At 35.8% G+C, this 61,203-nt stretch overlaps 4 protein-coding genes across 6 annotated transcripts in view; all 4 read left to right on the top strand.

Moving 5' to 3' along the window:
• Nucleotides 1–6,358: 6,358 nt before the first annotated feature.
• Nucleotides 6,359–13,030, top strand: LOC120342468 (radial spoke head protein 3 homolog). The gene is made up of 8 exons (XM_039411335.2): nucleotides 6,359–6,494; nucleotides 7,056–7,143; nucleotides 7,804–7,973; nucleotides 8,522–8,639; nucleotides 9,539–9,742; nucleotides 10,156–10,318; nucleotides 10,863–10,949; nucleotides 12,013–13,030. The coding sequence occupies exons 1-8, from the start codon at nucleotides 6,388–6,390 to the stop codon at nucleotides 12,126–12,128; spliced, it is 1,053 nt and encodes a 350-aa protein (XP_039267269.2). The 5' UTR covers nucleotides 6,359–6,387; the 3' UTR covers nucleotides 12,129–13,030.
• Nucleotides 13,031–15,426: 2,396 nt separating this feature from the next.
• On the top strand, nucleotides 15,427–26,550 carry LOC120337076 (uncharacterized). Of its 3 annotated transcripts, none has more exons than XM_039404793.2 (11): nucleotides 15,427–15,562; nucleotides 17,627–17,852; nucleotides 18,649–18,804; nucleotides 19,546–19,820; nucleotides 20,501–20,675; nucleotides 21,520–21,666; nucleotides 21,813–21,908; nucleotides 22,627–22,818; nucleotides 23,625–23,699; nucleotides 24,403–24,614; nucleotides 24,900–26,550. In XM_039404793.2, exons 1-11 carry the CDS (start codon nucleotides 15,449–15,451, stop codon nucleotides 25,290–25,292), a joined length of 2,061 nt encoding a protein of 686 aa, XP_039260727.2. In that variant the 5' UTR covers nucleotides 15,427–15,448; the 3' UTR covers nucleotides 25,293–26,550. The 3 variants fall into 3 exon arrangements, with proteins under 3 accessions (XP_039260727.2, XP_077973164.1, XP_039260728.2); XM_078117038.1 differs by having other exon boundaries at nucleotides 24,905–25,136; XM_039404794.2 differs by lacking the exon at nucleotides 21,813–21,908.
• A 17,546-nt stretch (nucleotides 26,551–44,096) lies between these two features.
• Nucleotides 44,097–56,769, top strand: LOC120345014 (uncharacterized). The gene is made up of 4 exons (XM_039414418.2): nucleotides 44,097–44,619; nucleotides 52,492–52,685; nucleotides 53,789–53,896; nucleotides 54,352–56,769. The coding sequence occupies exons 1-4, from the start codon at nucleotides 44,441–44,443 to the stop codon at nucleotides 55,140–55,142; spliced, it is 1,272 nt and encodes a 423-aa protein (XP_039270352.2). The 5' UTR covers nucleotides 44,097–44,440; the 3' UTR covers nucleotides 55,143–56,769.
• A 4,141-nt stretch (nucleotides 56,770–60,910) lies between these two features.
• The window catches only part of LOC120341548 (arfaptin-2-like), a 5,780-nt gene continuing 5,487 nt past the window's right edge, over nucleotides 60,911–61,203 (top strand). Inside the window, exon 1 of the mRNA XM_039410118.2 lies at nucleotides 60,911–61,203. This exon is cut by the window's right edge and continues 5,487 nt beyond it. Coding sequence (XP_039266052.2) covers nucleotides 60,981–61,203 — 223 coding nt within the window. The 5' untranslated portion in view covers nucleotides 60,911–60,980.

The raw sequence follows: 61,203 nt of genomic DNA, 5'->3' as shown, positions 1-61,203 counted from the left end.
GGCTGGATTTACCAATAGGCTAGGCAGGCTGAAACCTAGAGCCTCGAAATTCGGTTTCGAAGTTTGTAATTCTTTTGAAAACTTGACAAGTTTGAACCCTACGAAAAGTATATATATATATCAAACTTTTCAGAGTAGAAAATTCTGTACACAACTGGTTTCAACCACATTGTAAACAGCCATTATTGCGTCGTTTGCATCATAATAAGGAAAATTATGGAAGTTTCTATGTTAAAGTATGGCTGTAGCGGTTGTTTGATCAAAGAAATTGAAAGAAAAACTGCCTCAAGTAAATTTTTATTCTTTCAATTAAAAATTCACACTCATGAATGGGGAGAATGAAAAGTTTAATGCACTCGTATTTTTAAATTTTAAGCAATGACATGTGGTGTTGTTTAGAGAGGAATTCTGAGCTCAAAAATATGAAGGGGCCTCTCATGGTCTAAATTCAGCCCTGAACATCACCAATTTTGGGATAGGTACATGGTGTCAACATATGAACTGAGTTAGGCCATTGGATTTTGAAAGGTGTACCAGAAATGTACATAGTTACATGGAATTCATGAAATATATAACATGCAATAAAAACCAAAATAGGTCTTTCGTTGAACGCCAGTTGTGGTCCCGGTACCCGTATTCCTGTATTCTGTTATCACAAGCAGTTGGAGCGCATATTCCACAGAGCACAGCGCGTTGGCAGAATCTCATGGTCTAGTGAGAATGACGTCATCGGAAACACCGCGCTCAATAAAATTTCACTGAACGATTATCAAAAATCTTGACCATGTTTATCATGATAAAAATATTAAAAAAGATGTAAAAAACATTCTATTCTCAAAACTGCTTACGTATACAATGGAAGATATTTAAAAAATTACAAAAAATGCTAATAACTGCTCTGGTGATCACATTCCCCATACGAGCTAATGTTAAATTTTTTTTTTTTTACATCACTTTTCTTTTTGCGCGTAGGATGGGTTTTTAATGAATAAGGTCTATTCGCTGTTGGGACACTGTGGCGTCATAGGCAAAGATAACAAATTGAAGTTACAGGGTTCCCGTTTTGCGGCCACCATTCAAAATTAGCACTTCTCGGCGGGTTGACTAAATTTTTCTAGTGGGGCGCATTTAACCCGCAGGTTGCTCACCCCATGATATAAATCATTCCATATCTTCAAACAGCTGCATTTAATCATGGTTTTCCCGTCGCTATGGTGAAGTCCAATATGAACTGTTTTCTCATGATTTTCTAATGAAAAATGATTTTAACAAATTAATTAATTACTGTTTTTTGTTTTTTTCAACTATTATAGTTTTCTATAATCATTTCAATAAATTTTAAAAAAGTGATATTGCGAATTTTCGGGAATTACTCTGTGTTTCATTCGCGGATGAATATTCCATTTGGTCACGACTCACTAGTTTTGTAACCATTAGTTTCGGGATTCCGAGAAGTCTAGGGAGGGTCGCGTTTATTAGGGTTTGTTGCTAATTGAGGTGTAATTATAGGTTTATTTTGACTCCATAATCAGCAAAATTATTGAAGAAAACAAACTAAATGAAACTGATTACAGAATCAGATAAGCCAGAGTAATGCTACAGGGAATTTTCTATTTGTTTGTATTGTCAGATCTGCAGATTGTGGAGTTTTCGAAATAAAACTATCTTACTTTACGTTTACTATTAAGTGCGCGGGCCACTTAACATGGTAGTTATGTTTTAGTTTTGCTACCCTGACTACAGGTTAATGAAAAAACAAACAATACCCTCACGCCAAAAATTCACAATTATTAGAACAATAAAACTGTTGTTTCCCAACGCCTGATGGGCCGCCATCAGTGGTTATTCCCGAAAGTTTTGCCAAAGACGAGCCAAGACGCTTGATCATTTTCATCACAGCCCCCAACAAATCAATGCCTGGAGTCGTGCCCTTAATTGGGACAATGGCTGAGAGCTTCTCGGTGATTTTAAAATCATCATTAACTCCCCGCATGATTAGCAGTAGACTTGATGTCAGTGCTTTCGTCAAGAGCCAAGGAATACAATGAAAACTTTCCCGCTTTTGCTCTTCAACACGTCGAGAATCGTCTGTCTTGACATGCCTATTTTTGCAAACGCCTCTTTTATTTCCGTGATTTTTATGTATGTATGCCTAGGTACGTACCGGTAGCGACTATGGCATCTTTATGTATCGATATCTCTTCCCAGTTGGTTTCGATTCAAAATGGCACTCATGGCTCGTTTGAAAGGGCTGGCAAAGCGCATTTCAGGAAAATAAACAAATCGTTTGTATCCTTGCATACTACATCACTCGAATAATAGTTATACTCAATTTTTCTGAAAAATAATACAGCAATACAATACAATTTTTCCGAAAAATGCAGCGCGGGCCACTTGAAATGTTTTCGCGGGCCACGGGTTGGACGACCCTGATCTAAGGTTAGATAAGAGATTACAGTACCGGTGCCATACACACGGACACAGGGTCCTACAGTCTGACAGTCCTAATATGAATGAAGTTATCAAAACGTCGACTGACGGAAATTGATGAATTCAGGATTTGAGTACCGGTATGGTAGGGTGGTGGGGTCTCGTGTAGTTTCGTACCGGTACCTAACGTACTTCTAGTGGGCGAAGCATAACAATTTTTGATATGGTAATCTTTACCCCCATCTGACTACGCCATCTAATAATTACATCACAATCACGTCATAGAGCTTGCCAAATATACGTATGATCGCCCGAAATGTGACGATAAAGAACTGACTGACGGTATCGATCTCTCTCCTATTGGAATCTTTGCGACGAGAAAATGAGAGAAATAACTGTTCGATTTCGGGTGCTCGTTTGCGCGTCTTGGATGGCAGTTCGTACAGTTTGAAGGGCTCTATTACGTCACTGGCCAGACTGGATTCCATGACAGATTCACGTCGCTCACGTCTGAGGGCGCTAGCGCTCGGCAAAAATGCACGCGAGCGAATTCAATTTTGCACGCCGAAAATTTGCAATTGCTCACCAATGTAAATCGGTTTAAATGGTCTTTAAATCAATAATCCAGTAATATAAAGATGCCAAAAAATTATAACTCCACAATTGTCGAATAATACTAGCTTGCAAGATTTGGCCTGATCGAAAAAAGCGAAGCAAAAAAGACCATATCGTGTTCATGTTGCATGATAGGAATCTCGTGAGAAGAATTATGGGCGAAAAGAACGCCTCCTCACCGACGCTGGCCAGTTACGGCTCTGATTCAGTGTATTTTTTATACAATAATTTGACACGGATGTACTGAACAGTACCGGTATCTAAAGTCGCACAAACACTCTCAAAGTTGGTGACGAAGTATAGAAATAACGTTTAGGGTCAAAGGTCAAACGTCTATTTTTGCTCTGATTTGACATATTTTTTATCCATTAATTCTACGTAAAAACACTCTTGAAATTAATGACAAAGTATGTCCATTTTGCTCTTATTCAACGTATTTTTTATCCAATAATTTTACGTGGATGTGATTTCATTCAAACCACTATAAAACAAAAAACAATATTTCTAACCCGTTAATTTTTTTATCGTGGATGCATTGGCATTCTACATGCTGAACCTCGAATTAACTTTTTACGAACAGGGGTTAAAGCTATACAAACCACCAAAGTACGACACTCGAGAGACGTATTTGCGACCGAACGACAAGTGTGCGACCACAGATTTCAAGCCTTGAACATCGTTCCTGCTGCGTTGAGAGTCTTGAGACTATAGCATACGCAGCCATGCGTGAAAACATTGGGCTTCTAATTGCATTTCTGACCGTCATATATTTTAAGAACACGGTTATTTCGAACAAAACTCGTCAAATCATAAACAAAGCCCCGCATCACAGCAATCAAACAGACAAAAACACGGTGGCCGCAAATTGGTCGACAAAGATAATATCGACGTAGTGGAAATGCGCATCCCCCTATTCCCCCTCCTCTAAATGTAGAAACGCAAAACTTTGAAGATGGGTAAAAGAAACACAACTCTACCCACCTGCCAAGTTTCATCTCTTTATCTCTTATATTTGTATGAGTTTTCAAATTTTATTTAAGGGACAATGGGTAGTTGGCGACATGAAAAAATGGTCCGTTTTTTTTCTTCGGTCTGGTATTCGGTCGTAACTTTTTTGCTTGTGGCCTCATTTTAGTGTAATTTCGCAGAGCTACGGAGGATTAGTGGACAATAACGCGTGGGAAATATCGTCGCGGTTCGTTAAATTTTTCTGCATCAATTTAATTGATGAAGTTGATGGCCGCGAATAGGTCGTGGCCGCAAAGTGGCCAAGCCACCCTACCGTACCTCGAACCGCTATCTGTAGTCTAATACAATGTCTGAAAGTGCATCGCCTTTCAAATATATTTCGATTTAGCTTTACTTTCTTTAGGTAAAATTCTGTTCAAATAAACACGTTTCTATTTTTTTTTATCTGTGGACTGGGGTCTGGTATAGTTTAGTATCACATGCACTTCTAGTTGGCCATGCTCAATAATTTTTGCATATGTCATTTCTAACCCCCACCTGACAACATCACCAAAAAAGTATGTCATTACGATCTCCAAAGGGTAAGGATGGTCGTCCAAAATGCGCAGACGATCATTAGAAATCGGGCAAGCTATTTCTCTCGTTTTCTAGCCCCACAATCGCGATATGAGAGAGACCGCTGGCGTTAGTGAGTTCATTATCATTGGCGCATATTTCCTTTCGGGCGATCGAAGCTATACTTTAGCAAGCTCTATGACGTGAATGTGACGTCGTAGTGACATAATTTTTGAATGACATAGTCAGGTAGGGGATAGGAATAACACATGCAAATTTCTTTATGCTACACCCACTGAAAGTACTTGTGGTACTAGACTATACTAGACCCGTGGACTGGTTGCAGAGTCTAAATGAAACTGATTCCAGGCTCCCTGGTTTTTTCGGTATTACTGTAAAAGTATAATAGTATTTTAGAATATATTTCAGCATTGAACAGTTCCATACCAGTACAGCAGTAGGATATGATTTACATATTTATCTCAGGGGAGAGGAAATCGGATAACAGGGCTTAACCATATGGCGATCCACATGCTCTCGTCTGGTTACCAGTCCATGTCAGGTATAGAATTAGTTAGGCAGTTATTTGTTTTCAGATGCATGGACTTGACATCACTATCTGACTATGTTCAATCTCAATGGGCAGCGCGATGAACTAAAAGTTTTGAAAGCCTGAAAAAGTGTACTGATAATGCAAAGGGTTTCGAAAGAATCCCCTGCAACTGTGCTAAGCATAGAGATGTATATAGCTGTATCATCCTAAAAAGCAGTTATCAGTTGATATGTAACTGTGGTAAAAAAAATACTTACGTCAATATACTATTACACCTTATCATGATAGGATATTCATATTTTCCTGGATGGACTGGAAAGGGATATCCCACAAAACCTCTCATGTTATATTCGTCTGAATAGTGATACCGGTTCATTTCGGGTATGGAAATAATCGTTTGTTTCAGGGGCATGGAATGTGATGGGTTCATCAGTTTTCTTGCACATACAGACATATTCATAATACTTATATCCTGTTGTAAAACTACTTTGCATGAGGTCCAGCCAACTTTTCAAGCACACACCCGATATAACATAGACTACCAAACTAACTACCGTAGCATAATACTTATTCTTGTTATTGCACTGTTGATTACCCTGCCTGGGGTTGCTACTCTACCTCCACCATACAAGTTCATCTATCCAATTACATAATATTTTCATACTCAAAACTTATTGATAATCTTCAATCCTCATATTTTGCTTGCCCAGAATAATGACACTCTTATTCCTGTATCCTACATTTAAAAGAATTTGTGGGTCTAGGATAGTTTAGTACCAAAAGTACTTCCAGTGGGCGTAGCATAACGAACTTTGCATATGGTATTCCTAACCCCCACCTGACTATGCCATCCAACAATTACATCACTGCGACGTCACCATCGCGTCATAGAGCTTGCAAAGTATATTACGATTGCCCAAAATGCCATCTGCGCCGCCGATAACGAACTCGCTAACGCCGACGATGTCTCGTGATCGATGCGACGAGAAAACAAGAGAAATAGCTTGCTCGGTTTCGGATGATAGTCTATGTGTTTCGGATGACTATCCGCATATTTTGGTGGGCCTTATTACGCCACTGTGAAGTCGCAATGACATAATTTTTTGGTGACGTAGTCTAGTGGGGGTTAGGAATGACATATGCAAAAAATTGTTGAGCCAGGCCAACTAGAGGTTTAGTTGTTTTTCATCTACTTGTCGCAAAACATTAACTATTGGTATTTCAATATTTTCTTAGTTTTTAGTTTTGTTACAATTTTCATAAAAATGACTGCAGTAATACCTCAGCAGCCCGACCAAGGAACTTATACGTTTCAAAGCAAACCACATGCTGTTCAGGGAAGAAGGAAATACAGGCAGTTTGTCAATGAACAGTAAGTTATCTTTTGGCTCACTTTTTTATGAATATGTCACTTATTATATTTCTATCTTATCAGTTTGGCACCTCCGTAACCCCACAAAATTCCAAACTTATATTGCGCAAAAATTTAAAAAAAGCTTTCAATTTGAAAGCGTCATCATTGGATTCCTGATTTCCGATAGAAAAATAATTTTACTGTAGCATTCAAGAGCTTTTAGCGAATGACAGTCAGCAACGAAGATGCGCCTTGCCAGGCACCTTTGTTTCAAAAACTAATAGTGCTTGTTTCATTGATCTTAATACCGAACATCTGGGAATCATAGAATTGTGCCCTACTGTTAGTCTTTGCTAGAATGCATAACAATATTCCATGAAAGGCCCATGAAAGGTATTGATATCTTCATACCATTGAGCTTGCCGTACTACCCGTTTTTCTTTACCTTAGCAGTATTAAATTTCTATTATCTTCTTTTAAATGAAGTCCGTCACGACAAAATCATGACATATTATTCTAATCCAATCATGAGCTAAGTTCACTTATTTTGTCCTTAACCTAGTGGTTTCAATTTTTTAGAAATGAAGGCTCTGCTCCATATGGGAACATTATGTATGATAGAAGAATTGTGAGAGGGAACACTTATGCACAACACACATTGCCTGCCGTAAGTTCCAAATTTTGATTTGTTTTGTATGCACATTGCTAATTTCATTGATATACATGCAGGCATTTACAATTTGTTGAGCAAAGGTTACCAAATCTTGGAATTGTCACTTAAATTTATATAACACCTGTCAGACCAGGGGAGGGAAAGTTTTTTGGACCTTGGGCCAATAATTTTGCCAGCCTAGACTGGCGGGCCTTGTAAGTGTGAATTAAGTAGTTTCATTTTATGAACAATACAGTTACAAAAGAAAAAGTGGATAACAATAAGCCTCGTGCCAAAACTAAATTTAATTGCAATCTCAACAAATTCGTCCCGCAGGTTGTAGTTTGCCCATGTCAGTATTAGACCAAGCAAATATCTCCGTCATGTTTTATTCTCTTATTAAAGTTATAATTAACATTATAATAAAATGATATTATTCATGTACTTATATGGCTTAATTTGATAATTCAGGTTTGGTTGGGGCTGGGGCAGCATCAGGCGGGCCAGATTGAATCAATTAATATCAGGCTGTAGTTTGCCCATGTCAGCATTAGACCAAGCAAATATCTCTCCCATCTTATTATAATTATAATTTACAATATAAGAAGTGATAATATTCATATTTATATGGCTAAATTGGATACTATACACATAAATGCCAAATTCTACTTGCAGTCAGCGCAACCTGACCCGATAGAAATTCAACGGCAGCAAGAGATTCGTCGTCGAGCAATTGCAAAGAAGAGAGCAAAGGATCAACTTCGTCCTCGATCACCAGAACCTGTCGATGGTCGAAAACATATCGAAGTGCAAACTGAATTGTATCTGGAAGAACTTAGCGACAGGTATTTTTTCGTTATGCACTGTTACCAATGGTGGGATTTAGTGACTTTGTGTAAGTTGGTTTTTATAATGTCTGAATATAAAAGGTTAAACCCCTACCATCAAATATATTTTTGAAAAACATTCCCCCAGCGACAATTAAATTTTACGAAAAAGTACTTCCCAGTCCAAAAAATCATAGCTTTTTTAGTGTTTGGCATCATTTATGTCATAAAAAGGCATCTAAAACTTTGTGCACTAATTAACACCAAATTTTACAATAGATTATCAATGTTTATTGTAGACCAGGTGATCCCGTAAACAGCACCTTAGACCGATGGACACAGTTCTCAGGCCAAATAAATTTAGTAGCGGAACTTGGCCCAGTTACAGCAGCGCCATAGTCAATTGTCCCGTCACTGCTATCATTTTCCGGTTCTTATAAGATCTGAAAATTAAAGATTTAATGAGCTTTTATTTTTATGAAATTACCTATGAATATTTTTCCATAAATAACCTTCAGCTTTATTAATGAAAAGGCTTTCTCAGAATTTATCTTTTGTTGCTACAGGATAGAAGAGGCTGATATTGACACACAGACAGATGCGTTCTTAGATCGGCCCCCTTCTCCACTATTTGTTCCTGCTAAAACTGGGAAAGATGTGGCGACACAGATCCTCGAAGGAGATGTAAGTATCACTATAGCGAGCATATTTTAGTGTCCTGGGTTATGAAATATTCTGAAAGCAACGTCATAACGTTCATGAGAAGCCCCAGGGATCCGTTAAAGAAACCTAGGAGCTCTGTGAGCTATTCGTTTACTTATTAAAGTACTGACTTGGCTAATTTTGTAACTGTCCAAAGAAGCAATACAGCATTAATAAAATTTGACAAAGTTTGACGGCCACATAATTATGGTGGTACACCGATTATGAAGTAAATGAGACTCATCTCTGAACAAACTTATTAACGGCAACTTAAATTTCAAGATAGACTAAGACTATAAAGAATTGTGGTGGTGGATTACATGCACTTATTCAGAAGTAAAGGAGTTATTAATATGAGTAAAGATATGGGTGACCACCCAAAAGCCAAGTGCTACTGAAACTATACATAATAAGATGGGGTAGGATTTACATATTTATCTCAGGGGAGAGGAAAGGCGATAAGATGGCTAAACCATATGGCGATCCACGGCATCTCGTCTGGTCAACAGTCCGTGTCTGGTATGGGATTAGTTGGCCAGTTATTTGTTTTCAGAAGCCGTTACCGACAACCGGTTACGCAAACCACCCTATGGCGGCCAGGAGTCCAGCAATCCTCTCACACATAACTGTCCCCGCATTTATTCGAACCTGCAAACTCACGCAGGGTAATCAGGGGTGCTGTGGCGAGCATATTCCCAACGTTTAGCACGAAGCCACACCGCCGAGGTGGCTTAATAATATACACCAGTAAATACAACGGCATATTAATAAAACTGTATGTGCTGTCTTTAATGACTAAAATCATGGAAACTAAATGTAAAATTGTCAATACTTTTGTTACATGTGACTTGCTTTACTGAAATATTTTTTACTTTTTCCAGCTGTTTGACTTTGACATTGAAGTTAAGCCAATACTTGAAGTTCTCGTTGGCAAAACCATGGAACAAGCTCTGCTCGAAGTCATGGAGGAAGAAGAACTCGCCAACTTACGTCAGCAACAGAGAGAATTTGAAGAATTAAGAAATGCTGAATTGGTGGAGATGCAAAGACTGGAAGAACAAGAGAGAAGGCACAGCGAAGAAAAGGTTTGTGGCGGTTTTGCTTTTTTTCAAATATATCAAATTTAATTTTGTGGCTGCAGTGGCTAGTGTTCAGAGCAGAGGCAACACACAGGCCATGGAATTAGCGGTGGAACTTATTCACTTGCCCATCACAGACTTTGTATTCCATTTTTTTCTAATGCTTTTTCTCATTTATAACGGCGCTTTCAACATTGTGCTATATCACACTGGGATGAAATTTTGCTTGACGAGCATTCAGTAGTGCGATTTTGCTTTATTGGTGTAGTGTGAGTACTAAAAATTTGTACCCAATTGGTCCTTTAGTTGAAAGAAAAATTCCCTTTTTACAACAATAACAATACAACAGAACCAAAATGATTCTCAATCCATAGTTCTGCTTGCGTCTCATAATGAATTTCATATCTTTGATTTCCTAGGAAAGACGAATGAAACAACAACGTGAAGTTTTGAAAAAAGAAAGAGAAACCGCAGAAAAGATTGCGGCTCGTGCATTTGCCCAGAGCTACCTTGCAGATCTCGTACCATCCGTGTTCAGCACATTGAGAGATAACGGCTATTTCTACGACCCTGTAGAGAGAGGTAACTTTTTTATAAAAGCTCATTTTTTGTAGCTCATTATAGTGACTGCTTATACAGGACCTTGTCAAAATTAAATTAATAGATTGGTACATTGAAATTGCTGTTTATCCATATGCAATTTGTTAAATTGCCATGGTCTTTGTTTGATTCAAAAATATTTGTCTAAATGAGAAGGCATTGCCATTTGGGAATGTTCTGGTGCTCCCAATAACATGGTAACTCTCTAGATATCAATCGTTGTTCAAACCTTTTTTAAGAGCATAAAAGTATGTGTATCAATATGGAGGTAACTAATTTCGTTTGCCTATTTCATATCAAGTTGTGTAAAGGGAATGAAACCTATGGGCAGGGGTCACTTGGATAACACTGACAGTCCCTGAACTCGTAATTGAACTAAAATAAGAAAAATCGGAATAAGTACACATACTACGGGAGTACCGAAAAAAATATTTTTTGTCATTCACATATACCAGGTCACAAATTGTTGTTTTCTTTGCCCAAAATTTTTTTTTTTTTTTTATAAATGTTTTACTTTATTTTTCAGACGTTGAGCAAGGATTCATGCCTTGGATTATGGATGAAGTTGTGAAGAGAGTCGATGAGACTGTCGTTGGAAGAACCATGCTTGACAGTAAGTGTTTTTTAGGGAGACGTTAACAAGTGTTTTACTGGGTAGTGGGATTAATTTTTGGACTTTGTGCAGTGGTTCTAAAACTTTCACAACCTGTGGGCCCCTTCGGAGAACTCTCATCGTAGCTCTTTTATAAAAATTTCACAAATTAATTTATCAAAATATTACTATAAATACCACAAGAATAATAAACAGTGGGCTATAAGTGCTGAAAGGCCGTGGAAAGTGGCCACAAGCCATGGAAGGGAACTACTGTGATAGATAATGCCAAATCAGAAGTCTTAACCCTTTTTTTCCGCTGTATACAATCGACTTTATGTACCATTTTATAATATGCAATGACCAGTTAACCAAACGTACAAGGAACACCCCCAATATCTCTTTAAAAAGCTTATTTTCGCGTCTTCCTACTAAAACGCGCCCAAATGACGTAGGCGAAACTGTTCGACCCTACGCGTGTAAGAAGAGAGAAATTTCAAAAAATTTTGAGAGAACCTTTCACACTCTTATCGCTTCGATGAACACGTGTTACAAAGAAACGAAATTCCAAGCGCTCTTCTGAAAGAGGGTTACGTCACCTTTGCAGAAAAACCAGACTCAGCTTCGCAAGCGAAGCGAAACGCGAAATAATCAATGATATGTGAGAGCATGTCCACGATAGTTGTCTGGAATCTTTGTTTGTTTATTATGTGCGCGAAATTGTTTCCCGCTCGTTCAAATGACTTATTTTTGAAGTAATGACAAATACTTTCGTGTATCTCTAAGCTTTGAAATGCCTACACAAATAAAATTCACTTAGTAGTAAAATAAAAAATTTACAAAAAAACAAAATGTTGACAGATCAAGCACGGATCATAGTTGGATGCTCAAAATGATTTAGTTAGTGCGGAATACTTCACAAAACATGAACATAAACGTAAAATAGTCCGAAAATAACTATTATGACCAAGGATGGTAATACGAATATATAAGTTATACGGAACAAAAGAGTTAAAGCCAGCCTTGTTCACAGTGAATAAGCATTGTATATTTAAAAAATTAACCTTCGTCTTTTTTTTTTCAGTGATCATCCGAGAAGTCGTCAAACAACGAGCTGAATTATTTGATAAAGCTCCCCCTCTGTCTGGAGGATCAGATGCATCGAAACCGGCCTCACAACAGACTGATAAAACAAACTGAATAGTTTTATAATTACTTTCAGATCTTCCTTTATTTGAGTTGGAAATTTATTGTCATATATTTATTTAAGTTGAAATGATTAATTTTTCCTTGGTAGATATTCAGATAATTTAAAAAAATGACTTTTGTTAGAATTGCTAATAATAATATTGTAATATTTTCCGTTTTATTAAATAGTAGCACCTTGCATGTTGTCAGATATCTGTACAGGACTGAAAGCGTGAATAAGCATTGTCCAAAAAAAAATTTATAGCCTAATGCAACTCGCATAATTTCAAGAGTAAAGGAATATCAGCTGGTTTTGTATGCCCTAATATAACATTCTTCATATTCTAAGTATCTGACAATAAATTTCTGACTATATTGGTTATATATATATTGTTTCGACTGTTTTATATTTTACACTGTTGCAACGAATCTTCAATCTGTAAAAATATTAATCTAGCACGTTTTCATAGTAATAAGGCAACATTGTCACAAATAACGAAGGATTGGACTAGACCAGTGGTTCTCAAACTTAATGATAATTTGTCGCTTCCTTTCAGATACTCTAAACACATGTGCCCACCAAGTCTTGCATTTAACATGTTATATCTTCTATTCAAAAACACATTGAAAATAAGTGGATGGAAAGTAAATATCCAAAATAAGGCGGACAAGATCAAATCTACCGAATAGTTTTACTTTTTATGAGCTTCACGCCCCCTCAAAAAATTTGTCCATGCCCTTTTGTGGGGCACGCCCCACCGTTTGAGAACCACTGGCTTAGATTGTTTCTTCACCCTTAATTGCATATCAATTTTTGTAATTTTTTCACTGTAGGTTTGTATTAGTTTCATGGCAACTTTTGTGAAAAATATGGAGATTTTACTGTATTAGCAATAAATGGTACTATTTTGGAATAGTTATTGTTTTATAATTGAGCATGTTTTGTGCTTTATTTTGTAGATAGTAAGTTTGTTTTAAAATCCTGTAATATATTTTTTTTTTGTGCATCTGTATGGAAAGGAAAGCTGATAGTACGGATTGTTCGTTTCCCAGTTTAGTTAAGTGCAACCCAAAACATTCGCGATCCATAGACACCACGAATTTCGTGGGTATCTAGTAGAGAGCCATCTCTTTGTATAATCAAGTAAGTTTTATCGCTGCAATAATTGAGCAACGGAGTGTTACGATTTGACCAATTAGCTAACAAATCCGAGAATGGGTAAAATGTTTGCTATTCTCACGAGTGGGGGGGGGGATGTAATAAATTGAATAGGCAATGCCGAATTAGAATTAATCCAGTCCTCTCAACATTAGTAACTTCCTACAGATCGAGGCTGCCTGCAAGGGCGGCCTGGACCTTTTCCAGTCCCCTCCCCCCCCCCTTGATGCTTGATAAAGTTGGAAATATTTATCCAAATAATGATGAATGCATTGATGTAGATGAAAGGGCCCTATAAACCGGAGCGTGAGGCGTGCAAAAGCATGGCATAAAAATATTACCAATTCGTTAACAAATGCCAGAATTATTACTTTTGTCACAAAACCACGTGGCATTTGAACAGCGATAAATCTTAGTACAGGAGTATAAAACTACGCCAGTTTTGAGCACGTTAAATAGAAAAAAGAATTCATAACTACAATGAATGCATTTTAAAAGCAAATTATTCGTCATATTTGCAATTGATGAATAAGCAGGATTCGTCGAACGTAATTTTATGATGACTAATAGATAAAGAATTGTTGCATCATAAATACGAATGTGTGATGGAACAAGGATGCATTATGACCTAACTGTTACCACCCGCCCATGCGTGATAATTTAAACAGAATGTTAACCTACCCATTGGCTCTGTATGGCCTATCTCACAAATTTCAGTTATCGTGGACAAAATTTGCCATGTCGCGAGAGTGACGGATATTCAGTCACAGGATTTCATAATTTGTGCGGTTGTTGTAGTATTAGCAAGCCTGACAACTATTAGCAAGAGATTCGTAGTACAGCATAGGATAGAATTTATATATTCGTTCTGTATACAGAAAGTAAAGTGAGCTCAAACGTTTGGAAAAGTACTGCTCAGAAAAAGTCAGAAAAGCCCCCTTTAGATCGTCTCGCCAACTTTTCTCCACTACGTGGTAGTTATGATAAAACCCGAGTGGTATATTATTAGTGACACCCTAATTAATGAAATTCCAATACAGTTTTGTACTAGAATGCTTCAATTTCAGCTTTGACGGATAGCAAAAACGAATCCTTATGAAGTCCGCATAAAAGATATCGGTATTCTTCTATTTGAAACGAGCTGTATTGGAATTTGTTGTTGCTACGCAGTCGATATCGGTGTAGGCTAGACATAAATCTTCTTAGCTCAACACTGTGCGTAAATTATCGCACTTGAATTTAATTTTACCTACACTAGGCCGACGAGGAAACCTAATAATATGACGGACGACATCCGATAACTGCACCCCACCCCCCCCCCCCCCCCCCACAAAAAACACCATGAAATGAAATAAAAGAACTAGTATCGATGTTGAAATAAGGATTGGGAATGCAGATTGTGCTGGAAATTCAAATTTTCAAATCATTTTAACCCCTGGATGATCACTGATTTGTTATTTTAAAACGTGGCGTGGGTGTTTTTTTCAAGTCTCTTAGAGTATTTTCAACTTTGCCTCGAACAAAGCTTTGGATAAGCCGCCACTGCGATGATTTAAATTTGTAGTTTTTGGTTAAAACAAAATTAAACAAATACACCTATTTGAAATAATTTATTATTAATATCTAGCACCCACTTTGGGACAATTAATATGTCGTTTTTTGGAATAACCCTAATTCCAATTTTGATTACCAAGCTTTTTCAACCGTTCCCCTATCAATATGTATACGAGCATCGAGTCTGACATTCAAACAGGTTAATGTCTTAATGGTCGTGTATTTATCGGGCTGGAATTTCGGGTTCGCTATGAGATGAATCTAGAATACCGGAGTGCCCCATGTTTGCCGCTTTATTTTTGTAATTGATTTGGTAATTCAGAAGCTCTAATTTAGTCATTAATTTGAAATTAACTCCCACTGTCGTTGTTTGATTGTCGTAAAGGTCAACAATAGGATTTTCATGAACGTTGTAGATCTGTTCACACGGAGTACTTTCGACCTTCGCTTGAAACAAGACTTTTTTTATACAAAAATAAACATAAAAGATAGTCAAAAAGCAGGTCCGTAGTTAAATAAATACTAATAGTTTAATTTACTTTTTTAGGCCAATCTGTACTTTCCTATCAGCCCATCTATATATGTCTAAGCATCGAATTACTGGTTGTAGTGAAATCCTATGACCAATATGAATCATCATTGGATTATAATACTTCTTATCACCTGCTTCGCATCCTGTGAAAACTCGAATTGCCCTGTGACGTCACTTCCTCCTGATTGGACTATGATAAGTGTAAGTAAATGTATGAGAGAGATTTGAATATCCAAATTAATGTAAGGATTGCGACAGAATTCGAAATTCATTCTCGGCACTATTTTGGTATTCGAACATCTTTGCCCTCAGCGTATTCAACGTTGTTATTCACTTTATAAGAGAAATGCCCATGTGTGAAATATATTTCGCCAAGACATGTATGTGCGACAAATTATAATTTTTAAATTCATGCTTGAATTGCGAGGTCAGAGGTCAACTCTTCTTTGACTTTTTTGCCTGTACCTGGCATTTTTTGTTATTTGAGGTTTTTTTTTTTTTTTGTCTTTCGCTCCAAACAAGGCTCTGCGGAAGCAGCTACTGGTTGGTAAGGATACTCCGGGGAAGTGGTGAACATTGTATTTGACCCGGGATTATAACCTGCGATGCAATCATGGTTAAGTCTAAAGCTTTTGCCACTAGGTCGCGCTCACTGTAGCAATAAATACTCGTGTAATCTATTGCCGAACAACGGAAAATTCCAGTACACTGGTACATGCTGGAACAATGGAGGGCAAATGCAAATGAAAGGATCATAAGACTAGAAATCTGACCAATCTTTAATTTAAGAATACAAGGTCACTCATTCCGAATTAAAAGTGATTCATTCTGGGCGAAATTATGGGGGCCAAAGAGCTACCATAATGGTCGCGCTTTACGTGTCAGTATAAGCCGATTAACGCTAGTAGAATATCTAAAAGGCCGTGAATACTGCATAACCGAAGTTTTTGGAAAAATAACTTATTGGCTCGTGTATTCCGTGCACAAACGAAACCTGTTCTGTCGTCGGGCCCAATTCTTATCAAATGTAAAAACAGAAGGATAGCAGGCCTGACTAACAGTGAATTGCGAGTATGATTCGCAAATGCAAACCAAAACAAATTCATCGCCAATAAATGAGTCAATGAAGACACGTGTTCAAACTGAGTCTGGATGACACCGACGAATTCATTTCCTGTGTCGTTATTAAGACGTCACGCCACCACCTGATAACATGTGTCACAGACGTTGAGTCAGACTTATCCATTATGTAAAATTCTGGCGCTCCAGAAGTATGTGTACCAATATGGTGGTAACTAATTTTGTTCGTCTACTTTACATCAAGTTGTGTAAAAAAAAATGAAACCTATAGGCCGAGGTACATTTATTTGGCTAACACGGACAGCCCCCGCACTCGTAATAGAACTAAAATGGGGAAAATCGGAAAAAAATTATGGCCTAACCCTAACCTGGTACACACACTACGGGGGTACCAAAGTTATTTTTTCGGACACAAAATGGACCTATGATTCGGTTCGCAAAAGTGTTGCTATTTTTCTTGTTGTTGTTGTAAAAAAGCGTTTTAAATCCACAACCAATATGCTAATCTATTTCAAATTTTTGCCCGTCAAAGATGGAGACGTCCATAAAGGCACTTTTTTTATTCAATTTTATTTTTGAATGAACGCCCCGAATCTAATGCACTTTTTTATAACGTCGTAGTCAACAATTATATATACACCTTATATTTAAATCCAATATCGTCCTCAGGTTTAAATCCCCTATCGTCCACATATAGTGCAAATCAGGTTTCTCAAACCGGGATCTTGCATCAGGAGCCACGTAGGAATCCGCTACGCAGGGCTTCGATCAAACCTTTACCTTGTCTCGGGGTGTCATTCGCGATGATTACCATAAGTTAAAATCTTCTGTTTTATTATTCGACTGTAATGCATCTCTTCTCTTATATTCGCTTGTTGGATTTTCTATTTTACAAGTGGTTAATTAAAATAACTGACTCGAACACATTGAAAGCAGAACCAAATATTTTGCATAGAAGAGCAGGAGGCTCACAAGTTGAGAGAATTGAGGAAGGGAGGCGATGATTATGGGAGTTTAAGAACAACTGTTGTAGACATTTTGAACTGGGAGCCGCTGTGTATTAGTACTAATAGTGTCGTTCCAGATGAATTAACGATTAATTCCGATTAAACGACCGTTTCCAATCAACTAGCATTAACAGTAACACTTGACGTTATTTTTAAATTCTTCTTTTATAATTTCTAGGTCCCCGATAGCGAATACTGCTTCGTCATTGTGAATTCAAAGACAAACCCCCTTACGGCTCGTCAAGAGTGCAGGAAAAGTTTCAAAGGATACCTGGCTAGATTTCACGACGTCGCATCTCTTTGTTCATTAGCGAGGAAAATCAAAATCAATACAAAACGAATCTGGATCGATATGGTTTCAAAACCAAATGGAAATTGGATTTGGTCAGACGGATCGACTGTTAGTGAGTGTCAAAATCATTTACATTTCTTCCTCCTGTACAAGTTGCCACTGATATAAGCTATTATTTTCGAAAGAACTGGATTGTCAGTGCTTAACCATAACGCTTTGGGTGAGATGATAGGCTAGGGCAGGGCTACACAACTGGCGGACCGCGGGTCCGAATCCGGACCTTTCGGGTATTCGATTCGGACCGCGCCTAATTTTTTATTTTGGATCATTAGCCCCACTTTCGGAGTTTTCTTTTATAAAATCTTTTTTATAGATTAAAATATATATGAAACGAACTATAACGCCATAATAGACGATCTTGATTAGCTAATAATCTTTAGTCGGTCGAGGAAGTGCGTGTTTGAGGATTCGAAATATAATTTCTGGAAAAACCGGACCCAAATATTTTTGAAGTTTTGTATGCGAATCTTCAGTAAATATTGTTGAGTAGCCCTAGCCCAGGGTTACATGTGTAACCTGCAGTGCCAATACAGTTTAGGCCAGTGCTCTAACTATAATGAGCGTTTGTATTGTACCCACTTAGCCTTACAATGCCAAATGGTTATACTCATATATAATATAGGACCCAGGTGAATTTTGAAAACAATAAAAGTCATAGTCCCCTCGACACTTTTTCTAGCTTAAAGTGATGCAAACTTTGAATCGATTGATTCATCAGCAGCTGCAGAAAAAAAGATTTTCCAAACCCCAACAATAATGTGTGTAGCACCAACAATTTAGCAAATGATCAAAATTCTATGCTCCTTGTCAAAAAGTTGTCTTATCTCATACTTACATTTGCTTTTCAGGTCCTTCCGTTCTAGGCGAAATCTATTCTGACGATCCGGGGTCGTCTGGTTCAGGGTATTGTGGAGCATTGACTGACCAGTCTACACCGGAGTATTCAAAGTGGAAAGGAGAGTTGTGCACAGCTAATCATGAATATATCTGCCAAGCCCCAAAACGTGAGTTAACTTGCAACTACGGCCGAAAGCCTATACCGTGTTTCCCCGACAATAAGACCTAGCCTGAATCTTAAAAATGATTTTAATATAAGCCCTTCCCTCAGAATAAGACCTAGTCAGTAGCGCGAAATTTGTATCAAATTTATATATTTGAAAATCTCGTAATTCTCTACTTTGTCATTTTGTTTTTAATAAATGCAAATTAAATATATCCCCCAAGTTAAGCCCTAGTGTTATTTTTCAAAAAAAAAATTAAAATAAGGCTCAGTCCTATTTTCGGGGAAACACGGTATATCCACATAGGTCATAGGCTATATGTTCTTTATTCTGAATTTGGAAAAAATCTTCAACAAGAGATACAAATGTATTTGTATTCAACATGCTAATCACTGTGGTAAAAGCAGGCCTCTTCAAAGCGCTCGCTTAAACATTCGGTTCCAAATATTCAGATATCTCTTTGATTTCTTTTCGCCCTTGAACAAAGGTGTATGGATCGTTCTGCGAAATTGCCGTTTTTGTTGTTGATGAAAAGAGCATTTCCTCGCTACTTATGGACCAATCAATGTAAAACTCTCAGTAAATGTTTTAAGGGGGGTATTACTTTCATTTTTTGAAATCACTTTTTTAAATTTTCCCGACTCATAGGATACCCGATTTTTCACCTATTTTGACGAGTTTTCTCATATTGCGCCACCACTCTTGCCATTCCGTCAAACTGACCAGTCCTCCATCTTTATTCAGTTGATGTTGATTTGGGTGACTGCGTCAACAGCACGTTCCGACAAAACAACAAGTGTTATGCAGTTTCTGATGACGTCATGACGTTTACATCTGCCACAAACTTTTGCGAGATGAAACACCATGGACACTTGGCGTCGCTAGAGAGCTTAGAATTAGCCGTATCGACAGGAAATTACTTTGACATGAAACGGTCCGAGTTAGACAACGTTCGTGTCTGGTTGGACATTAAATGGAGTGAAGAAAATAAAATGTGGCAACACTCAGACGGAGAGCAGGTTTGTTGTAAATTGTTCGATGCGTGTGGTTCTTAAACTTGCATGATCCGTAAGGCCCTACTCGATATTTCATACCACCAGCGATTGCCAAAGTATTTTGTTGGTATTGCAAAGGAAAACAAGAGAACTATGCTCGAATATATGAACACGCCACAAGGTGTCGCTATTTTTTTATTCTGACACATGAAAAACGAATCTCTTGAAGTCCACAGAAATTTTTGAAAGAAGTAAAAGTAAAACCCTCCTGGCAAAAAATCAACCTTTAACTACTGAAAATTCCAAAGCAATTGGTCCAGTAATCAAAGAGAAAAGGGACTTTTTAAAAACGTGTTAAAGAACAGGAACAACAAGAAAATATTTCTAAAACGATCGTTATGTCCACTGCGTGTACAATAAGGCAAGTGTAGGGTAGAAGAGTTGACATTTCCCGCTATTCCCTAAGCCCCACATGTTTGCAAACTATTACAAGCATGAAGTGCACGTAAACGACAACAAAATTGAGTTTTATAAGAAATTTTTCCGTGTAAGTGCGCCTGAGATATTTTCTTAGGAATTTGGCGCCGCGCGAACCAAAACTTAGGGAACCGCTGCGCCATCGGTTATAGAATACTATGTGTTATGGCCCCACCACTTGTGCACGCTTCACTATGCCCAGAGAGTAATCTTATTTATATTTCTAGGTGACGGCGTATGAAGAGAACTGGTATTCAACACAGAAAGTATTCGCAAACGGAAGAACCCACGTTGTGCTTGACCAAAGCGTAGATTGGAAATGGAGATCGAGGCTACCAACTTGGAAAGCTTATGTTGTGTGTGAAGTTGGAAAAAAAACAACCGAACATATTGAAATAGACGGTATATTAAAGAAGGCGATATATTGAATATCGATAGTTAGCAACACGTTTTCTCAAGTACTGAAATTAGCGTCAACGAGTGCTTTCAACTCTTATTTTCCGTATATTTCTCACGAAGAATGAGAATCTTAATTTAAAAAATCTTTTACGAGGGCTAAAGCTTTTTATTGTTATATTGACCTTCATGCCTTTGTTACGCGACAACCTCCTGCGCTTCCGTTCATTGACAAGATATAACTGAATGGTCTACGACCTACGTAATAGTGCGGCGACCACAACCTGGCCCGCCATGCAAGTTTATCTATAAAGATTGGGTACTCCCGTAGTATGTGAACCAAGATGGCGGACACCTGAACGTAGTATGAGTATCAGGATAGGGTTAGGCAACAATTTCAGGAAAAAATACTACAAGAGTCATTTGGCTAGTCCCCGAACTTGTAATATAACTGAAATAAGGAAAATTGGAATAAAATTATGGCCTACCTCTAACTTGGTACACATACTAGGTTCCGGTGTCCGCTCTCTTGGTTCAGATACTACGGGAGAACCAAAGATTGATTATACCGATCTTGTATGGCAGGAGTATATTTACCATGCTTAAACAGGGGTTAAATAGCACTTAACATCTAAAATCTAAATCGTTTCAAATCTTAATAAAATCGGATAAACCTAAGTGATTTAGAGTTTAGACAAGCCTTGGCCATAATAGCTAATGATACTCAAAGTGCAACAAATTTGACAATTCGGCCAAATTTTGTCTGAAATTGTGCGGTCTGTATTATTGATTCCTCCTCCGTTTTCATATACATATGAGCATTGCTATCTTATGTTATATTATTGTCCAGGAAGAGCAATACTGCCGAAAGGAGTCACGCGATCGTTGACAAATGTCAATCATACTACAGCAAGTGGTGATTGGAGTCTGGAACCAACAACCATTGAAACAAAACCGGAAAGTTCACCTGTCAATATTAATATGCTTGTGGCAATCGGTACGTATTGCGAAGATCCAAAATCACGTTTGCTTTTCAAATCTCGCCACAAAAAGTTCGAGCTATTCTGCTCGATAGTATTCATAGCATAAAGTTAATCGTGAGTCGTTTACGACACTGAGTTTGAAAATTCTTTTATTTCACAGTTGGGACGGCTTGTGTGATTTTATTGCTTGCGTTAGTCGTTGTCATTGTGTTATGCTGCAAAAAGAAAAAGAAAAAAGTTCTTCCACAAAGCGATGGTAAGTGTATATGTGTTTTATATCAGAAAATCAAATATTCGTTACTTCGTTTGAGAAAATTACCCTTATACTAAACAGCAACATTCAAATTATTTTTAAAGTGTTTCTTTTGCATATTCATATCTATACATATAAATATATATATCAGTTAAATTTGTTCCCACTTGTTAACGCATTTCTATGTCGAAATCTCGGTTTGCGAATCTCTCTTTTATTGATCTGTTTCCCAGACAATACTGACTGGAAATATAAATTCCTAGTTCATATAGCACTTCCGCCTCGTTGCTTCTAGATCTCTTAGAGTTTTATTAGTCATTTTTTTGTCAATAATATGTTTGTTATTTGGTTGTGAAAGTGCAACTTTGTCTTGAGAAACTTTACATAAAGATTATCGTTGCTACTTTAGTATGCGGAGTGCGTACTCAGCGGTTTTGTGATATCAGCGATTTTAGTGAGGGATATGAACTGAATTCTATGACAATGTCCTCAATATAATGAACACACAGCAGAAAGGTACCACAATTAGCTCTACTTTGGTATGCGATGGAGATCCCTTTGGGGATCATTATGGATCCATTCCAACTCTTTACAGGGGGTCTGCCGATTTAGGCTATCAGTATAGGTATTGCCAGTCTTCATATATCCGTATATCGGGAATGTATGACAAAATCGGAATTTGCCAAATTTAACATTTTCCGATTTCTATTCTTCTCACCAGGCTTTGGAACGCAAGTTAGTTTTGATTTCATGAATCCAGAGTACGGTCACATCTCAGATACCTTCAGGCCAACCCCCGCCACACCCCTCCAAGAGACAATTAACTCGCACATTATACCACAAGAACTAGATGAGGAAGAAACGTATGCTATTATAAGTGATTATCCAATGTCGCCTCCGATTTCAACAATCGGTAAGTACACGAATCAAGATAAATTGCTCAAAGCTCATCGAGTGACAGATGTTTGTGAAATTTGATCTTTGTTTGGTATCAACCTCAAAAATGATTTTTGAACACGTCAGAGTACATAACGATCGTTTCATTATGTTGTTCATGTTAGTAGTATTCTTCACTTTCGTCATGATGAAATCGCTTTTCTCTTCGAATACTGGACCAATTGCTTTGAAATTTTCAGTGGTTAAAGATTGATTTTTTTTGCCAAAAGGCTATTACTTTTACTTATTTCAAAATTTCTGTGGACTTCAAGAGATTCGTTTTTAATGTGTCAGAATAAATAATAACGACACCTTGTGACGTGTCCATATATTTGAGGTCAGCTCTCTTGTATATCCTATGAAGACCTAATCGGTTTAGAGGCCGTGATGGCGGAAAAACATTTGAATACTAACACTTGAAAATTTCAAAAATTGTATACGCTTACTATGCAAGATAAATACAGGATGTTCATAAAGTTCCTTTACAATTCCAATTTTGTTATGTGGTCAGTTCTCAATATATCTTAACCAGGTTTGTTGTTTTTAATCAGTAATTGTTTACGTAAATTCACTTCATTTAATACATCTGTGAGGACTAAAAAATATATGGTGTCGATGAATTCCCTTTGCATTTTTAAAAATCGTAAGACTTGGGCAACCTATTCCAGCATTCTAATTGAAATGACGATTTTGATTGAACATTAGGGCAAAGGCATCCATCATTTTTGGCTGTTTCAATCCGCCATATATTGTGAAAAACACATTTTTTTTTTGAAATCACAGACCTTCTACAAGCTCCACATAGTTCAATGCATAGCAGTTTAAATTTATCCAGGACAACGCAATCGAGAAACAAAGGTAAGTCAACCTTCGTTTTGTTGAATCTTTTCTTCCTTTTCCTGCTGCCCTGAGAAAGTTTCTGATAATGCCCGTCCCTTATACCTAACTTCAAAAATAATCCGGTGGCTTAACAAATTATAGATGTGTTGTATTCGGGAACAAATAAACCTAAAAGTCAAGTAAGAGTCATTTGTATCAATAATTGAATCATCCCACAGCTTGAAACTGCTGCTTCTGCAACAACTTGCCCGAGGCAACTGCCTCTATCATTCCCCCACTTTTTGGGAGTAATCTTTTTCCCTATTGTTGATACATTGCGCAGTGTTCGGCTCCGAGTCAAGTCCCTGAGTATCCATATTTCGAGCGGGGTACAAAGTTGCGTTAGTCAGTGATTTTAGGTTCACTGGCAGTTAAATGAGTACAATTCCATTTTATTTAGATGACACGAGTCTTGAATAATTGGTGACTGAATTCGAGTCAATGACATAGGCTTCACCAGCCTTGTTATGTGACTTTGCTTATGTGTCCAACGTATGGTGAGCGGTAGACATGTCCTGATTTCAGCAATTACATATCTCAGGTTATATGTAGTTGATATTAACCCCACCAGACCATTGGCATTACTAAATTCTTAACTTATATTGGCAAGTCTGGTACTGATTTTAGCCATTGAGACTCTTCTTGTCCAATTTGTCGATTTTACTTTAATTTCTGTATTCAGTACAAGAGAATGCTTCAACTCTATCTCTACAGCGGACTCACTATTCATCTCGAGTTTCAACTGAAGACAGAATCTCCCAGGAATCATTCAGGTCACGTGATCCGACGTCCTCGCCAGCGCAAGGAAGACATATGACGTCATTTACATCATCTCCGAACACTGCCGGTAATCGAAGTTCGCCATACTATCCACAAATGTCAACAAAACCAGAAGTAAGTATCAATATGACGTACTTACACAAACCTACATATACTGGTAATTGCGATTTGGCAATTTCTTCCGTAAAACTTGAGTTTTGTTGAAATTGCTTTTCCATAACATTGCTATTTAGCAACACTACAATACCCAATATGAAATGGAATTAAATAGATAATGTTTTTGTCGCAAAACGGGCGGCCCAAGCAGACCAGTTTCAGGTAGCGACCCATAGGTTGGGAGACACTGGTACAAGAAACCGTCATATTGTTCTCAAGGATATACTTTATTTTATTGAACAGCAGAGGAATATCGAACAGTCAGCACTGCAGTATGCCGAACTTTCATTCAAAAACCGAGACGAAGACGACAGATTTCAAGCAGATGAGAGCTGTTACGTAATAAATCCCGAGACTGCGAATCAACAATACGATGACACTGATAATATGAATCAGCAAAATAACGTGAATGAAACGTTGACTCAACGAAATGGTGATATTGAAGAATCCCTGCAAGTTCAGAACAGCTGTACAAGTCAGATGCAGGAAAAGGAGCAAACAGTTCTGGATAGACCCATCCAGGGACATATTGGTGTCAATAGAGTCGAAAACCTTCCGGCTGGAAGCGTATATGAAAATGAAATACCTTCTCCGTCTGTCAGTCCATATTCACCTCAATTCCCTTTGCAAATCTAGCTTTTGGCTTTATCTGCATTCAACTCTGAGGAACTTATTCATTTTGCTGACTGTAAGATGAAAATTGCGATGAAGAAAAGGACGTGTACTTTTTCCTATTTCCCAGACAATTCAGCATCTATTTGTTTTTGTAACGATTTTTATAGTTCGTATGGGCTCAAATGTTGTCGATTTTCGAGGTCGACCAGGACATTAGCATCCACCGATAATTTTGGCAAGACTAACAACTTCGAGTCTGCGCAAACAGCCACTAATAGTTAGGATGTATACCACAGTTGGGAAGGACAGGTATCTTTCCAGTTTGGCATTGACAACTCAATTTACCGTACTCTGGCTGAGATGGGGGCTTGGGATTTGAACCCAAGATTTCCGGCTGTGATACCAATATAGTTAAGTCTACCATTTTCCTTTTAACCACAAGGCAATCACACCCACTCCACAGCTCGGTACAGTGACAACACTGCAGAGTAGCTATCTCAATATTCGATTATTGTTTATTTTTAAAAGAAGAGTTGTGCTGTCGCAATCTAACCTTTTTAGATTTTTGCATTTAGGTCTGGCTATTAGATGGGAAACAAAGATGGTGAATGGATTTTTATATTACCAAGCCACGTTATTTTTTCTGTTTTTTTTTCCAAGTATCTGTTAGGACTCGTGTTATAATTAGTTAGATATATGATTTTCTTCTACATATTTTCATTTCAATTTAAGTTATATTCATTTAAAATAAACAACTAAATAATGACTCTGAACAAAATAAATCGAGTCGAGTAATATTCAACTACTATATGTCAAATAAATATATCGAATGTCATATGCAAGTGTTACCGTGACATATTTAAACCCGCAAAATGTAGGGTGAAATATTGGGAAACCGCGGAGCGATAGCCTTCTAGCGGCTACTTTAAATTCTGAATAGTAATAATTCTAAAATTGATTGAACAATAGACGGGAAAAAAGCGATTCGCAACAATTAGCAATACAATTCTATGGTAATTTATGACGTCACAGGTGTATACAGATACATTCTAATGATGGGAATGTTCTTTCAGTGAATAGCAGCAATCCGTGGGAATAAAGTATGAAATTCGACAATTCCTCAACAAAATTTTCCAATTTTATCCCAGTCTGCTCTGACTTCCGGGATGTGACTCATTGGCAATTGTTATGTATTGTAACGTCACAAAGTTCACACCATTGTCAATCTAATGTGAAATCAAACTTGTCATTTTTACTCGTGGTTTTTATCGTAATTATAGTGATTTCTTCTTTTTACAAAAATAAAGTAATTTTTGAGAATAATTGCCACTTGTACTTTATCCAAGAATTTTTCCTCTGCTAACTTAGTGATTAACAAACTTATATTTAACGCAATAGCAATCATTTACAAACGCTCGATTTGTACCTTTGTGAGCGCTGACATGAGAAACGTGCTGACTTCAGAGTATATTTTTGTTTGTCTTTGATCAAATAATTGGTTTGTAAAATGCCGATTGCTTGTTGTCAACCAGAAATAAATTTAATGAATTGAGCTAGATACGGGGTCAAGCACATTCGTGTTTGTGTATGTTTGTATTCAGACGTGCTGTGACGATGACATGGTGTAATTAAACATCATGTAAATATTTTTACAAACCATTCATACAAAGAAACGTCGAGAAATTGGGTACATATACTACAGAAGAGGAATAATTGAAAGTCGATTGAATTGAAAAAACACGAACAACAACATGATAATTAATAACAAAACGAGATACTCCCGAAGTATGCGTACCAGGTTAGGGTTAGGCCCTAATTTTATTTCGATTTTCCTTATTTTAGTTCTATTACGAGTTCGGGGACTGTCTGTGTTAGCCAAGTGAATAGACCCCATGTCCATAGGTTTCAGTCCCTTTACACAACTTGATGTAAGATAGGCGAACAAAATTAATTAATTATTATTGGTACACATACTTCTGGAGCGATCAAAACGATTCATATGTACACTCCGTGTTCAAAAACGAAGATTGCTGTGCGAAAAAAAGTGTACTAAGGTCAAACTTCAATATGAACTTCATGATACATCTCCTTCCAAATTATATTTTAAGGATAGCCAATTATTGAGTCACAATCAATCCCCGACTGTGGTGACCAATAATAGCATAGTGCTTTGTTCTTTAACAATTGTTTGTGAGTCAATCTTATGTTATAGAGACGATTCCATGTTTTGTGGTTTTTGATGATAGGTTTGCCTGATAGCGAAGATGTCATGCTTAAATATTGTTTTTATGCTATTCTCAACAAAACAAGAAAGTATAAAAGACTTAAAAAGGGATAAAAGTCATAATTAACTTGAAATTTTTTGTTCGTATTCTGATAACTTTGACGTAAGACTGACAGTCGCTCGAAACAGGCGTGATTTAAGGGTTCCACCTCTACCTACCCAACCCACAACAATGAGTAAAGTGGGATTTTCTAAGACAATGTGAATTTTCACTTTGAAGCGAATTTTCTTTAATGTTTAACAGCGTATGTATGATTACATATCACGGAAAAAACGTCTTCAGCTTCGTGATAAGCTCTGACATATTATACGCTCAATTTAAGAAATAACAATTTTCACTTGAATATATTGAACACATTATTTTTAATTCATCTAGAAGTCTTTGTACTGCCACGAGCGCGCCTTTTATTTTCTCTTGAGCAAAAGATATCACCCGCCGAAAACATTTTCCTGAAAATTCTCATGAGTGATTATCATCGCGAAGCGTCTTTTATTGTAAGGCACTTCAAGTACTCCTCTTATGCTAAACTATAAATGTTGAACGTGTGCCAGAAGCATTCAAAGACCTTTATAAAAGCTATAAATTAAAGCAATTAACGTGGCGACACGCGAATAATTTAAGCCACCACTTAACCTCTATAACAATGATAAGCTGCCGCAAAGGTTACATGTTTTCCGCGATTCTTGAGAATTCCAACGACAATTTTATTTTTAGTCAATTTTATTGTGTTGTTTTCCAATTTGTTAAAATGTAATATTATTGAGATATTTTGATGGCAGAATAATGAACCCGTAAAATAAAAAAATTTTGAGCCTGTTTACCAAAACCGTCAAATAACCATAACACTTGTTTGATTTTATACATCATAACTGCTTCGCGACCGGTCTTGTTCCGAGTGTGATCCGAATTTGTATTTATTATCTTACGCGTTTGAATGTTTATAGATTTAAGTAAAATATCGTGGGCTGGTATTTCACTGGTCATATTTCAACGTTTAACTTGAAAAATTTTGATGAGCCGGGTTTGATTATAATTTATATTAGTTAGTTTAATATTGATATCACTGGAAACTTACATCTCCTAAATTTAAAGCCAACAATTTCTAACTTATACTTCATTGCGTGCGAGACTAGTTTAATACCGATATACTAACTCGATTAAGTAACGACATATCTCTCGTTTTTCAAAAATTTGAAAAGTACAGCGTATTATTTGATTACATGAGAAATTTATATGTACATCGGAAACCTATAAATCATTATTTTTAAATTTCTCTTAAATGCCACTCGCGACTTGTGAGTTAAACACAGTAATTTCCGGCCACTTGTTTGTGATCGCTCATTTTGTTGTATTTGTTTTGAAGGCATTGCGTGACAATAGTATCTTCATCATGTACACATACAGCTGGAATTTTAAATGACTGTCACATCTGTTGGAAATTTGTGTCACGAAATTCTGTAAGAGTAATGTAATAGTTGACGCATTGACCTGTTCGCCAAGTGGTTACAAATTCACGGCTTTAAATTGCACCACCTCACCCTGCAGGGTGTGATAAAATCGGTACGAAATACCGAATCGGGAAGACACCAGTCCGTGTAGTACTATAGTTATACCTATATGTCTGGGCATTTTCAAATATCTGATTATTTCAGATTCAAATCAAATATTTTTTTGAAATTAAATTTCGATTACTTGGAAGTTATGTAGTTGTATTGACTGTTTTATTGTAAAGGCTCCTTCAGACACATAAATAGGAATTGCATTTTAAAAATTTGATATGAATGAAAAATTACAGACAAAAAAACAAGTTTGCGGCGATTCGAAATTCCTGTCTGAACCGACTAAAAATGCCTAGCTCTGGTTATACCCAAGGAACGTTCTATTATCTAACTGAAAGTTAATCAAGAAATCGGGTATTTTAATTTCGTCATACCGTTATTATTAGTCAGCTAAAGGTATAAAAAAAAACTCGAAATAAGCTTAGCATGCTGAAAGTGCACGAAACTGAAATGACCTCTCAGTCAAAATGATCAGACATCCAATTCATAAATATTCAATGAAATACCCGTTGAAAATTGCTACTGTCACTGATTTACAGATAACTCACAATATACGTCAATAAAATTTTTGTGGCTTGACGTATGCACAATAAACTTTCAAATTTGTATAAATAGACAAATATGTGCACTGGGTGCAGGTCATCACCGTTTCATTCACTCATTTGCATATAAAGAATTTTATATTAAGCGTAATGAATGTTAATTTGCTCTAAGCCTAGTTTTCTGTATTTCTGAATGCGCTTAGCCTTGCCTCGATTAAATCTTCATAATTAAGAAGCCAAGCGTAATTGTGAGGAATTTTAACCGTCGACGCCTATTTGCAAGATTATCCAGGTCCATTGAGTATTTCGCCACGAAAAAAATATTGCGGGGTATAAGAACAAAAGTTAATAATAATTATTTTGTCTACAAGTGAGTCAATATATGACGCAGGTACCACAGCTTGATCAAATTAAAGATATTTTTAGAATTTTTTAGCGCTTATTCCTGATTGAATGATAAAACGTAAAACGCTAGTTTTCAGAAAAACAATGGCCAGTACTTTCATTTTTCTGTTTCGTTGGTACTTTTTGTATGTTAATTGGTGCCCAAATTATTTTTGTTTTGCGTACCCCTGAGGTTCATTTCCATTCCGCGTTTGGGAATTAATAGAACGAAAGTTTATGCGGATTCGCAGTAAGATTTTTACGCAATTGAAGTGATTACTCTCGCTTTGTTCGGCTTCTTTCAATTTACCTTGTTTATGCAAAATGAGAGTCTATCTCTCGTGAAGCGTAATTGTGAGGAATTTTAACCGTCGACGCCTCTTTGCAAGATTATCCCGTTTATTTGATTATTTTACTTCAAAAATTGTGGGGTATAATAACAAAAGTAAATAATAATTATTTTGTCTACAATTCTGTCAAAACATGACGTATGTTCTGATATACTAATATCAGCGGTTCGATCTGATAAAAGATATTTTTAGAATTCGCTTATTACAAATTGCGTAATAAAACGTAAAACGCAAGCTTTCGTGAAGTTTTTAAAATTTATTATAATTTCGGTAAATCTAGCCCGTAACTTCAATCTGAGATGGGCCTTCCATTCTTCTGCGTGAAATGTTGCTTCAAGAAAGTATTTTTTACAAAATATTCAGAAAGAATTCTAAACACGAAGGCATAAAAATTCTAAAATTACTCCTCGGCTGACATTACAAACTGGCGATTATTTCAAAACAGAGTAATAAAACGTAACTTTTCGCTTTATTGAATCTTTCAAGTTTCAATGACGCTTTATTTGTCGTCCGTTGATACATGGCCAGCTAACCTAATAGTATATATTTCTGCGGCGTGACAGTATGCAATTCGTTTTATTGCCGCTGCGGCAGAATTGCCGATATTTATTATTTCTGATGACGTACAGCAGCATTATCATTTTTCAGTCAATTTAAATTCCGATGAAATTTTGAAAGCAAAATTCAATACTTTGCTGCCGGTCACTTCGCTTTGATCTTAGATTACTTGTCGTTTGTCATTTGAACGAAATAACACCAACGGTAAACTTCAATTGACGTCATACTTCAACTACCTGATATCTAAATCGAAATAGACGCATTCAGCTAGGTTCGATTTTGAGGGCGTTTGTAACTGGCAGCATTGAGTCACATTTTAAACGACAATAAAGAAGCTTTGAAAACCGATCTCGATATTTTGGTTCTCATTAAAAAATTACATATTCCGTGATATTTATGTTATTTGTTTTTCAGTAAATTAAAGCCAAAACTGTTTGCTTTTTACGATACAAACAAATAATTTGAACAATTTCTATAAAAGCAGCCACTGAGGAGATGCTTTATTTGAGAAGACGAAAATCTTTCTGTTTCAACATTGCCTGTCCAATTGAAAACACCTAACTAGCGCCACCGACATGGCTTCGACACTTTATGAATCGGACCATCGGTATTTTAACAAAAAGACGGCATCTTATTTTCTTGTAAATTTATTTTCTTTAGATTGCAGCATCTTTGCAATAGCATTGCCGATTGAAATCAAAGTGTCAAATATCTTTATCACTATACCCATCGGCATCTAATAACATAACGAGACATTTTCATGAGCTAACGCGATGAATTGTGGTAACTTAGAAACAAGTTATCGCCATAATATAGAGCAAATCATGTCGAATTTCTTTGCATAAGGCGCGAGCACCTCTGAGCTGAATTTTATCGAGTACTCGCAAAGAAAAGGCATAATTAGGAAATGTTTTATCAAGTGGTTGGTAACAAGCTTATTCATAAAAAAATGAACATGACCGCTAAAAAGAAAGCGGTTTTGTTAAGCCGATTTTATACTTTAGCCACTAATCTATATCGTTGGCTTATCACCAGCTATAGTGCATTGTATATTTACTCAGACAGATGTTATATAAAATGAACCTCTAGAAGAAGTACACACAATATGAGGAGATCATGACATGACTAAATCGGAGTTTGTGGGAGTATTTTCAGAAAACAGTCTTCAGTCTTGACCAGTTTGCGTGTGGAGGTATATACCGTAGTATTGGTTTTGAAGAAATAGTGTTAAGGTTCATGTTCTTCATGTAAAAATTAAATTAATGAAAAAGTTAGAATAGAATTCACCAGCATGGACGGCACTTTAAACAGAAAATACAAAGTCTTGAATTTATGAATATCCTAAAAAATTGAATGGGCAGTGAAAAAACCGAAATACTGAACCAAAAACGTTTCTGTCTTGGCCTGTATTATTAAAAATAAGTAAGTTTTTAGTTATTTGTTATGCTTATCCCGATCCAATATATATTTGGCATTTCTGATTTTTTTTTATGAAGCTTTAGTCGAAGCAAGACCATGCACAGTTAAGGTAAAGAAAATTCGGTCCCGTAATGTGTGTACCAGGTTAGGGTTGGGCCACAATTTTATTCCAATTTTCCTTATTTTGGTTGTATTACGAGTTCGGGGACTGTCTGTGTTAGTCAAGTGAATATACCTCCTTCTCATAGGTTCCAGTCTCTTCACATAACTTGATGTAAAGCAGGCGAACAAAATTAGTTTCCTCCATATTGGTACACACACTTCTGGAACGCCAAAATTCACCTCAGAGCGAATTACATCGTACAATGAACACCGGGCTTGAATCCGTTCATGTCAATATCATAATCGACTTATCGTATTTTTGTATTATTAGCATTGACACATTTTAACCATTTAATCTGTCAGGCAAAATAAATTTGGCTTGTGCCAAGAAAAATACACCATATGGTAAAAAAGTCAATTTTAATCACAATCGTATTTGAATATTTTTCGTAAGTTGATGTAAGCTTATTTATACAGAATATCGAACTGAGTGTGTATAATGTTGACATCAAACTAATTTGTATAAATACTAAATAAATAAAAAATAGGCGTGAAATTTTTTACAAGTTGTACCTGGAACTTGATCTCCTATTTAAATAACTTGAAATGTTTTCAAATCTTTCTCCTAAGATTGTTCTATTTAGTTAAATACTTCATTTGTTTCCGTTAAAATACTTCAACTTGACTATTCTCTCCCTTGTAATTGGAGTTAATAATGACCATATCCAGGTTATTAACACCGATTAGGTCTGATAATTATAATTTATATGGAACAAAAACTGACACATACGGTCAGTTAAACACTCTTGCGACCACAGATGATAATATCTAAAGGCGTGTAACATGCATGTCTGAAAGGGAATAATAGCAGTTTAATTTGTATAGAAACAAGAGAGCAATGCTTGAATATAAGGACACCAAACACGAATATAAAATACATCTGTTGATTAGTCGCCGAAAACGACTATTTTTTCCAACGACAGTAAGAATAAACACTACAAGAATTTAGACCTAGCCTACTTTGTGACGAATTACGAAAAAATATAGTGTGTAATGCCACTATATTAAGTGAATGTTTTTTTTCCGCTGCATATTTCTGTGCTGCGACATTGTAGATTCTGTTGTTAAGATTTCGGCTAAAGGCTTGCTACATTCAAGCTATTTGAAAATTACTGTGACGTGATTCTGCTAGTGAATCTTGGGATACTTTTGTGACCTTTCAAGACTAACAAATAGTAGTGAGAATTTCGTCAAACAATGAAATGTTCGGCATTGGGGTTAATGATGTTTCGAATAAACTTTATATCTTCGCTCGCTATTTTTATTTGATGATTAGTAAATTATCGAACGTTTATGTAAATCAAATTTGGCAATAACAGTTTAGAATTGCCATACCTCTCTCTATGCGGTTTTATCCCAACTTATTACCAAGTTTATTGACTTTAATTGCGGCAAACTATCGTCGATTATGCAAATTATTTCAAACGTAACATTGGCAAAACGTGAACTTTTAAATTTATTTTCATATTGATAATTTCACAGTCGAACCGTTTTTAGGCCCTATGCCTACTGGGCTTTAAAATTTTTCGACCACTGAATAAACATTACCTTTTTGAATATTAAGGTAAAGATCGGCAACTTGTTGGAACAAAATAATTTCGTACTTACGGATCAAAATATTACCGCCGAAATAATTGAAATGAGATTTACATACTTGACCAGAAAAAAAAACTATGGCAAATATCTATACATATTTATTATCGCCTGACATTATTACTATCCATCCACATTGAGTTGATGGAAATATAGTGTTTCCACGTATCAGATATGGCACCGATTCAAATGTCATGTATTCTGAGAAAAGAACGTCAAACAATGTGCGATAGTAGCAACATGCCACGCCCTGACCTTTCATGAAGTTTAATATGAAACCATAAAGTTTATGTTTTATATGTTGGTGCTGTTTGTTGAAGTATCTGCCTACAACATGTAAAAGGTGTGGCGTAATGTTACTTAAAAACATTCGTGATATTTCGCAACAGCTCAAACTGGTTATGATCATTGATATGAAATGAGTGCACAATGTTAGATCAGTTTCGCCCGACAACAAAAATTACAAAAAACTGGCGAAAATTTATTACAGGGTTTTCAAGTTGGGAGATTGGTTAAAAAATTAGCAGTGAGGCGTTAATTTAAAATTAGTGATGACTATTAGAAAAATTATTATTCACTTATACTTTAAAGTAGAGGTTGGTTGTATGTTTTTTGTGCTGGATGTTGCATGTTTTTTGTGTTCGTGTAGTTCAGGGTTTTCTAACTCAGGGGCCGGCAAACTTTGGCCTGTGGGCCAAATGCGGCCCGCGAGCTAATTTGTTGCAGCCATCGAACGACCCGACATTTAACAATACATGAAACAAAAATTGATCCCAAATGAAATGAGCACGTTCGGAAGCACATATTGCTGTGAGCGGCTTTATCTAAAATACGTCGCACTTAGAATACACTTCGTACTCACTCGTCAGATCGTCATTTGGATGACGTACCGCAGGCAAAAAACATCATTTCTCACATTAACAAGAGAGGAAATGCTCAAATATATACATACGTTGTTAACCAGAGCAAAGCAGTCCTTACCTTTGACGCTACCGGTACCCTCAAAAAAGTTTCGCGTAGCAAGAATTTACAGAGGCAAACCGCACAGCCAGTGTTCCCATGGATAATATTTTACAGCGAAACTTTGGACGAAATATCAGAATTCATAGGGAATTCAGAAATAATAAAAGTAATAGCCTCCTGGCGAAAAATATAATCTTCACTCACTGACTTTACTCAATTTCAAAGCAAATGGTCCAGTAATCAATGCAAAAAGCAATTTTTTCATAACGATACCAATAAAAATACAAGTAAGAACAAGAACAGCAATAATGCAAAACAATCGTTATGTCCACTAACGTGTCCAATAATGAGTAAATAAAACAATGTTTTCTTGAATGATATTATAAAATAATACACATCTCATTGTGGCTCAGGCTTTTAATGCAACAATAGAAGGTGCAAATGCGCCATAATTTGAAGATTAATGTAGCGATTGTTCGAAGGCGAATATTGCGGCCCGCGCACTACCGGAAATGTATATACTTGGCCCGCAAGTACATAAAGTTTGCCGACCAAGTTTGCTCTAACTGATCCCTCGGACCCCCCGGGGGCATGAAGCGGGTTTTTGGGAACCACCAGCAAGAGCTTTCACTAGGTACCATACACGATGGCTAGATCAACTAACTGCGATTTGCCTCTTCCCAATGTATTCGTTCTTGTTCGTTGGTTTGCTGTTTTTTTTTTTCTATATTAAACGTGGTGAATGAAATAACTCACGGAAACAGGTTAAAACTAGTTTTGGTTTCATGGAGTGTTGTGGTACTTCCGAAATATGTGAACCAAAATGCCGGACACCGGAACGTAGTATGTGTACCAGGTTAGGGTTAGGCCATAATTTCATGTACAAATACAACGGGAGTCATTGGCTAGTCCCCGAACTTGTTATATAACTAAAATAAAGAAAATTGGAATAAAACTATGGCCTAACCCTAAGCTGGTACACATACTCCGGGAGTACCGAAAGTCTTTGGAAGCGGAGCCGCAGACCATCGAAGTTTGAGAACCACCGGCCCGCCCGTTTGGTGTTTTCCTATAAAGTTTAATTGAAAGACTTCTAAGCCGATATTTGCTAATCCGCGGATCTTTACTATACAGCTTCTAGAAAATAAGTGCCCGCTTGCAATTATTTATTCTTACTGCTTTGTGTAAATAAACAGCAAAATACGCGCGCTTGATATTTGACGTATGAAGCCAAAAATGCCTATACCTAAACAATCAATCGATTCTATTTTCAAATTTCCAGAAATAGGTAATTAAAAGGAATGCTTTATGACACCTAATCCTTTTTTAAAACTTTTGCAGAAACTAAAACATGTAAGTCAAGATTATTTGCTTAAACTTTGATTAAGCCGAATAATACAGATTACATGAACTTACATTTCTTCAATGCCGACAATAGCACGGTGATCACGCGGAGTTAATAAAGAAAGGCGGATTAGCCAGATTGGCCTCCTAAAGCACAATGCGACCGTTAGTTTTAAGTTTATTTTCTATAGAAGTTATTAGAGAGAGAATTTGAGAGAAAGGAAATTTCTTCGCAGAACTAGAGAATTATAAACTTTTTATGTTATTAAAGATAGCAAAATATAATTCTAATTTTAAAAAGATTGAACTTTAATAGCAAATCTTTAAGTGAAATATTAGAAAAGATTAGGTGAGATTATGCGATGTAAAAAGTTCGAATTATAAACTGATATAATTTGCATACAATGATGTTGAGATTGCATACATCATTGGGAATGAGAAAATCCTACTATAGTTATGTTATATTGGCGATTAGATTGATCGCAAAATTTGGAAACAAGACATCATTCATTTATGTTTTTTTCATGGGGAGCTAATATTTAGACTTTCTCGTTTTAAAGTTCTGATCAAAATCGTTTGATCGTTTGTTGCTAACCCTGGTACAGGGTTTTCTAACCAGGGGTGCAGAACTCTCAGAGGGAGGCCTTGAAAATACAAGACCATTAACGACAGCGAAAAAGTCACTGAGGCTTCTGTTTTTCCCAAGACACCGTAAATACTTGTGTAATTATTATCAGTTGATGCATAGATTTTTTTTTTTGAAGAGACGAGTCACCTGTTGAAGGGTCCATCTAGGCACTGTCAGATAAACATTTGCTTTTCGTATTTCAAAATCTCTTTCGAATACGAACGCATTGATATTTCCGCAAATACGACTAATTCGATTTTTAATATTGAATTATTTTAATGTCAGATATGCAAAAAAAAATTAAAATAACGAAATAGCTTTACTACTAAAATACGAGAACAATATTACTCTTGAGCAATTCTAGAATGGGAGTGCGAGAATTGGCTCATGATTTTCAAAAAAGGAAGGTTAAAAACATGCCATGGACCAGTAATTTCCGTACTCCCGTAGTGTGTGTACCAGGTTAGGGTTATGCCATAATTTTATTCTGATTTTCCTCATTTTAGTTCTATTACGAGTTTGTTTCAGTATCTTTACACAACTTCATTAAAAATAGGCAAACAAAATTAGTTACCTCCATATTGGTACACACACCTCTGGAGTGCCGTAATTTCTAATAAACTTTTTCATCCACTGAGGAAGGACGACCTTAATAACTGTTATTTCATTTTATAGGCTAGTACTTAAAAATCTTTGTAGGATATTACTTTTATCGCCATTCTACAAAGTTAACTGTAAACTATATTACGGCTGCATCAGAAACATTATAAGTTTGTAACTTGAGATTAAATTCATGGTTTTTGTTTCACACTATATTATTCTCCGAGTCATTCTGGCAGCGGTTTTACAAATTCGTTAAATATCAGATATCAATATATCGTGCAGTGAGATTCGCCTCGAAACGAGGAAAATACTTTGATTGCAGCCAGGATATTGTAATGTGAGATTTCGTATCGATTTACAGTTATGAGTTTGTGACAATATTGGAATGGTGGCCAAGCTGCGCGTTAGGTAAAACGAAGAACTGCACTTTTTGAGTAATAAAAATATGGAAACATATAAAAGAGGATATTTGGAGAAATTTTCTGTATTTTAGAATTCTAATTATCGAGCACGCGACTGCTAGTTATGTTTGAGAATAATAAAGCATTTAGATATAAAGTGATCGCTATCATTTGCCAATTTTCTTAGATTGCATTTGTTCTCATCTCACGTAATTACTTATAAACATTCCTTATCTAAAATTTATTTATACAGTTTTGATTAAATTTAAATTTTGTAAATTGATCACTAAAAATGTTTCGAAATTTTGAGCTTTCATTTGATAAAAATGAAACCTTGTTAGTCAATATTGTCAGCGAAACGGGATATTTTTCTTTCAAAAATAAAAGTTCTTATTTTTAATAATGCTGTGGAAATATATAAAATGGGATGCTTGGTGACATCTTTTGTAGTTCAGAATTCTGCTTATGGAGCACGCGACTGCTAGTGATGTTTGGAAATAAAACATTTAGCAAGTGGTTATGTTAAGTCGTAGATTGTTGGCTACTTGTTTTCATCTCACTCAATTACATATACACATATTTCTTATTGGAATTCATTTATTTGGGTATTTCAGATTAATATTTGAATCTCAAACATTTAACATCGAAAAATCTAAATTTAGGGCAATCACTGGAATATTAAATTAAACAAAACAAAAAAACGAAACTTTGTCACAGAAAGAAGTAATTAATGATATTAGAAAACAGTGTATATCAATACGTTCAATAAAACGATCTATTTTTACTTGCAGAAATGAAATGCTTATTATCTTCGGTCAAAAATTTGAATATTTATGCAAATGTATATGTTCGTAAGAATAAGTCCTAACCGAAAGTGCAAAAGCTCATTTCTCGATTTATATATAAAGAGTTGTGACTTCTTAAGTTTCTAAATTTATGGTTAAGACAGTATACGTATTGATAAGGATTGTGCGATTAATTACTTTGGTAATATATTGAAAATATAATTTTTGAAATGGAATTTTTTGACGGTTTGTGTAATTAACGGACCTTGTACAGTTAGTTCATCAATGCCGTTTGCTTATGTTAGACTACTAAGCTTTTTATTCTGCGCTTTTCGACGTGAATAAATAGTCAGTCAGCTAGAAGTAGGGTAAATTGGTGGTCGGAGAAGTAACTCAGTTTCTTCAAAAGTGAAGCAATGAGTATGCGTGTATGGGGACTAAATTGCAAGTAGTTCGATACCAAAGAGTAGTATCAAATATTTGAACAATGAAGGCTTTTATCGACATAATTTGTAGCTTACTACACTAAAAATTTGATACGATATAAAAATATGATGAAGAAAAGGTGAGAAAATGTCCGAATCCAATTTGCTTGAGGTACTTGGAAAGTTCAACAAAAGAGACTCTTTATTTAATCATGGTCATTTTTCAACCAGTGGCCAATGAAGTGAAGATTTGACGTTTTGATAATTTGAGGAATGTAATTACCAGATATATCTTGAGTATCCAGGTATTATTTATGTGCCCACATATTTAAGATTGAAAGATAAATTATTCGACACGATTTTGCCAAATTAACAGTCTATGTATAATCCAAACAAAGTCTGGCAGGCTAACACAAGCTTATCGCGCATATCACAGAGTTCGAAAGTTCAGAATAAACTTTCAAAATAAGATTTGTAATAGGGAGACCCGTAATTGAATTAAAAACTTCGTGACCCCAATTTATCGAAAGAGTAGACCTTGAAATATTTTTTAATAGCGTCTTCTGCAGAGAGGAAATTGATGACTTATTTATATGATTCGACGTTTTATTTGCTGATTACTAGCTTACGAGGACTCAGTCCATAAAGCCAAATCGCCCATCAATTCGGTTGAACAAAGCGAAGCAACAGCTTTCTTATCATCACTAGCAGTTTTACGGTAATTATGTTGAGATTTACCAATATATTCATTTGTTAATTCACGGATAGCGTTTTATTGGCATAGGTTCTGATCAATTATTATAACGTATTGCGGAACGAACGTTGTGCGCTGGAATTGACGCACAATAGGTGATACGTACAATCTATAAGGCGTACTTGAAATTTTATTTTTAAACCACATTCAGGCTATGAATTTGAATGAGTCGGTTATATCCAAATTATTTTTAAATACTATTAATATCTTCTCACGCAAAATGAAACGCACCCTTCACGTATTGGCAAGACTACTTCCGGTAAATATTTCAACCATTTATTTATTTGCAATTTTTTTTATATATTTATTTCTGTGATGGAAAATTTCGACATTGGACTGGGAATAATTTTTGGACAGATTGTCAGATTTTTAATGGGTTCCGGAAAAACGTTTTAAAGCCGTCTCGAAATTTTTGATTATACAACTTTCGGTATTATTCTTTACCTTATATTTATCATTAACTATTCGTTTGTGCACGAAAGTCTATTTGTGCTGGAAAAAGCAGGATTTTCCAATCTTGCCAAGATGACCGACTCTTAGTAACAACAAAACGCACCATTGCCAAACTTAAAACCTTTCACATGATAGATGGTTTTGCGATATAGCACATGTTACGCCAACCTGTTTAAACGAAATGTATCTATAGAATGCGTTATATACTTACTATATTTCACTTCGTACGCAATATATCCGCTAGTATGAATACGGTTATGGTAGGTTGAACGTTTGATAACGTGCGATAATATAGGTGCTGCTACGCAACCATTATAGACGTCCATTCCACGCCATTTGAATAAGCTCCTTTGTTTTTTGTAAAATATTTGATTTTCAAGAATTGCAGCGAACTAAATTATTGTTCAGTCCTCCCTAGTTGTTCATTTTTTTTTACACAACGGTTCTCTTTAGAATATTAGAAATCGAAACAAACGAATCGAGGACTATTCGACTTCATTTACTATTGTTATCACTGCTCGCTGCCACTGATATTATCCCGGTTAACTTATAATAATCGAGGTAGTTCTGGGACGCCCGAGTTAGACGAGTCACCATCTATCATAGATTCGAAGTCACTCGAGTCAATTGAATGGAATCTCTCTAGCTCTTTATCAGCTAACCCCCAGACTAGACTCGGTGATTTATTCGACTCGAGAGTCAGATGATCGTGACTTTATTTCTTTGCCCAGAAAAGATATATAATAGTACATAGGGTGTATACATGAATAATAACGATCACACAGATAGGTAAATATTTCGAATTTTGTGATATAACGCGAAACCTTGTTTCAGAAATAGCGTTCGTACTAATTTACATAGTACCTGAAAGTGGTTTTCGATAACGTGTCAGAGAGCGGAGAAAGTAGCTTCAACTATTTTGAATTGTTTATTGTGTGTGGTAAATCGTGCAAGTCTACGCTTGTAAAGCTCCCGTTGGGTTATGTTTTATTTAGTATAGCTAGATGTTGGACTAGATCTTATTGATCGACGATCTCTATTTTTAACGACGAGCGAAAGCGTTAAACATCCGATTCGAGACATCGTAATTGTGCGCCATGCACATGGGGTTATTCATAAATGAGTTTGGTATTAAAAAATTAAAAAAAAATCAATCTTTGTTTTGAAGATATTGTTAACTAGTGTCGCAATTTCATAGAAAAATTAGTTAGTGCCTATAGAAGTGTTGTAGTTCAGTACGTGTTCTACTCTAGTCTTCTCAAATAAATCAACTTTTCCAAGTAATTGTATAGTTTTCATAATTACATAACGAATATTTGGCTGTGTTTCATATGTTACGACATATACCAGCTTAACTTATTATATTGAGTGGAATTGTGGTACATGCCAAAAGAGTACAACGAAGCAGCCATGCAAATGGTGATTGGCAAGCATACACATGTATTGTTCTGATATTGTCCCAACGCCAAATTTTCTATCTGCTTCCTTCGATTTTGCTTATCTTAGGTTAGTATAAGATATGTAAGATCATTGAATAACCTAAATAGAATCAAAGAAATCGGATTAGAAATTAGTGGTGGAGCAGTAACGGGGTAATACTGATACAGTTGCCAAGTACGCTGTATCACAGAATAGGGGCGAATAAAAAACACGCGACTTTGCTCCTCAATGCCGAATACGTTGAAGTTTTGCTACAAAAATTTGCTCGTAACGTGTTTATGTCCACAGCGTGATACGATAAAAGATAAATTGGCTGATAGAATAACAATTTCCGAATGTTTGGCATGTTTCCACGAAACGGCTCATATTACAAGTACGATAGTTTAAAGTCTCTCGATTACATGTAGGATCGCTACGATTAATACTGACATATTTTTGATTTTCTGCTATCTGATTCAGAATAAGCTAATTGACTCATAAAAATGCTTTGACACTGTTCCGTTAAGCTTGAAATTTTAAATTCAGCCAACTTTGCCAATCCTATCTAGTTGTTGCCAGATAGAACAACTAAAATGTTCAAGAGCCAGGATAAATCTAGTTCAGTTCAGTCCACTCGGTCACTCACACCCTTGGTGGTGTGGTGGGCATAAGCACAAGCTAACCAGGTCTTGGGAACTTAAGAACACTTACGCAGTTTACGATTCGATGTCTGTTAGAACAGAAAAGATTTTGGCAGTCTGCTACTACTCATCGTGCAAGCACCTGCAGACTTTCCCATGTTTTAGTTAAATATCTAAACTAAAAATAATTATATTTGGAACACTTTATTTCCGCTGACAATGATCACATTCATTAGTTATGTCTGGCTTTGTGGTTTTAACAGCCAACTAGTAGATTCCCTTGCCCTATACGACCTAATTTAACGTGAGAATTGACTAAAAGAAACATGAATCCTATCAGATACAACGCACCCCATGATACGCGCAGTCATTACATAGATTTTTTCATTTTAACAGATAGTTGTAGGTTACGTTGCACACACTCTCTCACTTTCTGCTAGTAATAAATTGTTCTCTGGATGATTTGTTGAAAATCACCGATTTTTTTTTCAAATTCTATGACATTTGAGAAACCGTCCATCCGATTTCCTTCTCCGAGTCATTAAAAATACCAACGCCGCGGCCTCAAAGCCGTTCATTCATGACTTATGTTATCACAAGCTGATCGAGTAGTTTTTATTTTCAATTTGAATTAAATTGTTTTAAAACATCGTTTTGTAACTTTTTAATATCGATATAAGGGGTTTATATTATAAATAGTTGTTATTTGAATCGCTAGTCATGCATTAAATACTAGAAAAACCATTCTGTATGTCACTGTCTTTCTGTAAAATGTACCCAAAGTGCGAGTCAATTCATCTGTAAATACTTCGGCAGATATGACGTTGGCGTTATTCTCTGGAATAGAACTTTCCAAAAATGGAAGCCAGCCACAATTGTTTTTGAAAGCTTGTTGCTTTGATTGAAGCTTTTTGCATAAACCATAGCGCCATTTATCTAACTACTATTCCAGGTATTTAATAACAGGTTTTGCCTTTTTTTCTTTTTGAAATACGAGCAATTTTTTTTTTATCTCAGTCGATTCGTTTGATTTGTCATTTGTTATATCTGTTGAATAGAAACGAAGACATTTTTAGTGTTGGATTCAAGACTGTTAGGTCTAAATATTCAAATGCTTTCATTGTAGAATTGAATTAGAACAATGTGATATATAGTGGATTACATGGATTTTATAACATTTTCATTATTACTTCATTATTTCATTTAGAAAGAGCAAATAGACGCTTTCATTTGAATTTTTTGGAAGCTGTGAAATGCGTCTATAATGCTTGATAAAATTTTAAGATTTGAGCAATAGCAATGCTCGATTTCAATAGATTAGGATCGCGTATGTCGTATGTGATCCAAAATTAGCATTAAAGCAAGAAAAGAATCGATAGTTAGCGATTCACCAGAGCGCCATATTGTTTATTCAACTTATTAGAGAAGTTTCAACAACACGCGTTGAGACAAAACACGTGCCCCGTAAACGGGAGGGAACATTAATTAATTTTTAATTAACTGTAAAGATTATAGAGAAGCCTTTTAAACAACGTTCCTTTCATTTCAGACGAGAGAGTTACTTATAAACCCGCGTAGATCGCTTATTGCTTGCATCGGTGAGACCGGGGATATATCAGTAATTTTGCGGCAATACAGGAAATAATAAACGGCAAAAGTGATCGAATATCCCGGACGTCCAAACCTCGAATGATTTCCAAAAAGGACAAATACACAGCATCAAAGCATCAATTTGGGAATTGAAGACTGATCTTTACATCGCCAGCTGCGTTTAAAAAATACTTCTTATACATCAAAGCAATAGCTATTGGGTATAAACAACATCTAAAGATATATACTTATTTCTGAAATTTACATAAAAGACATTACAATAGAACTGAATCGAAAAATATACCGTCAGAATGGAACATTTACTTGCTGCGTTTCTTGCGTTAATCTATGTTACGACAATATCGGGAAATCCCGTCTACAACCCAGGAAGCATGCTTGGATTGGAGGAAGATGCCACAGAATTCCATGAACAAAGAAAATTAGAAGAAACAAAAGAATATGCAGAAGAAAACGAGATAGATCCGAGACTGTGAGTATCAGCTTTTTATAATAATGTTGTTCTCCCATTGCTCTCAAAGGGAAGTGAAATCAAGTTAGCTAGGTTTACTGGGAAACGTACGAAATTTCATTTATTTGCCGAGAAATTTTTAACGGAATTTAATTTCAAACTAGACATTGAACTAATACAGATATCAAAAATAACATATAAATCTTCAAATTTGTAGCTAAGTCGAAAGGATTAATATTTTCACTTGGCTCCAATCAGAAAAAAGCACTACCGCATGCACTTAAGCACTACCGCATTAATTGGACGCAGAATCGGTCTGCGGGTCGGTTTGCTAAATTTGTTGTTGCGTTGTGAAAAATACTTCATTTCGACACAATTGATAGACCATTCAATTTTGAATTTTTTGTACCTAAGTATGGGAGAGCTGCCAAATGTCTATTACTTTTACAAATTTTCTCCGAGTTCTACATAGGACTCCATATTCATGCCAAATTTAGATTTTTAATCATCCGCGCACACCATCAAATAGTATAATTATTTTAACAATTTGCTGACATTACGGTAACGATATTAATCATTATTCGATTTTTTCGTCCACATATTTGAGGCTTATTCTTTTGTTCTTATTTGTATATGTGAGACTGTTATAAAATAGCCAAACAAATATGAACAATAAAAAACGGCGTTGATGGAAAAACTCATTGGTCAGATATAAAAGCTTTCGCGATATAAAATATTTTTTGAAACTTCAGCTTATGAACTTCCTTTGCGTCTGTAGTTTCAGGAAATACCTACATAATTAGACGATCAAGTTCCGCTGGTATTGTAATAATATGCACGAACAATAACTTGGTACAATAGTTTCGCTTTACAAATTATTGGTGAAATATATATTACACTGAAATTTGGAATATTCTGACATTCATAAACGCAATTTAGTACCAAATATCCGGAAAAATAAGAATCTAGAGTTACATCGATGTATAGTATTGCCATTGCAATATAGAAGCATATTAGTATTGAAATCAATATTAAAAATGTAAAAAATATATTTGGTTAAAAAAGTTTGTTTTTTGCTTTGAACGTAAGATCCATTAAATTGGCGGTTTTGAAATAAATATTTCCAAGTAATTTTGAAAGCTCATAAAATTGACTATTGCAAATAAAAATTGATATCGCAAAGATTAATAAATACCAGTAAGCTAATGCGTTTTTTATTAAAATCAAGTATCTGTAAAAAATAGACACTTGAATTTGAATCAAAATTTTAATCGAGAAAAATTATAGTTGTTCGACTTGATTATATCTAATCTAAATAATAAAAGACACACGAGTATGCTCAGTTTGTACTTATATCCAATGGCCACAATAAAACAAATAGAAACGTTCCCTTTGCCATAACTGTTATTAGGATTTCTTCGGATTTGCTCAAAGCAGATTCAAACTCAGATATTTATTTTCGTCATGCTGCCACTGAGTATACTGTCATGGGCTATTCAAACTAAAAAACTAACGGTGTATTACGCGTTATCAGGTACAGATTTACGTGAGACTTGTTTAATTTGAAATCAACTTCAGGTCAATCAAGTCAGGAAAACAACTGTGAAATAATGAATTAAATAAAGTACCATGCGCTACTCAAACTAAAAAGAATTACGCGACAGTGAGTATGAAACCTAAACCAATCCGACCGGTAACACAACCACGCCGCAGTGAATTCCACATAAATGAAGTTCTTGAAAAAACTTTTGGCATAAAATTCAAAAGTTCTCTCTGGTGATCGCAAAAGTAGTGCAAATATTTAAAATGGTGGAATTTTTAGAATAGAAGAAAAGGTTTTCAAAATCATAAATCAAACAGCGTATCCGTTTTCCAACACCTTTGCTTAATTCAAGGATCAGATAATTTGTTTTCAATCCCATTAGTTTGACTTTGCATTTACTAACGCCAACTTTAACTCATAACCCCTCCTTTTCATCGTTATGAATCATAACACCCCATGCAGTCAATGAAGAATATAGCAGCTATCTTATTTTTAAAATTTCAGGGATCTTTCCCGTTCCGCATATACAGAAATTATTATGGGCAAGGGGGCGGGATCGTTTGCGTTGGTGAAACAATTCTCCAAATTGCGATGCCAGTGTATTTAAGTCAAATCCCTAACTATTAGGTCATAGTCTGTTGAGTGATCTATTATATGAACCTTCATGTGGCGCAGTTCAGTCGACTCATTCAAAAATATTCTGTGAATGTCGGTTTTTTTTTATCATTATTCATCTTACTTCGCATACGAAAATGGTGCGTCACAGTTTTTTCGACGATAAAGTAGCAACTAATAATTAATTCATTCAAAAATAACAGACAAATCAAAAGTGTTATGAACATCTATTAGACCGAATTTCGTCGAGATCTGCGATTAAATCTTCCATTTATCAAAATGCGATCTTATCATCGTTAACGACTGTATCGAAACCGCGATATCAGTCAATTTCAACTGATAGTTTAATAATGTTTCAACAAAATACAACTTCACGAGCTTTTACATAAGCACTCAATTATTTTTTCAAGCACAAACACTTGGCCCAATGTTAATATGAAGCACTCTTACGTCTAACTACAATATGAGAATTTCGGGATTGGATAGCATATTAGGAATTTATATATACAAAAATTTAGACAAATTACTGGAGTGAAAACATTGGGCGGGACATATAAATAATAAATTAATGGTAGATTTGTACTCAACACAAAAGATTATGTTTTGATACACAGAAAAACTATATATTTATGCGTTTTTTTAATTGTGCAACCACTCAGACTGTGACATTACAAAAGAAAAACGTTGTAATACTAAATCTTATAGATATTTGTCCAATGACGCAATATTTCATTGCGATCAGGAAATTAACAAAACGATTTCTGAATATTTGAAAAAAATTAAAATAAAGTTGAGCCAAAATTGAGAGATCTGACCTTTATTATAGGTCAGTAGGACGAATAACAAAACAACTTTAGGAAATCGTGTTCCAAATATATGCAAATGTAAATAAAGTCGTCCAACTTACTACCTATTTGTTAATAACTACTTAGCAATAATGTAAATTGTAATTGACACGACGAAGCGTTACATTTTTGTAAATTTTACTCGAATTTAACAGTAATTGAAAACAAACATGCTGTTTATAACGCTTTTCTTACTATGTAACGCTTTTCACACTAAGAAATATACGTTAATTAAAAATAACTGAAATAATTTTAGAGCCTATTGAAGAAAGATTCACGGTAAAAGTCGTTATAGTAATGATAATGAGCGTCTGGCTTCAGTTTCTGTTATATAAACTATATGTAGCTGGAAGTAGAGTAATCAAACACTTCCGGAAATTTGGATTCCTTGGCTATTCATGTCAATTAGTCGTGATGACATTACCGGTATTTTGTTTGAATTCAATTCATATTTTTCTGGAATTTTGATTTCGCGTCAATTTCTAACATAAATTGTATAAAATATATAATTACATTATCATATAAAATGTAAATATTACAAAACATTACGTAAACTCGAACAACGAAATTTAAATTCATTGGTACGGTTGAACCCTGTGCAAAGTGACTTATCTCGCCCAATCAGGATTGCTCAAATCCGAATACTGATATTACAGGATTTCACAACTGTTAATACAACGCAAAGCTGACAATTCCAACTGACAACAAGATTCCGGTTCTTACAAATAAAAAGTAGCTTGCTGTAGTAGTATAGTGTTAAATATTTGCGGCTGCTTATATATGGTGTGTCCAGGGGCGGACACCCGGAGGGGGCGAAGAGGGGCGGTCGCCCCTCCAATAATTTCACAAAAAATTTTAATACATGTTGTTTCCGCCTTACAAAATCATCATTTCCGAAAAGTGCGATAGTCAAGCGCAAATAAACGGTTAATAGTTACCGATATTATAACTGTTTTCTTACAATAATGTGGACCATAGCGAATTCGGAGCACCTCACATTTGTGAAACATGCGCGCCCGCACGGGTAATACTCCGTCTTCAAACGCACCGCCGATCACGCGCCACGGTTTTGCACAACTTATTCATTTTTGTACAATTTAATATGGTTTTCTCATTGTCAAAATCTTTCAATAGTGTTATTGTTGGCACTTGCGAGAGAAGTGAAAGAGGCAAACTGTATTTCATTACACCAATTATTATTATCGCTAAAAAATTAACTAGATCTAAAGTTGTTATAAACAATTTTCACCGCTGGACGTATCTTTTCACGTTATGGATTTTGTGCAAGGCCCAGCATAATTCGCCGTCAAAGATCAAAGCATTTACTATGTCGAAACGCCTATTCGAATTTTCAGATCACAGAAACTATCTAAAAAAGATATCCTTCTGAATTTTTTTTGAAAACTGAAAACGTCGCCAATAACGCGTGCAATTACCTTTTGCTAAAATCGCTGATTGTTTTCATCATTGTGACTCATTATTTAGGTCGTAAACGCCTTTACGTTGGCGTTTATCCTCTCTAAATCACAAATTTTCCACAAACATGTGACACGATGACTATGACAATTATTTTATTTTCGTACAAGCACGGACTTATGAACCCGGCCATAAGTTGAATAGCGGCAATATAAAATACTAAAAATAAAACTGTAAACAATATAGGTTTAGTTGAGGCCCGCGACAGTCTAAAAACGCTTTTCTAGTCATCGAAAATCGCAAAATTACGTGTGCCCACGGCACAAATTATGTTTGCTTGACCTTTAAAAACATTTCGTCACTAAAGTCGAAACACAGTCAATTGTGAGCGGGATTTGCCTTTTTATCCATTACTTTTAAATTGACGTCGAAAATTTTCGTGTTAACATTAAACAAAGCTGAGAACGCTATTTTTCATCGGTTTGTGATGATATAAAAGATAATTAAAGTATATTCGATCAATTTTTGTATTTTTATTGTACTGAAATAACTTTTACTACGTGAAAATTGACAGAAAATTTACGGATTTTTCGAACAGTTTTATCTTCAAAAATAATCGGAGTGACAACATTGCGATTGAGCGGAGCCAGTGTTACAAGTACATCTCAAATTTGTCGAATTCGCAAAATAGCAAAAATACGGATCAAAACAATATATAAACGGTCAGTTTACCACACATTTTTATGCCCGTATCGGTCTTTGATTGATTACTTTGCACAAGTGAAAAATCATTTTTCGTTGAAAAAGTCGGCTCTATTAACAAGTGGCGTAATCGCGGAGACTGTTCCGCGTGGATTTCGAGACGGTGAATTTGTATTTTTGATTTACTACGGTACTTTATAATTATGTGTACTTTATAATTATTTTCATTGTATGAAGTAAAATTGTACTATATGGGATTTTATATCAGATATCGAGATTTTTGTAACACATATCGCCCTGGTACTTTAGTTTAGTAATATTTTTATTTTGGCGTAATGGGTCGCAACCGCGAGTTACGTTGCACACAATTAAATTAATATATAAGGTCATTTTAGAATCTCGTAGCTGTCATGGATTGAATATTTTACGCGACAGAAAAATCATACGCTTAAATAGGCGGCTCTTTTAACGAGCGCGTAATCGGGTGCTTGTTGCAGACGGAAATGGGAAGTTTCGACTTTGACCCCCCCTCCGCTCCCCACCTTTTTTTTTTAAATCCTGGCTGCGCGCCTGAACTTGTGCCTGTTTATTTTCGTATTAAATTATAAATAAAACTGCAAAGTCATTGCGTGAATCCTGAATGTTATTTCGAGTCAAATGATGATTTAATAAATCGGCAGTAATGGCAATTCTACAGGTAAATAATAATTCCCTGGTAAAATTCAGGAAAAAATTCGCACATAAGCTTGTTACCTTGTTTTGCATTCCTAATTTTACGAAACGCCGTTAGTGCGCTTTATGCAGAACTAGGAATTGGAACAATAACCTAATACACTCCTCAAATTTATTATTTTCTGTTTGTTAGCAAGAGCCGTGGGCTAATTCTCGCGGAATTTAAGAAATTGGTTCAGTGACGCGCAAGTTCCGTGTCTAAGCAAAGCAGCCTCGATATATGAGTAGCAAAATGACATTGTAATACTTAAAGAATTACATGACAGGTTATTGTTACGTGACGATACACGGCGCGGTGTTTTTCGGTAGGCGATCCAAGTTCGCCCACCCAAAATTATGGAAAGTGTCCGCCCCTGGGTGTCCATTATATTTCGGCCGATTTTATAGTAATAACAATTGTAGGTTTGAATGAATTTTATTGTATGTTAAATGAAAACTACAAGACCATTAAGAATTATTAATAAACAAAGACGAAGATATTTTTCGTTGTTTCTTTTATAAAATTGGGAGAAATATTTTAGACACTCTGTATGTAAACGGTGCTTATATCTAACAATATACTATACTGTGTATAAGGGTTCGTTCGTAGCGAAAAGCGTCCTATTAAAATTGAAATGGAATTTTTCTTATTTATTTATTAAATAAGTTGGGTGGTACCTGAATAAATATACACTGCACGACAAGCACACGTGAGGTTAGCTCTGTATATTGGTAACAACACAATAACTTCTAAAAATGGAAACAAAAGCATCACGTTATACAGATTAGGAGAGATAACTGGGTGGCAAGGTGTGCACTGTCACGGCGATATATCAATTTTTATTGTAAATACTTAAGGTAAATGTCTAAATTTAAATGAATTTTTTGCCTCAAAAATACACAATCCATACCGCAAGTTTTTAAAACAGTGTGTAATATAACCTCGGTGTTGAACGGGTAGCGTCAGAAATTGACGGATTTCTAGATAAACGGGCACAGAAAGTAAGTGATAGACGGCTATTACACAGTTCGACTTTAAAAACTACGCACTATATCTCGCAAATTTCTAAATAGTAGATACTGCGATAAAATATTGTTTATCGTTAGAACCACTATATTAAATCGAAATGACAGATTCCAAGATGAACTATAACGATTACGCGAGCGAAATACGAGACGCGAAACACATCATGCGAAATTGTTCTAAATTTACTTTGCGCAACTCATTTTTAACATTTAAACAAGTTCATCAACAATGCAATTTTGTGTCAATTAGCATGATATACAGGGTGGCATTAATTATCAATAAATATTAAATACTTTGAGGTACCCTCATCACTACCCTGTATATTTTAGCTATAAAAAGTGACCAATTTTGGCTCGATCGGGAAAGTTTTAGAAGTACGCATTCAACTACGAAGCTCTTTTTAACCAATTAATGGTTTAATTTATATAATGTTGGAATTTTGATAACTTATTTTGGGTTGTGTATGGTGCTGGTAAACGAGTTGAGACAGACAAACATTTCTCAGACTTAAATTTAGATTTTTTGTAAAGGTCAAAAGGGAGCAGCCAATAAAATTTCCAAGATTTTCTATGAAAATGTAAAAGCTAATTTTCTCTCATCAAAACATTTAGCCCAATTATCAGAATTCAATTTAATATCCTAACATTCATAACGTGTTGAAGATAAGATGAATAAATAAACGTCTGGAACCCAAGCATGTCAAAACATATTGTGCCCTAATGTTAACATAATATTGTTCTAATGACTTAACTTATTTTAAAGCTGTTATGGCATATTTTAATGGAGGTGACTATTTTTGTATTGTTATTTACTTTCGAATTATGGGAGAATTCTTGTTCGCAAAGTGACGCCTATTCCGTGACGCATCAGCTCGAGAGACATATAACTCTGCTATACTAAAAATTCGTTATTCTATTAGAGCCCTTATCAGAAACTGACCACTCTACTAAGTCCAAATATTGTCAGTCAAGTATGCTTTTTTGCACCAAAAATTGAATACCAAGGTAAAAACGTTCTAATATTTATTTTGCCAGGACACAACAATACTCTGAGAACAGCATTGGTCCGTACGAATGTTCCACTCATATTCAATGTGTGAACGATGGAACTTGTGTGACGACTGGAAGTGGAAAAATTTGCAACTGCTCTAGTGAATATTTGGGGCCATATTGTGATTATTCGGCGAGCTCAATTGACAAAGCTTTGAGAGTGCATCCGCTATTCAAAGGTAAGCTCAGATCGCTGTAATTTCAGCCTGCAATATTGACGACACATCTGGATTTCCAATCATGGTTTTGGGGTCAGTGTCGGTTTTAAATGATTTAACGAACTTTTATATTCGCCATTTTTTTATAACAGACAGATGGTGTTGAAATATTTGTTTTATCAAATTTTAGTGAAATAAGGTTTAAACTCATGAATATGCGCACTAGTTTGAAGGGAGTAAGAATACAAAAATGACTATTTTAATAAATATTTCTACTTGAACGATATGAGTGGAGAGAAATTTAGAGCAGTTGCGATGAACTAGCACTGACCTTCTAGTTGTTGATTATAAAGAAGGTATATTCAGCACAATGGAGGACTCCATTACTTTCAATAATACATCAGCCATTGACATTTTTCTAATTTGGCACGCGAAACGCTAATGAAATCTAAATTTACACCATCGTCCAAAACTCCGACATTACCCGATTCCATTTCACGGTTAATAACTCCTTCGCGTGTCATCTACTGATATTCTAAGCGTGTTTACTCTAAAGCAAAAGTTGTCTGAAATGGCCCCTCGCTCCAAAGATATACCTGTGACATCTACCGACACAATAAATTAAAATGCAAAATTGGGAATGACGCAATTTTATATTTACCCAAATTGCTGTAAATTGTTATTAAATTTTCTGCTATCAGAAGAGCCATCTAAAAATTTCCAGAAATATGTCTGTTGCGTTAATATATATTAAAATTTCCAAAACAATTTGTGACAAAATTGGCCGATATTACGGGAATGATATGGTGCTACTGGGTAAAGACTGGACCAATTTCAAATTTTTGTGGTTGCCGGCTGGGATAGTGGCATAAATACATGTTTTAAGCCCACCAAACTAATACCGCAATATATTTATATTAAATTCCATCTCCCAATAACTTTGTGGGTTGCATCCAGAGATAAAAGTAATTTGTGGAATCTATTTAAAAAAATGGAAATTTTTGTAATAAATTAACGAAATTTGCAAATTACTTGAATCTTTGAATCAATATTTCTCAATAATGCTTCATTGGTTATTTGGCCTTAATAGCTCCTCCAATCAATTTTAAATCTATTCATTCTAGTATCATTTGCTGAATGCATGACGAAGGCAGGAAAAACTGCTGGAATAAATGCGCTTGGTCTACTTGAAAAATGCGGTGGAGGACAGAACATGTGCTGGTTACACGAAGGTAAGTAGATGTAGCACTTCATACCTGGAATTATATTTCCGAAATTACTCCAAACAAATCCCCAAATCAATCACTGTGACGTAGGAGTTACTTAGATTTGGCACGAAAATGAAGACTTCGCGTTGGCATATCACACCTAACTTACCACTTACTGTGGAAAATGCGGAATCTGACCACTGAAATTGAGCCAAGATAAAAAATTTCCAACATGCGATGCCGACATAGTTAGGCCAACAAGTAAATTAGAAAAAAATGATAGTATGGCAGTAATAAAAGAAGATTTGATTTGAATGAGAAGGTCATTTATATTTTTTAAGAGGCTTTTTTCTTTTATCACTGTAAAATCCACGCGTTGTGCCTCAAACTTTAACTAGTAAATCCGAAATAATATTTATGATAAATTCTTCAAATAGTTTTCTCTATTTCCCACATTTAACCATTTTCCATTTTCTCAGGCGGAGTTAAAGGACTTAAATGCTTTTTCTGGTGCTTGACTAATGGAATGCGATTATCATTGACCGAAGCAAAACCGAGTGAAGAGTCACGGCTTTCGCTATACAAAGAAGTGTTTCAAAAATTTTCTCGTGAGCGACATCTACCGGAGAAACCGAAGCAACATCGCCCAAGAGGGGTCCCGGTCGCATCTCTCCAAATTAACCTATATGATACATCTAACCAAGACTATCCATACTCGAAACATGGTACATTTGGATTGCCGGAAATTAGCATAAAACCGAGTGTTTCGTTCTGGACTCCTAACTATAAACCAGTTACGTACGTACCTAAAGGCCAGCCGTACGGATCACCGTATGCCTCAGAGAAAGGACGAGATCCGATCTACGAACCCTTACCCTCTGAAGAAAATCCTTTTAGGTATCCTAAAAGTCACGAAATTACCGCATCTGAACCGAGTGACGACAACGATGAAATGGGCTCTGTTGACGATAAGGGGTTAAATAATTTTATCTGGGAGGTACATACATATGGCACAGAAGACTCCGATGAAGATCAGCATAAGGATTCTCAAAAAGAGAAACCCCCACTAGAAGAAGCACCGGGCAACAACTTTTTGAATGACGCAGTGCATGACGTCATGCTGGACATTTACGACAGTAATGTCGTCGAAGCTAGTGATGATAATGACGACATAGTTGACGATACCGAATTCGTGTCATCGCCATATGATGGGCCATTTCCTTACCACGACGAATCGTCTAATATGCGAGAAGGGCCTCCGACAGAATAAATAGAGGTATATTCAGGTCTAAAATTTCCGTAAACTTGAGGAAATTTTTAAATAAATACGTTATGGAAGCAGAAAGCGCCATATTGGTGCAAGACTCTTTACTGACATACACAGAAACTTTTCCAAAGCCTCAAACATGTTTAATTAATCAACGTGCAAGTTGTCCACATAACACAATATTCACATACCCATATGATTCTATATGACAAAACTTTGCCCTGTCTAGAATCTAAACCCTAATCCCAGAAGATTAGTACAATAAACGTTACTATAATACGTAGTAATTTTAGAATATATAAAAATGGAGAAGAAAATCCCAGTGTAAACATAATGTCTTAGATATTGTTCGTGCCCATTTGCATACTAATGACACATTTGTAGTTGTCTTATTGTTTCCTGAACTATTAAAATTACCTTATTATATTGTATAGAAACATACCAACACTTTTTTTAATATTTTCGTTAATTTTATAATTCAACCATTGTCTAAATGCGCCGGTGTATGACGTCACAATCTGCATTGTGAAAAATGATTATGATGTAACTCTCTCCGAGTATATTTTTTCATTGTGGAAAAACTTCATTATTAAGTCACTGAACGGAAAACTTAGTAAAACACTTGGAGAAATATACTTGTTTTAGTGACATCGTGGATGCCATACCGCCATACTAACGTATTAGCTCTTTTTCACAAACGATATATTTTGTATTGACATTGCCATTACTAATATTGGACTTCTGGTGTGACTAAGCAGGATTATGAAGTCGGAATATCCCACACTAAACTCTGAGCCCTTCAAAAAAAACGCCGCCTATCTTAACGCTCTGCATGAGAAAGCTTATTAGTTTCAGGAGCGAACTTGTACTTATAAAAAAAAACGTAAAATTCCCACTCCAACAAAGTAACTATTTCGACGTCAACAAATTCAAAATACGACTCCGAATAACATTCGACTCCACGTCTATGTTATAGCGACTAGACGGTTACAAATGCTCGTTATTATTCTTCAATTTTGAACCTCAAGAGATAAAGTGTATTCATCCATTTCATGAGAAACCATGAATTTAACCAAAAGTCGACACGTGATCGCAAACTCGACTTTTTTAAATCATTGGATCTTTCTAAGAGCGTAATTGTTATAGACCTATAAAGTATTTTGCCCATTTTAATTTTGCTGTGCGTTAACAAGCTATCTACATTTAAGAATCCTATTTACGTCGAGTAATCGACGCTATTCTGTAGTCAACAATTTAATACTGGTGGATATTTATCACAGAAAAAATCGAAACAAACGAAAAAAATCGTAAACGATTTTGAAATGTCAAATAGCGACGTGAAATAACGGTTCCCTTACATTTGAACCCGTAATTTGAACCCACGACAATTGCACCTGCATACTATTTCAACTATGTTTTTTTTTTACGAATATTTGAACCCATACGAACCATAACCCATGGATTTTAAAACCCTCATATAGATTGAACCCGCGGATATACGGGTGCAAATGTATGGGTTCAAATGTACGTGGGTTCAAGTTTACTGGCAGCGAAATTACACCTCATTATGTCATCTATAAAACTTGAAGCCTGCATTATTTCGTCATCTATTGTACAAATAAATATGATTTATGAAGACTTGTCTGTTTAACGATAACAACTTTACAGAGAAATAAGAATTATTTGAAATATTTTTCCGTCAGGCTAAGTCATATTACGCTCCCAATGCGATGGATACATAGCTGTGGGGTGTGGATATACTAAGCATCAAATTTAAATGACATTTGAAATCATCTTTTTATAGGATGCTAGTCCTTTCTATCCGAACAAGACCATATACACGCAGTCATTGGTATCTAACAATATAGGTAAGGACTACTATAGTATGAAAACAGTTAGCCTATAGCACGGAGAAAGATTTGAAATTACTGACCTTATTTCAAGACAAGACGTAAGCCGCTGACCTTCATTGGAGCTCAATGAGAATTGAGAATTCTATGTTTATTAACCGCAATTGATAATCAACATATTCAATTCTTCTTTATGACAAATGGCCGGCTCACTGACTACATCACTACTATATTACGGTATTATATGCTTACTGGTGATTTGCTCTTGAAAAAGACCTGGTAAAGGAAAACGGAACATTAACAAAATCTAAGCGTGTTTCAAATTAGAACATACATTACGGCAGAGGTAACATATGGATACTTTCTGTAGATATATCCGACTGTCGTGAAAGCGCTAGTTGTCAATTTTCGGACTGACTGTCATTGCGCTATGTCTATGAGTCGGTGGTTCAAGCGTAGGACTCAAATATGATGGCATTCCAGATTAAATATCTCGAATTCAAATCTCATGCCAAGCAGCTCGTCCACACTCAGGGTGTAATAAATTGAGTAGCTCCTATTCTCACTATAGTAGCTCATTATATAACATTGGTCGCTTGTGCGCAGCCGTGTTTGAAGTAAAGGGCGTAAGACGTCGTAAAAAAAGTAAAATTGACTCATTGGGCAGTCGCACTTGCATATAGATAGAATTTCATATTTACAAATAGAAAGCCGTCAAGGTGGTTTTATTATGGGCCGGCACTGAACTCTAAAACGAGCATAAGAACAGCGAATACGTTGATTGCTCTAGAATTCTAAATTCATCGAAAAGTCATTGAAGAAGGTTGTAACCAAAGAGCGATTGCGTGAAACCCTTAGCGACAATTTGAACAGTCGCACTGCACTAAATTATTCCGGTGGACATCATACCTGTTAACACATGCAACGTAAAAGCATAAATAGAGCAACAGGTCTTGGATCTTTTGTACAAAGCCCCCACCAACGCTCAAATTAAGAAAATTACTGATTATCCAGTTGGGGTTTGGAATGCAAATTTTTAAATCATTACTAACCTCAACTAGGGTAATTACTAGTTTGTTATTTAAAAACGTGGCGTTTTTCTCAATTCTCACATTAGTGGCGGGGGCTTTGTTCAATAGATCCCAGGTCTTTCAATACAGGCATCCTACGTATTGCTTACGTTAATATTATTGTCAGAAGTACAAGGAATCGGATATCCAAGTCTTTTTGTTGAGGGTTACTTGAGTCCGTGTCTCGACTCTAGTTACCCCAGCACTGCGAATTATTTCGTCATTGTGAAAACGCAATGCATTAAAAATAAATTGATGGCTAAATATGCCGGTAAGACAAACAAAACCCCACATGAGGTCTATTTGAGCATTAACTCTAAATAAATGAGGCTTAGAATCCGGAAATCGTTTTAATTACAGTGACTAAAACGTGCATGCATAATAAGAAAATAAACACTTGAAAAAAAAACATGCCTCGCAATAGACTACGGATGGAAGCGGATTCTGGAGACTTCGAAAACTGGTTAAGAACCGCCCACTTCGCTAATGGTTTTTCTTAAATATGGCTTCTCAATTAATCCCATTGATTATCAAGAGCCTGTTTCTACAAGTTGCCACGTTAGGGATTGGTTAAATAATGAATTATAACAAACACATATTATTTGAGAAGTGTGTTTCTTCATATCGGCCTCAACTTTTGCGGGGACGTACCGAAAATTAAGATTTTGTAATAACAAATGAATTCGTTGACATTATATTACCTTCAACTGAGGACTAAATGTCAATCAAGGTAACTTTACGAGTCTTGTGAGTACAGAATTAACACTCTGACTCATACATGATTATACTTTATATTGGCTAACTTCTATAATTTAGAACTAGAAATAACGTGTCTACTTCGATCGCATTGGTTCTGGTGACCTAAGGCCGACCCTGTTTTCACGCCTTCATATGTCTTTGTACAAGCATCTACTAATACGTAAGGTTTTAGAATCCGGCACAGCTTGTCCTATTCGAAATCATGCCAGCGTAATTGATCCAGCGCTGCAGCAATTAGGCTATCGCGCGCATTCAACTTCTAACTATTCAAATGCATCGAATAACAAATAATTTTCAGCCCGATACTGCCTTACGTTATTACGGTACCCTTCTCACTACTGCGGTAACCGTGGAACTACCCACGGCTGAATTATTTCGTTTATAAACAAAACTAATACAAAATCTCACACATTAAATCGAAAACTATGACAAGAACACGTTTAGCAAACAATCTGCCCGGAAAATTTGCGCAGGTAAAAGGGGTCTCCTGACGAGAACAAAATTTTGATTGTTGCGTAAAAGTTCATATCTTGTGAGTTAACAATGAAAGCTTTCCTGGCCATTGAACTAAGTTCGACTATTTGTTGCCAGAAATCAATGCTCAATTTAGTCATAAGAAGTTTTAGCTTATGGAAACTGATCCTCCGCCTTTATACAAATTTGTCACAAGCAATTTGATCAACAGCGATAATTAGGAACTGAGAACTAATTTTAATTTACAATCCGCCTTTCGGTGTCGTATTTCGATTTCTCTGGATAACGAATAGAACGCTTAATTAATTTATATCTACCAGTAAGTTAACGTAACAGAGAAGACAATTTGTAACGGAAAAACCAAACCGCAACATTGAATCGATTCTTCGATCGATCGAAGTGAGAAAACATGTCTTGGTAAAAAGTCTAGGCAGCTGATAGATTTGGATTCTGGGTGTCGCTAAAATATATAAGTATAATAATATTATAAGTTTATTTCGACTCCATAATCAGCATAACAATACAAATATAAGCGAGAAAACAAGATGAGATAGCCTCCGCTGTGGTTCTCGTAACCCTTGTTCTGTAAAGGTTTTTTCCGCCATTAGAGGCATGCGTATATTGAATGGACGAGTCACAAACAGGACAAAATCAATGTGAAATTAATACATTTGTAGGCTTGATGTTGCTGCTTTATTAGCCGACTGTATATCACACCTCTGTCCCACTTTCCGGCACTACTTCAATTATTTCGTTTGTGTTGCAGGAAGTAAAAATCATGTTGATTGATTGATTATTATCAGATATCTATTTACCAGACCGTTTTAGGTTTCCCATGCGCCTATGTATGTAAGTTTGATTTTGATTATCTGTTAGTAATTATGACGACTATTAGCGCGCATTAAGGTTATGTCGAATAACATTGTGGATTTTGTATATTTTTTTCATTGTTGCAATGCTTGTTTTCCGACTGAAAAAACAATAAATCTGTCTCTGTTAAAGTATTTAATTTAGCATAGCATATTGTGAATCTTTTTGTGATTTCTCATTTCGGGAGTTGCTAGTTGTTTTGAAAGCGAGTAGTTTGTTTGTGAGAAAGCCTTTAGCGCGAATTACGATAGGATTTGAACAGTTTTGCAATTATTTTCATATCCGAATCATGTTCACTTGCCTTTGTTACGATACCGTTAATTAATTTGTCTAATACAGAATGTAACTCGCGCTGTCACGTGCAATTGTCAAAAAATAAAATTTAAACGAATAGGAAAAACACCCGGATTGATACGTTACTTTGGTATTACGTCACGCTTTACGATTTACTACTGAGTGTTCCCGTTGTAAATAGTAAATATCTGTATTAAAATATTTGTATCTGTATTCATTTACTAAAACTAAATTTTGCTATACTATATAAAATTTAAAATGATATTTTATATAAACTGTATTATTCGATTAAAAAATATTACTAGAGAAATAAAATAACATATTTATATTTCCTGTTTATTGAATCATGGGAACACCAACATATAGTGGCCGTTTTGGGATGACGTTGCGGCGCAATCGCCGGAATCGCTTTGCGTTACCATATTTTTGTCGAGAGTTGGTTTTTTCCATTACTGAGAGTTGATTTTTTTTTTTCATACCTAGCTTGTTTATATTGTATTGTAGAGATATTTATTTAAGCGAAAATGATGCAAGAAATGTCTGCTCCATCTGGAGGAGTGGGTTCGTCCAGTGTAGGGAGCAGATTAGCTGGTGAAGAACCTCCTCCTTCCGCGACAAATGGGTCGCAGAGTGGGGACAGTTATCAGCCTTTTGGAGCCCCCAAACAGTCACCCATATACACACCTTCGGCTGTTAAGCAATCAGGGTTTTCAAACGGCAACACTGGATTTCAAAAACCTGCTGCCG

Source organism: Styela clava, chromosome 10 (genome assembly GCF_964204865.1).
Source record: "Styela clava chromosome 10, kaStyClav1.hap1.2, whole genome shotgun sequence".
Lineage (NCBI taxonomy): Eukaryota > Metazoa > Chordata > Ascidiacea > Stolidobranchia > Styelidae > Styela > Styela clava.
This window is presented reverse-complemented; position numbering and strand designations above follow the sequence as displayed.

What these genes read in the sequence shown, in the direction of transcription:
- LOC120337076 (XM_039404793.2), top strand. Translation starts at nt 15,449, where the DNA reads ATGACCAATATGAATCATCATTGGATTATAATACTTCTTATCACCTGC. An exon ending in GTCAGACGGATCGACTGTTA is followed by an intron (nt 17,853 to 18,648) that starts GTGAGTGTCAAA and finishes TTTGCTTTTCAG; the next exon opens with GTCCTTCCGTTCTAGGCGAA. An exon ending in AAATGTCAACAAAACCAGAA is followed by an intron (nt 24,615 to 24,899) that starts GTAAGTATCAAT and finishes TTTATTGAACAG; the next exon opens with CAGAGGAATATCGAACAGTC.
- LOC120342468 (XM_039411335.2), top strand. Translation starts at nt 6,388, where the DNA reads ATGACTGCAGTAATACCTCAGCAGCCCGACCAAGGAACTTATACGTTT. An exon ending in CACAACACACATTGCCTGCC is followed by an intron (nt 7,144 to 7,803) that starts GTAAGTTCCAAA and finishes TTCTACTTGCAG; the next exon opens with TCAGCGCAACCTGACCCGAT. An exon ending in GAAGGCACAGCGAAGAAAAG is followed by an intron (nt 9,743 to 10,155) that starts GTTTGTGGCGGT and finishes TTGATTTCCTAG; the next exon opens with GAAAGACGAATGAAACAACA.
- LOC120345014 (XM_039414418.2), top strand. Translation starts at nt 44,441, where the DNA reads ATGGAACATTTACTTGCTGCGTTTCTTGCGTTAATCTATGTTACGACA. An exon ending in AGTGCATCCGCTATTCAAAG is followed by an intron (nt 52,686 to 53,788) that starts GTAAGCTCAGAT and finishes TATTCATTCTAG; the next exon opens with TATCATTTGCTGAATGCATG. An exon ending in CATGTGCTGGTTACACGAAG is followed by an intron (nt 53,897 to 54,351) that starts GTAAGTAGATGT and finishes CCATTTTCTCAG; the next exon opens with GCGGAGTTAAAGGACTTAAA.